This window comes from Chiloscyllium plagiosum, unplaced genomic scaffold (genome assembly GCF_037043375.1).
Source record: "Chiloscyllium plagiosum isolate Xiang-an unplaced genomic scaffold, Cpla_swu_hap1 HiC_scaffold_1, whole genome shotgun sequence".
In the NCBI taxonomy this organism is placed as follows: Eukaryota; Metazoa; Chordata; class Chondrichthyes; order Orectolobiformes; family Hemiscylliidae; genus Chiloscyllium; species Chiloscyllium plagiosum.
Window position 1 is genome coordinate 120,721,974 of NW_028270139.1, and position 72,089 is coordinate 120,794,062.

Below are 72,089 nucleotides of genomic sequence, written 5' to 3' on the forward strand. Positions count from 1 at the left end.
AGTTTATCAATTGCTTACTGAAAAACTAACTACAGCAATTAAGCAACGTGCCTCCACCAATTTTACTTTATCCACAGTATGTCTTACCTCATCATTGAATGCCAATACGTTAGTGAAAAATGATTTCTCTTTTAAAAATCCATCTTGACTTTGTCTGACCCCTTGAACTTATCCAAGTGCCCTGCTATAATCTCTTTTGTACTAGCTTCTAACATCTTCTCAGGGACAGATATTTATCTAACTGGCTTGTAGCTTTTTGCCTCCCTTCCTTTTTGAATAAAAGAATTATGTTCACTCTCTTCCCGTCTATTGGGAACATTCATAAATCAAGACAAATTTGCAAAATTAAAGCTAATGCATCAATAAGCCACTATTTTAAATCTCCTAGACAAAGGCAATTTATCGAATACCACTTAATTGATGACTGTGATTTTCCTGAGTTCCTCTTTCCCTTCCATTTCATGATTCCTGAAAAAAACCTTCAGGGCAAGTGCAATTCTCAAGTATTTAAAAAAGGATATTTTTCTGAAAAACAAAAGGTCAGTTTTGGCAAATGTGATGAAGTAGGACACAGCAACTGAGCAATAAACATTAAATAGTTACTCTTCAAAAAGATTTAGGAAATAGAACAAACTATAATCATAAATAAGCCAAAACTATTTCTAGGCGAAATCGGTGATCTAGACTGAACTTATTTTGCAAGAAGATCTTTGTGCCAATGGACATCACATCAGTTCTAAACTTGATATAAAGGCAATTGTCACAATATTGACAGATAATGTCATAGTTTGGGCAATTGAACAAAAACATTTTACAACTTGCAGCGATGAACTGCATGGTCCAGGTGATATTGAACTTAAGATTTAAGATATGGTTTCAAACAACTCTTTCAAAAGGTTTATCAGATAGTGGGTGACTAATATTTTTTTCACAATCAGAAGTTGTCACTCTTGAGCATATTTTGACCTGAATCTCATTCAAATGGAAGAAAGAGTAACATTAGATAAAGTTAAAAAAAATTTTTAAGGAAGAGCCAGTCATGGAGCAACTGCTAGAAATCAGCCATACATGAAATAACAGGTCAAACAATGTTCTGTTAGTGTACAGCCTGTCATGTAACAACCAGTCAAAGATAACAGGTGTAAATTTTCATTGGGCTCCTTATGAGATCCTAAACAGAAGACAAATTCTTCAAGGTTAACTATTTTCGTACTAGAAAATTATTACATATTGACAACAACTTGGAAAAACTTTTACTATACTAGATGAGCAGAAATATTTTTCTCTGTCATAAACGTAGCCGAATATTCAGATTGCAAAAATACACTGACTCATGTAACCAATGAGAAGAACCTTCCAGTTGAGGTCATTGAGGGATCTTGAATTGAGATAAATCAGATTTCAATACAGATTTATGAACAAATAGGAATGATAGATTCAAATCTGATATGAGATTATGCAAAGCACAAGTTCAAGAAGAACATTAGCACTGCTGCCTCACAGCGCCTGACACCCATGTTCAATTCCCGCCTCAGGCGACTGACTGTGTGGAGTTTGCACATTCTCCCCGTGTCTGCGTGGGTTTCCTCCGGGTGCTCCGGTTTCCTCCCACAGTCCAAAGATGTGCAGGTCAGGTGAATTGGCCATGCTAAAAATTGCCCGTAGTGTTAGGTAAGGGGTAAATGTAGGGGTATGGGTGGGTTGCGCTTCGGCGGGGCGGTGTGGACTTGTTGGGCCGAAGGGCCTGTTTCCACACTAAGTAATCTAATCGAAATTTCATTTCTTTAGCATTTCAGCATTTCATTTTAGCATTGAGTACCAATGCTGAAGATCATGCCAAAGAAAAGGCAACCTTGAAATAATACAATTGAGAAAGTGAATGTTTGGTTTCACAAATACTACAATCACTAAAAGTATCCAAATTAAACAACAAGTAGAGACATAGAATCTGTGCTTGCCAACATGGATTTACCAGCAGAGTGAGAATAAATATTTGTTCTTATGAATCAAAAATGTGGTGCATACAGCTCCATGGAAGCCAATAATGAGAAGGGACAATCAAAATCCAAAGATTCAGGAAATAGTGAGGAAGCAATTGTGTGATTCAAAGATCCAGCATAGCACAAAGAAGAAAGTGTCTGTTTCAACAGAACAGCCAGCCTTCACAGAACAGATTCCTGAGATTAATAGACAACTTAAAGAGACTTACAGACCTCAAACTGCAAAAAAAATCAAAACAAATTTAAATCTAGAGACCTACCAGTATTCCAAGTCCCAAGAGAGTACATACTGAGAGAATAGTGAAACCTCCAGACCACCAGAATCTGTGAAGTCACGGACTCGGGGGAAAAATGGGATAGTTCAAAAGTAATTACATAAACCGGTGTATAAATCTGCAGAGTAGGAAAGGCTTGAGTGAAAACGTAAAAGATTTTAAGTGACTGGAAGGGTAAATACTGATGAGAGCGTTAGAGGCTGAGGTGTGATGCTTATAGATGCTATAAAAACATGAGGGTTATGGATAAGGTAAACAGACAAGGTCGTTTTCTCCAAGTTAGGCGAGTCCAAAACTAGAGGGAATTGGTTTAGGGTGAGAAGTGGAAAATTTAATAGGGACCTAAGGGGCAACATTTTAACCCAGAAGGTGGTATGTGTGTATGGAATGAATTGCTAAAAGTAGTGGTGGAGGCTGGTACAGTTACCTTTAAGAGACATCTGGATGGGTATATGAATCAGAAGGGTTTGGAGGGATATGGGCTAAATGCTGGCAAATGAGACTAGGTTTATATAGAATATTTGGTCAGTATGGACATGTTGGATCAAGGGTCTGTTTCCGTCCTGAACATCTCTTATGACTCTCTGACTCTTAAACTGAGAAGTTCCATTGTTTCCTTCACTATACTTGAGGTTCCAGTTGTCAAAAACGTAATGATTTCAGCACCTGTTGTTTCTTGTGAAAAATGGGTATGTAATGTCTTGCATGACTTGTGCTTATTACGAATGGATCAGCATCTGTGTAATGTTACTATAAATAACACTGTTACATTAATGCCCAAATTACAGCTGCTACATCAGGTTCCAGGAGGGAAACACATTTTTCAGTTTCACACTCTTCTGTTTTTATTTAAAATTCTTGATGTACTTTTGAAATCTCAGGATCATTCTGTTATTATTTCTTTTTTCCTCCTTCTTCACAAAATTTAGTTGTCATGTTTCAATGTTGGTTTCTAAGATTTTAAAATTGAATTTGCAGCTTACCTTGAGCAACAACTTTCCCAATCTGAATTGTTTCGGGCTGTTCCATCATTCAGTTAATTGTTAATTTTATTTCCATCCAATTGGGAAGTGAATTAGGCTCCACTTGGCATTATATGAATTTACTGGAATGATTATGGTAGGAGGCAAGTGGCTATTAAGCAAGATTGTTGTTTAAACCAATTGGTTTAACCATCCCTTGTTACTCGCTCTGACCAATGTATCATTTGTTCTTCATGTGTGCCCCACAGGTCATTGGTGGTCAGTGAATATCCTCAAGGTAGTGTATGAGCTCTTCCAAATTCCAAATTGCTGACGCATAACATCAAAGTCAAGGCTATACAAGAGAACAGACCAGAAACCTCATTCTTACCACTTGTGTGGCATCACACAACCACAGTGGCTCCTTTCTATATTTGGCACAAATCATTTGTTTATGAACATCAAGAATATAGTTTCATAAGCAGTGTTATGTTATTATTGATTTTGTTTGATAAATAAAGAGGCTAAATAAGTATGAAATTCTCAGAAGTAGATGGGCAGGATGATTTTATAACACAAATTAGGGCGGCATGGTGGCCAAGTGGCTAGCACTGCGACCTCATAACACCAGCGACTTGGATTCAATTCCAACCTCAGCTGACTGTGTGTGGAGTTTGCGCATTTTCCTTATGGTCTGTTTCCTCCCACAGTGCAATGATATGCGGATTGGGTGGATTGGCCATGTAAAATTGCCCATAGTGTGCAGGAATGTGTAGGCTGGGTGAGTTGGCTGTGATGGAAGCATTGATAGGGGTATGGGTCTGGGTGGGATGCTCTTCAGAGGAGCAGCATGCACTTGATGGGCCAAATGACCTGTTTCCACACTGTAAGGATGCTACAAATCCAATGTGATGAATAAGGAAGTCACCTTGGTGAACAAGGGAGTCAAATTGTCTCAGGTGTAGGTAGGAAAGTGGAGTTGACTCCATTATAATATTAGCAAAGTTCCCTCAGGGAGTTGAATGGTCTACTTCTGTTTCAAATTCATATTTTTTTGTGCAAATAAACTGCTCTTCTGTTATAGTAATTATTTTAATATGACAATGTCAAATCTATTGTTTATGAAATGGGTTAATAATTTATATAAATTATATGTAAAACATGTTATGTATGAAAAACATCCAAATGCATTATATTTAGTAACAAGAAAAAAACTGCAAAATATTTACAATTTACATTGGCACATACTCAAGCTTATTGGGTGCGTGAGAACAGCTCATTCCACATATGGTCTTGCCATGGCTCTGCATGGCTGAATCAGCAGCACTTTCTGCCTAAAAGGTGGACAAATGAAAATGTTTGAGAATCTCTGTTGTATGTGACTCTAGTCCCACATCAAACATTGTTAATGGTGTCATGGTGAGGTCTCATAAGTTCCTTTGCTGTATCAAACTAACCTTGAACAAGCTATCCTTTTTTTAAGTATAGTAAAAGTAAAGCCAGCTGATGACTTTACAAGTCAAATGGGTAAGCCATGTGAGAGACATAACCTTTCAATCAATGGCAAACTCTGCTGTGTCTCCAAGAATGTATTGCGTTGGAATAACTGTGGGCCCACTTCTGCCAGAATCACTGCCTGGAATTATTTTCTTAGGCCAGTTTAGAGAACAGTCAGTGTCAGCCTATGTTCCATAACTGCTGGCCTCACATCAAATTCCATAACCATCATTAGCGCCTGTGGAAAAATAAAGGTAGAATTTCCATGAACGTTCCACAATGTCTTCTGCACTTTGCAAGGAACACCTGTAAATTCCTAACTTTAATTGGAGTAAATTGCTATTTAGTTATTTAAATTATGTTTTATAATTGAGGCAAATCCATTAAAAGGCAGATATGGATTTACTTCAAATAACTGAAATTGAGTTTCTTTAGAATAATATCAGTATTTTTCTTTTACAAATGGCAGATCATGCATCGCACTGATTCACTGAATACTTTAGGGTAGAAGGGAAAGCAAATTTTCTTCACAGACTTTTGCAATTCAATGCCAACTCATGTAATGAAAGTGAAATAAAGAGAAGGAGATAAAGCAAAGGAAAGAAAGATGAAATTAGGAAGAGAGAAAAAAGAGACAGAAAGTAATCATAATATATATATTTAAAATTTACTTTTTCTAAAGATTCCAGTAAGAATTAAACTTTGAAGGAGAGTGACTCCACTTTTGTTAATTGTTAATTTTCACTTCTAGTGAGCTTGAGGTTTAATACTTGAGTCTTATTATGCTGTTAACAATTTTTTGCATGGATAATCCACAACCTTCTCTGCTGAATCAGATAAATCTTATGCTGTTCCATATACTTGGATACCAAGCATCTAGAGAAGCATTTGAAGGAGCAGGTCACCCAGAAAGCAATTTCCTGATTTCCCTGTTTAAGACATAGGAGCGGAATTAAGGCCATTCGGCCCATCGAGTCCACTCCGCCATTCAATCATGGCTGATGGGCATTTCAACTCCACTTACCCGCATTCTCCCCAATTCCTTGTGACATCAAGAATTTATCAATCTCTGCCTTGAAGATATTTAGCGTCCTAACCTCCCCTGCACTCTGCAGCAATGAATTCCACAGGCCCACCAGTCTCTGGCTGAAGAAATGTCTCTGCATTCCTGTTCTGAATTTACCCCCTCTCATTCTAAGGCTGTGTCCACAGGTCCTAGTCTCCTCGCCTAACGGAAACAATTTCCTAGCGTCCACCCTTTCCAAGCCATGTATTATCTTGTAAGTTTATACATGGCTTGGAAAGGGTGGATGCTAGGAAATTGTTTCCATTTGACTGTGCATGTTTGGTAACTGGAAATAACTGTGCAATTTATTCTTTAATTCCAGTAAACTCTTTTTATTCTTTCGTGGGATGTGGGCATGCTAGTATTTATTGCCCATCCCTAGTTCCCTTGAGAAGGTGGTAGCCATTTGAACCATGTGCTGTAAGGTTACCCATAATGCCTCAGTGAGTGAGTTCTATGATTTTGACCCAGTGACAGTGAAGGAACAACGAAAATGTTCCAAATCAGCATGGTGAGTGACTTGGAGAAGAATTTGCAGCTGGTGATGTTTCATGTACCTGCTGCCGTTGTCCTTCTAGATGAAAGTGGTCATGGGGTTGGAAGGCACTGTCTAAGGTTTTTTGTCGTATTTCTGCAGCATATCATGTAAATAGTACCCACTGCTGTTATTGAGTGTTGGTGGTTGTGGAGGGTATGGATGTTTGTGGATGTGGTGTCAATCAAGCAGGATGCTTTGAACTGGATGTTGTCAAGATTCTTGAGTACTGTAGGAGCTGCACCCATCAGGCAAATGGGGAGTATTCTATCACACTCTGACTTGTGCTTTGTAGATGATAAACAGACTTTAGGGAGTCAGGAGGTGAATTACTCGCTGCAGTATTCCTAGCCTCTGACCTGCTCTTGTAGGCATTGTCTATGTGGTGAGTTTAGTTGAGTTTCCAGTCAATGGTAACCCCCAGATTCAGTGATGGTACTACCATTGAATGATTTTATAACACATATCAAGGTAGCATGATAGCCCACTGGCTAGCAGTGAATGGCAGTGGTTAGATAGTCTTTTATTGGGGACGTTTATAGTCTGGCATTTGTATTGTTTGAATGTTACTTGTCACTTCTTAGCCCAAGCCTGGATATTGTCCAGATCTTGTTGCATTTGAACATTGACTGCTTTGGTATGTAAGAAGTCGCGAATAGTGCTAAACATTGTGCAATCATCAGCAAACATCCCCACTTCTGACCTTACGATGGAGGGAAAGTTACACTTTTTTTATTGGGAAGTTCTGGCTATTAGTCTAAATATTTGGCTTGATTTTCTTATTTTTTTAGCTAAATGTTATGATGTGAGAGTTTCATGGCACCTGTTCCATCGTGGCTCACGGCAACTTTTCTTATGCTCCTGAATTAGGCACTGCACCTCAGATAGTGCTGATGGAATATTCTCACAGAGAAAATAGACCAAAAGTGAAAGCTCATACCTTGATTTGCAGAAAAGGACTTAATGTGCTGGTAGATGAGGTTGCTGTGAGAGGAGTTGCTGGTGAAGGGGGCCACACTTCCAGACCTTGCCAGCCTGAACCCAGATAGCGGTTCAGACTATTAACCTGTCTCACATTAACCAAAATGTCCAGCATTGCAAGAATGTCAATCATTTTACTTGCTTGTGGGTCAAAGTTGTGTGACCTTTCACAATTTCATTGAATAACATTCTTCATGTCTGGACACACTCGAACGTTATGAATTCAGGAATGTTGGAAAATGATCATTGATTGCATTGATCCATGGGCTGGGGATACAGGGTCATGGTAGAACCCTGATCCAAAGGGCTTTCATCCCATTTTGGTTCAATTGAAATTCCCTGTCGCATCATTCATCTCATTGTGAGTGTTTTTGGTCTACTTTGGGAATTTTACCAAGAATAAAACATAATTGGCCCAGCTAAGAACATGCATTGGACTTGAAGTAAGGCTCAAAATTAAATAGGGCTCCAAATGGATTGATGATAGTTTAATTCAAAATCTTTTGCTTCATAAGGAACAACACAAAGAACTCGTCTAAATTTTTTCAAGTATTCTGTCTGCTCAGTCAAGTGAAGACACATAGCAGAAATTGGTGACCCTGAGTAGCAGTCATTCTCATATCAAGGGATGCCCAATATCAATGATGATAAGGATGATAAATATCCTGCAAACATGTTTGTCTACGGACAGTCAAAGTAAAAGTATTGATTTAACTTGTGTTGTCACATATCCTGAGATACAGCGAAAAGTATTGTTTTATATGCGAATCAGAAAATCATACCTTGCATAAGTACATCAAGAACAGAATACAGAATACAGTGTTACAGCTACAGAGAAAGTGCAGAGAAAGATCAACTCTAATATAGGAAAGGTCCATTCATAAGTCTGAAAAAGCAGGGGAGAAGATGTTCTTAAATCCTTTGATATGTGTATTTAAACTTTCATATCTTCTGCCCAATGGAAGAAGGTGGAGAGTATAACTGGGATGGAAAGGGGTCTTTGAATATGTTGGCTTCTTTTCCAAGGCAGCCGGACATTTAGATGGAGTCAGTGGAAGGAAGGCTCGTTCATGTGATGGGTAGGGCTGTGTTCACAATTATCTGTATTTTCTTGGGTAGAGCAGATGCCGTACCAGGCTGTGATGCATTTGGATAGGGTGCTTTCTATGGTGCATCTATAAAAAATTGGTAAGAGCCATTGTGGACATTCCAAATTTATTTAGCCTTAGCTTTGGTGTGCTTTTTTGACTGTAGCACGGATAGATGGACTAGGATAGATTGTTAGGTAAAAACAATGATTGCAGATTTCCTGATGAAGGGCTTTTGCCCGAAACGTCGATTTTACTGCTCCTCGGATGCTGCCTGAACTGCTGTGCTCTTCCAGCACCACTAATCCAGAAATAGGATAGATTGTTAGTGATATTTATTGCTAGGAACCTGAAGCTCTCAACTACCTCTACCCCAGCACCATAGATACAGAAGCACCATTGATAAAAATTGTTGGCCAGGGTAAGGAGATCTTTCTTTCAGAAATGAGGTGAAATTTTTGACTACACCTTCAGTGCACTAGCATGGAATGCATTTCAAATAAAAACAAAAAAAACTGTGGTTGCTGGAAATCAGAAACAGAAATTGCATAAATCATCTGTGGAGAGAAATCAGAGTTATTTTTAGTTCTTTTTTTTTCATGGTTGCTTGATTTTTTGTTTTTCCAGAACTCCAATTTGCTTATTGTTTCTTAATCTGGCAAGAGCGACCATATACCATTTCCAAGTTTTAAAGGAGAAATTCTTTGTCAGTTTTGCCCCTTAATCCAAAATGTTATGAATAAAGCTATTGTTAGAGTTGATGTTTTTTTCAGTCACCAACTGTTACCAGTTTAGAACTGCTCACAATCTGGCAACTTACTTTATGTATTGCTTTCCCTCAACCACCATTGAAATCAGGAACTTTACAACATTACCACATTTTCTAATTTCACATAAAAAACCTGAGTGTCAATGGCTGGCATTTCTCAAATATACCTGAAAAGGTGGAGATAATGAGGTAGATTTTAGGTTTCATGACTGAAAAAAAGAAACTAATAGCAGCAAATCAATTGGTCTTTATATAGCCGAACTAACTTCCTTTTGAAATAGATGGAAAAAATGGCTAAGTGATTCAAAGAACAAAGAAAATTGCAGGTCTTTGGCTCTCCAAGCCTGCGCCGATCCAGATCCTCTATCTAGACCTGTCACCTATTTTCTAAGGGTCTGTAACCCTCTGTTCCCTGCCCATTCATGTATCTGTCTAGATATATCTTAAATTACGCTATCTTGCCACCTCTGCGACCTCCGCTGGCAACGCATTCCAGACACCTGCCACCCTTTGTGTAAAGAACTTTCCACGCATATCCCCCTTAAACTTTTCCCCTCACACTTTGAGCTCATGACCCCAAGTAATTGAATCCCCCACTCGAGGATAAAGCTTCTTTCTATTCACCTTGTCTATACCTCTCATGATTTTGTAGATCCTAATCAGGTCCCCGCTCAACCTCCATCTTGCTAACTAAAATAATCCTAATCTACTCAACCTCTCTTTACAGCTGGCATCTTCCATACCAGGCAACATCCTGGTGGACCACCTCTGCACCCTCTCCAAAGTATCCACATTCTTTTGGTAATGCAACAACCAGGACTTTATACAGTATTCCAAATTTGGCCAATCCAAAGTCTTCTACAACTGTAACATGACCTGCCAACTCTTGTACTCAATTCCTCATTCAATTGAAGGAAAGCATGCTGAATGCCTTCTTGACCATTCTATTGACCTGTGTTGCCACCTTCAGGGAACAAACCACCTGAACATCCAGATCTCTCTACACATCGATTTTCCCCAGGACTTTTCCATTTACTGTATAGTTCGCTCTTGAATTGGATCTTCCAAAATGCATCACCTCACATTTGCCTGGATTGAACTCCATCTGCCATTTCTCCACCCCACTCTCCAATCTAGCTATATTCTGTGACAGTCCCCTTCACTATCTGCTACTCCACCAACCTTAGCGTCATTTGTAAATTTGCTAATCAGACCACCTGTACCTTCCTCCACATTATTCATGTATATCACAAACAACAGTGGTCCCAACACAAGTACCTGTGGAACACCACTGGTCCCAATTTTCCATTATGAGAAACCCCCTTCCATTATTACTCTCTGTCTCTTGTTGCCCAGCCAGTTCTTTATCCATCTAGTTAGTACACCCTGGACACCATGTGGCTTCACCTTCTCCATCAGCCTACCTCAATGTCTTACTGAAGTCCATGTACATGTACGTGCTGTGCTTTTCCAGCAGCACTCTAATCTAGACACATGACATCTACAGCCCTTCCTTCATCAATTCTTCAAAGAATTCTATTAAGTTGGTAAGACATGAATTTCTCAGCACAAAACCATGTTGCCTATCACTGATAAGCCCATTTTCTTCCAAAAGGAAATAGATCCTGTCCCTCAGTATCTTCTCTGGCAGCTTTCCTACCGCTGATGTCAGGCTCACTGGTTTATAATCACCTGAATTTTCCCTGCTTCCCTTCTTAAACAAGGGGACAACATTAGCAACTCTCCAGTCCTCCGGGACCTCACCCATGTTCAAGGACACAACAAAGATATCTATTCAGGCCCCAGCTATTTCCTCTCTCGATTCCCTCAGTAACCTGGGATAGATCCCATCCGGATCTGGGGTCTAGTCCACCTTAATGTCTTTTAGAATACCCAACACTTCCTCACTCCTTATGCCGACTTGGCCAACAGTAATCAAACATCTATCCCTAACCTCAACATCTGTCACGCCCCTCTCCTCGGTGAATGCCAAAGCAAAATACTTGTTAAGAATCTCACCTGTTTCCTCTGACTCCGCACATAACTTTTCTCCTTTGTCCTTGAGGATTGAGTAACCCTTTCTCTAGTTACCTGCTTGCTCATTATATATGAATAAAAGGCTTTGGGATTTTCCTTAACCCTGTTTGCTAAAGATACCTCATGAACCTTTTCAGCCTTCTTAATTCCTCATTTCAGATAGGTCCTACATTCCCAATATTTTTCCAAAGCTTCGCCTGTCTTCAGTTGCCTCGACCTCATGTATACTTCCTTTCTCCTTTTAGCATTTCCACCAGTTTTCTGCTTAAAATCTATCATATTATGTAATCTTCAGGGGGTTTTAGATCTCTATTTCTGAAATATTATTTTCTTTTAATTTTCAATGAAACATAATTGCGTTATCAAGTATAATTTGCATCTGATTACCTACAAAAGAAACATGGAAATTTCTGGACATTTCCAAAGATGCATTGAGACACATAGGAAATTCACATCATAATCTAAAAATCTGTGTATTTTTATATATAACCTAATGTCTGGTTTTTGTAATGAGTCATCCATTGGCATAAGTCTCAATGTTGAACAACATCATCCTAAGGGCAGTGCTATTAATCACATTGACTGAAATAAAAGCTGTTGTATATATATATATATATATATATATATCTTTTTGCAACAAATTGGAAAAACAATTATTTAGATTACATATAATCATTAATGGAATTAAATATTGTGGAAGTTATTACAAGTCTTTCTTTCACTTTGAGATAAATTTCTTGCTACATATTTTATGTCTGGAAGCATTGACAAAAGCTTCAAATGTCAGGTCCTCTGTTAAAAAAACAAGCCAGGCATTTATCCAGTTAGGGATATCCATATAATGAGATTACCACATTGTTCCATTTAGGAACGTTCTGCATTAGTCACAAATTCTCAGTTTCAATAAAGTTTTCACACTTGAATAAAAAACAGACTTATGACAAATGTTAAATGAATAACTGACACCAACATGAGGGAAGCAAGGGAACTGTCAGTATGGTTAGATTTAATCCATGAAAATTCACCTCTATGTGTGACGGAGGTTAACTAGTGAATATGTCACACCTCATTTAAGTAATACGGACCATTCTGTTTTGATAGGTATGACCGATCACAGCTGAGAGATTATATCAATGGGCTGTCCCACTGTTTCCTGTACCAAGGGTCTACAGCATTATAAATTTACGGACTTGGAGCAACTTTCATAGGGATTGCATTTAACTGAAGGATAAGACTAGCACATTGCTGCTGTGTCCAACCCTTAGATTATGGCTCTGAAGATTTGTGAACATTGGTCCCTGCTCATTTTCCTCTTCCTTCCCTTTTGTCTAGGTCAGGAAGAATACTCGGAGGTGAGCGTGAAAGATATTGCAAACTTGACAAAATTTGTTGAAAACCATGAAGGTTCCAGGTATATAAAGAGCGAACAGACTGAAGCTGCAAACCATACAGGTGGGGTAAATTTGAAATCAGCTGCAGCTGACAAGACAGGAAAAATACAAATAAAGCTGAAAAGAAACAAATTTGAAACTAAGGTGATAAAACAGCCAACTTCTAAGGTACTCCGAACTGTTTTTATACACAAACTTGGTAATAGTCCTGAGGCAGTTTGGCTTCAGCTTGTGCAAACTGGAGTAATGTGAATTTTAGGATAATAAAGTTAAGTTGATTTTCAATTAATGTTTAATTTCGGACAAAGTTCCAGTGAAGTTTCTTTTGTTCAAGGTAGAAAGAGAAATGTGTTTGCAATGTTTATTTTGGGATTGCTCATGAATTTGTTGTGTTGCTGCTAAAATGAAACAATCAAAACAGAAATGAACATTTTTTAAATAGAATAATCAAAGACATTATAATGGAATCATTAAAAAGGAGCAGTGTAATCCATATTTTCAATTAGATTTTTTTAATGAAGTGGTAGTGAAAATGCATAAATGAAGTTTCTCATTATTATTCCTTTTAACTTATTTAAAAGAAAATGCATGAGAAATAACTTACAATTTAAAGTGTTGTGACCTTTATTGGGAATGTTAGCTTTGAAATTTCTCCATTTTAATGTTAGAATGTTTTTTTATAACATTCACTGTCCTGTATGGTCAAACTAGTTTGCAAAAGTTTGCAGGCAGTCAGCCAGGACAGGATAATCTATTTTGAAAATATCAAATTAGACAAATCAAATTAACCAGAAGAGTTGCACTGTACTGAATCTGAATGTCTTTGGGTATGCTGTAATCTAAAGGCTGCACTACACAATTACTTTTACAGCAACTTTTCTCTTATGATTATACAGTCTGACAAAAAAATGCATGGAGTAGTAACAGAAGTATTGTCATTCACACTTATTAGATATTTAACTTGATACAGTAGAAAATATTTTATGAATTTTGTTGCAACTGTGAAGTGATACTAATGTGTTCCCATATGCTATATAAACTCAATAAACAAGTATAGCAGGAGAAAGTGAGGACTGCAGATGCTGGGGATCAGAGCTTAAAAATGTGTTGTTGGAAAAGCGCAGCAGGTCAGGCAGCTTGACCTGCTGCACTTTTCCAGCAACACATTTTTAAACAAGTATAGCAGTCAAATTCTACAGCAAACCAAAAACGATTTTACACCTGAACCCTCAAAATAAACAATGATTGAATTGTATCTGTTATTGTTCTTCAAACTTGTCAAAAACACAGCAAATAACAATTTAAAAATTGGTACTTTCACATATCAGTCATAAGAATGTCAATACTGATTGTCAGCTACATTGGTGCTTGCACTATTGCTGATTTATCTGATGCAAAATAACTTCCCTGTTTTTCCTAACACTGTTCAATATTTGTGTTCTCAAAGTTTTATCGAATTCCCTTGTTGATGATCTGTCGCATTGATCTTAGCAGCTAAATGTGGCAACAAATTTTCTGTTTTAATATAAAATGTACAGAAAAAAGGTACTATTAAGATGATAGAACAGTCAACTCCAAACAGCATCATTATGAAGGCTACCAGTATTATGTCAGGGTAACTAAGATTGAAATAATTGGTGGCATTTCTGACGTTATCCATAATTCAAAAACATATTTTCAAAACAAATTCTTTCTAAGTAAATAACAGCAATGTTTTTTTTTAACCAGAAACATGACTTGTATACAAGATGAAGATGCAATTGCTATGCACATGATTACAATGTTTAAATGCAATGTTTTAATCTGCGGTTTATTTTTCAAATGTTTGTTATGATACTATGACAATAAATACATCTTTGCAGTATTAAGTTTGATTGTATTATATTTGCGATTCAAATACTTTTTCATTGTTATCTTTTAAAATTATGTATTTAAACATTCGTTTGATTATCTGCCATGCAATGAAATGTATGCTAGAGTTTATTCCATATACCTTAAATGCTGTAATATATGTTAATTATTCTATTTGCTTATTTGATGGTTTTGACCTCTATATTTGATCATATGACATGCACATGATCAGTCATTTTACCAGTTAGAAACACAGAAACTATATTTTCTGTGTTCAGGAAACAAACGAGAAAATGGGAGATCATTTGCAAGCATGCAAAAATCAAATGTACTTGACCCAATCCTTCCCTAAGCATTAACTCCACCTCATGTCAAACTCTGTTGGAAAGCCAAGGGGTTTTGCAATTAGGGGATGTTTAACTGCTGACCATTCATTTCTTGCTTAACTAACACACATGATTTTCTCACAAAGAACAGGTAAATGGGCAAAACTGTGGCAGATGGAGTTCCATAGAAGCAAATGAGAGCTTATCTATTTTGGACTGGAAAAGCATAGATCGGGTACTTGCTAGACGGTTTGAAGTTCAATCCTGGGGATTCAAAGACTCTTGGGGTTCAGGTGTATAGATATTTACAGTGTCATGAACAGGTGCAGAAAATAATTAAGACAACTAATGGAATGCTGCATTTTATATCTGGAAGATTAGAGTATCAGGATGCAGAAGTTATGCTGCAGCTATACAAACCCTAGTTATATCCCACTTGATGTATTGCGAGCAGACTTGAGCAATGTACAAGGATATATTGCCCTTGGAGAGACTAAAATGTAGGTCTCCAAGAGTGGTACCTGCACTTCAGAGATTAACAGATTAAATTATGAGGAGATGTTATGCATATTAAGTCTATTTTCTCTAGAATTGGGAAGGTTATGGGGTGCAAGGGCCTGCAAGGTTAAGGGGTGATCTAATCAAAGTCTTCAAGATATTAAGTGAAAAAGTAAGGGCAGATAAAGTTAAAGAATTTCCACTGGATGGAGATGCTAAAACTAGGTGGCATAATTTACAAATTAGCGCCAGACCCTTCAGGACAGAGGTCAAGAAACATTTCTACACACAAATGGTGGTAAAGGTTTGGAATTCTCAGTTGATGCAAGACCAGCTGCTAATTTTAATATTTAAATATTTGTTAAGCAAAGGTATTAAGGAATATTGATGAAAGGCAGGTATATGGAGTTAGGCTACAGTTCAATTATGATCTAATTGAATGGCTGAACAATCTTGATGGACTGAATGGAACACTCCTGTTCCTATGTTCTGAACACTTTGTACAGCAGTATACCAGTCAATGAAAGCAGACAGCAGTGCTGCAAACAATTATGAAGCAAATTATACATTGGCTTTCATTGTATGAGGATTTGGGTCCAGAGTAAGGATGTCTTACACTAATTATAGGGCCTTGGGGAGTAACCCTTGGTGTATTGCATGCAGTTTTGGACTCCCTACCTAAGAAAGAATATATTTGTCCTTGAGGGAGAGAAGCAGCGATTCAATAGACTGATGCCATTGTTGACAAGACTGTGCTATGAGGAGAGATTGGTTTGACTGGACATGTATTCACTAGATTTGGATCAATGAGAGGAAACTGATTGAAATGTATGGACAGACTAAATGCAGAAATGATATTTTCCCTAGTTGCGGAGTTTAGAACCAGTGGACACAGTTTCAGGTTGCTGGGTAGACCATTTAGAACTGAAATAAGGAAAACTGCCTTTATTCAAAGGTTACTGAACCTGTGAAAATGTCTATGATAGAAGGCTGGAGAAGCCAAGTCATTGAATATATTCAAGAAAGTGATAGATTTCTTGCATTTAGAAGATAGTAAGGGATATAGAGAGAAAACAGGGACATGGCATTGAGATAGAGGATCAGTCATGATCACTTTGAATGGAACAGCAGGTTCAAAGGGCCTGCTGATTGACCTGCTTCTCCTAGTCTGTATGTTACTCTGTTAAAAGACAGAATTTAATGGAGCACTGTATCTCATAACGGGATTGGTTAGTTCAAATCTGTTTGCCAAGTAAGTTGCTGGAATTACCAGTTGATAATGGCATGTTGAGGTGAATGGGCAACATGGATATAGGTGAACCACACAACCAGCAATGTAACTCCTTAATCAATGGAATTAAAGGCTTAAATAATGAATGAAAAAAGGACTGAAGGTGATCGGAGTTTGTGGATTCAATGTCAAATCAGACATGACACAAGCAATAAAAGGGGAATATTATGTTGGTAACAGGTCAGCTGGAGATCTAACAGGAGACTCTTGTTGCATCTATTGCTTTTTAATTCTGACAGAAATAAATGCACATTGAGCACTTAACTGGTCAGCACAGGGCATCCCTAAGATCAAGGTCTTTGTGGTGTAAGACTTACTCACTGAGGGCTTAAAGCCAATCAGTGACCAGGAGCTCCCTGCTGCTGGTCAGCATTATGGTTGTGTAACATAATCCCTGCAGGTTAGAATCGATGAGGAACCCAGACCAGAGGGGAGGGTGAAATAGGTTTGTGGACATGAGGTCACTGTTGCAGGGGGGTGTTTCAGAAGAAAGGGCATGGGTTAGTTCTCAGTGGGCTCTTCCCTTCTTGATGCCAGGTCCTTCAGTCAGGGAATGAATGTCTCCAAATAAAGGACTCACTGCCAGAAGGTTGCTGGTGGGATTGGCTTTTCAACTTCCTCATGTAGTAACTTGCTTATCTGGTTGATTACCAGGGATGAAATGAAGTCCCTGAATGGGCATTAATTATCCACCTAAGGTTCTGAATTACCAGCCAGGCAGAAAGGCTGTTGGCAAGCCTTCCTGCCCTGAGCTTAATAAGACTTAAGGTGGCAATGGGCAGTGCACCCAGCCCACACTATCTGACTTGGTTAAATTCCCTCCTGCCTCCTAACTCACCACCAGTGCAGCAAAACATTAAATTTCATCCAAACAGAAGGTGACAAAGGTTGGATTCAGAGAGAGAGAAAAAAGTACATGAAGACAGAATAGAAGAAAGTTTTAAAAAAATATTAAATTATTCAACCTGTCAGAATGAATCTCTATATTTTTATTGATATATTTTCTGGGCTAGAGAGGTTGATTGATATTAATCAACAAATACCAAATTATTAAAAAGCTCGACTTAACATTCTGTACTGTGTTCCATGAACAATTAATGTCCAAGAGCAGCAACCCCATGAAATTCTGGGAGTTACTCAGTTTCATTCTTGGAAAACTTGCTGGGAAGTGTAAATCATCCAGAAACTTCTGACAACAAGCAATTTAATCAGAATCTCTTCCTCACCACAAAAAGCTGGCCAATTTTCACAATAATACCAAAATGTGTACTCATATATTGTTATATTTTCAGTAAATTCCAACCTAGCATTAATGATAATCAATTATGATATGAACTTGACATCATTCATTTGTCTACTTCAGTAATTATAGGATATGTATTTTTTTCATCTAAGAAACTATGAAAAATATTTTAACTTTAAAACTTGTTGTCCTAAAATCAGATGCCTTGAGTGACTTTCTAATCTTATCAATTTAGTTCTTGTTAAATTGTGCTTGCCAATTAAGAATTGTTTTTTGTTTTGAGGAACAACATGAGATTGTGGATAGGCCTGCTCATTTCGAATGTAATCGTTGTTGTTACCGAGCAGAGCCTGGTCCCCGTGGATGGCCTGGTCCTCCTGGCCCAGCTGGTATTCCGGGTGAGTTATTAATTGTGTGTTGTTTTTTTTTAACATTTTCTTTTCCAATTTTAACCCATCCTTTATTCCTATAGATAATTGTTGCCATTTAAGAATGAAATGAGGAGCAATTCCTTCACTCAGAGGGTGAGGAGCATTTGGATAAAGCCTGCGGAGGGCAAGCCACTGTCTTGGTTACAGAAAGAGACAGATAGACTTTTAGACACTAAAGGTATCAAGAGATATGGAAAGGGGGCAGGAATATGGTGTTGATGTAGAGGATCAGCCATGATCATACTGAATGGTGAAAAAGGCTCATAGGCCGATCTCTGCTCCTATTCTCTACGTTTTTATGTTTTGTATCATTACACAAAGACCAGCAAAACATTCAGTATGTCATCAAAATTACCATTCTTTATCTGAGTCTACACATTAAGGATGGATTTAAGCACATTGGAACATCCTTATCAGTTTAGAGGAGGGATTAGAATTCTTTCATCGAATGTAGAGGCTATAGCTTAATTTTCTCGTAGAGTCAGGAATGTGGTGGAATATTGTCCATCTAACTGGATACGTCCAGCTTCAAAAATAAATAATTCAAGAAGCTTGACTCCATTCAAGACCAATTGCAAATTAGGCTGCAACCAACCATCATTTTAAGATGCACTTGTGCCATCATTGGTGATCAGTGACAGCATCCAAAAGGTGCATTGTGGAAACTTGCCAATGCATTTTCTGAATGCAGAAACCAGAAGGTCAAGGCAGCAGAGACATAGAAGCACTACAACAGGGTCATCTGTTTACAGTGTGGAAGATTATACACTACCAAACCAGCTCCCTCCCCATCCCATTCTTCCCAATTTAACCCCTCTGTGAAAAGTCAGCAATAAAACAAAAGACATAAAACAAGCCTGTCCCACAGTCAAAAAGTGCTATGAACAGGCTACATTAATGTAGTGAGATTTCTACTTCTTAATAGGATCTCCACCGCAGACCACTCTGATCTCCAGCATCTGCAGTCCTCACTTTCTCCTCACGTGACCTGTATTCTTGTAACATTCCCTGAGGTGTTGATGCTGAGACATTGAGTGAATTTAAGGAAGAGATAATCAGATATTTATTTAGTAATAGTTTGAAGCGCTATGAATAGCAGACAGAATTTGAGGCTGAGATGAGATCAGCCAAGATGGCATTCAATGGCAGATCAGGCTGAATTGCCTAGTCCTTCTCCTGGCTTTATGGTGTCAAACATGGTCACCATTCAGAGCAAGCAGTGAGCTGAAGTTGACAAGTGCTCGCTTTGATTGAGACTTGTCAATGTCTATTTTGCTTGGTTAGTGGAGGATAGAAAGCTTCGTATTAATGACACAAGATTTGCAGTTAATAAGATCACTAGCAAGCACTAATCCCACTTAATAGGCAACTCAATGCTGCCCAGCACAACAAGTTGGTCTCAGTATTGACAAAGATGTCTTTACTGGATTCAACAGATTCTAATAGATTTCTTGACAGCTCATGTTGATCAAGAACTTTCAGAATTCTGCCTAGCATCTGTCTTTCCTTGCAAAGAAGTAAAGGAATTTGAGGATAGCTACCTATTCTCTCTCTCCATTTGCTAGAAGCTGCTGCCTTTAAAAGGTGACTGAAAGACTGAACAATCAGTGTGTCAACCACCCTCTATCCTCAGTGAAGAAATGAAAGGACTTGGAAAGAAGAAAATTTAAAATCAGAAGGACTCAAGAAATAAAAGGACACCTCACTAAATCCTATGGCTGGGTGCTATTGAACTGTGTTCACTTTAATTGTTTCTTTTCCCAGCATTAATGTCCATTTGTTTGTTTGTCTGATTCTGTCTGCAATTATGTGAGGTGTAAAGAAGAAGTTAAAGATTAATTTAGTAAGTTATAAGTCGATAAATTATATTATATTTGATTGTGGTTAGAATTGATTATCATAATAAAAAGTAGTTCTAGTTAAATGGCACGACGGGGTCCAGTGTACAAATGGTCCACTCCTTTCCTCTATCCTCTCTTCATATGATTAGCTTCAGTGTAGTTTTGACATAGAGCTATTTTTCATCAAGCAGCTGGAAATAATATGAACATAATAAATTGTGTGCAATGATAGTATTCCTGCCTTGCATTCCAAACAATATCACAAAATATCTGGACCTTTCTTGATTCATGTGGTTTAGTATGACAGTCTGTACAATCATCATTTTAACTTTTGAGCATCCCGAATTTATTTGAATTTTGGCTTTGAGACACATTTATCTAAGTATCCACTCTATAAAGATGTCAGCTGGTAATCAAATACTGATTGACTTCTGGAGCACAAATATCTGCATTTTCATAGGAAACCATGGAAATAATGGAAATAATGGGCTACCAGGACATGAAGGTGATAAAGGTGAGCAAGGCCGTAAAGGCGACCTGGGACCCCGAGGAGAACGTGGAATTCAAGGCATTAAAGGAGAAAAGGGACAAGCAGGCATCCCATCAGAACTCAAAGTAAGAACAATACTATTCCATTTGCCACACAGGATTGTATTGTGTAAAACTAATGGATAAATGTTAGTTAATGTTCAGTAAGGTGCATAATATTTAGGTGCATAACAATGACACAGCATAAAAATGAATTTTATTTCTTCTTTTGAGTTATCATTTGGGTTAATCAGGTAAACTTTTACCTGCCCAAAATCACATTCATAGTGGTCTATTATCACTGGTCAGAAAGTAGATTGTTATTAAATACATCAGCGGTTATGTAGCCAAAAACGTTCATGATATTTGCATATTTGTTCAAATAAAGTGATACCTCACTTTCCTCCCTTTAATTAACATAGGTTGCTTTCATGGCTTCTATGGCAACTCATTTTACAAACCAGAACAGTGGCATTATCTTCAGCAGTGTGGAGACCAATGTTGGAAGCTATTTTGATGTTATGACTGGAAGATTTACTGCACCTATAAAAGGTAAATTCATGTCTTTACAGTTGGTTCATTTGCTAAAAAGTACAGAATGTAATTTCTCTGTTTTTTCAAAGAAAGAACAATCAAAATCTGGAACTAACTTCCTCAAAAGACTGTATCTACTCAGAATTTGTCCTTTCATGTATATCCTCAGATAAATTGTTAAATAATGATATCAAGGGATATAAAACATACTTATTGAGTTGTGATGCAGATCAACAATAATCTAATTGAAGTGTAGAGCAGAATTGAGGGGACAAACTGAAATTTTCTGTCATTAACTCTTTTTCTAATTTTAGAACGGATTTTGAAGTTAAAAATCTGTGCAATTGATTAGTAGTTACCAATAAATATTTACTAATTAATGGCTATAGCTTTATTAACATTTTGAGTGAATGTTAACAGTCAAAGTGAGGAATGACAAATTTTAACCTCTTATTGTCTATTACATTCAAATTAAAGACAATTGGAAAAATTACTATTGGATGACCTTGCAGAAATTAATTTCATGATTTTGAAGCTGCTTTGAATTGCTACAGAATGGCAATGTATTCAAATAGCAGGATTTTAAAATAAGTGAAACAGATGCAACTGTCAATAAGAACTGTATTACAGTTGAATAAAGGCAACTACAGAAGCATGAGGGAGGAGCTGGGCAGAATTGATTGGGAGAGGAGCCTAGCAAGAAAGACAGTGGAACATCAATGACAGGAATAATTCGGGAGACACAGCAAAAATTTATCCCAAGGGAAAAGAAGCATACCAAAGGGAGGATAAGGCAATCAAGGCTGACCAGAGACATCAGGGACAGCATAAAAGCAAAAGAGAAAGCCTACAATGTGCTAAAGAGCAGTGGGAAGCCAAAGAATTGGGAAGCCGACAAAGACCAACAGAGGAAAACAAAAAAAAAGAAAAAAAGGAGAGAGAAGATTAAATATGAAAGTAAGCTAGCCAGTAATATAGAAGATTACAAGACTTTCTTTAGATATATAAACAGCAAAGGAGAGGCAAAAGTGGACATTGGGCTGCTGGAAAATGACACTGGAGAAGTGTAGTGGGGAGCAAAGAAATGGCTGAGGAACTGAATAAGTATTTTGCGTCAGTCTTTGCGGTGGAGACACAAGCAATATCCCAAAACTTCAAGAGAGTTGGAGGGGGGTATAAATGAGTACAGTGGCTATCACTAAGGAGAAGATGCTAGAAAAACTGAAAGATTTGAGAGTGGAAATGTCACCAGACCAGATGGGCTACCCGCTAGAATTCTGAAAAAGAGAGCTGAAGAGAGAGTGGAGGCATTAGTAGTGACCTTTCAGGTATCACTGGAGTCAGAGAGGGTCCCAGAGGACTGGAAAATTGCTCTTGTAACCATCCATTTAAGAAGGGAGTATGGCAAGATATGGGAAATTATATGCTGATTAGCCTGACCACAGTCGTTGGGAGGATTTTGGAGTCCATTGTGAAGGATAGGATTTCTGAATACTTGGAACTGCATTGATAAATAGGGTCAAATCAGCACGCTATCATCAAGGGGAGACCATGCCTGACAAATCTGTTAGAATTCTTTGAGGAAGTAATGAATAGGTTAGACCCAGGAAAGCCAATAGATGTTATTTATGTGGACTTCCAGAAGGCCTTTGATAAGGTACCATCCAGGAGGCTGCTGAGTAAAATAAAGGCCTATGGAGTTAGAGGCAAGCTACCAATATGGCTGTCTAGCAGGAGGCAGAGAGTGGGGATAAAAGGGTCCTTCTCGGGATGGAAGCCAAATGGTGGTGTTCCATAAGGGTCAGTGTTGAAACCACAAATCTTCACTTTATACATTAATGATCTGGATGAAGGAATTGAGGGCATTCTGCTAAGTTTGCAGATGGTGCAAAGATGGGGGAGGGACAAGTAGTATTGAGGAGGCAGGGAGGCTGCAGAAAGATTTAGACAGGTTAGGAGAGTGGGCAAAGAAATGGCAGATGAACTACAATGTGGAAAAGTGTGTGGTCATGCACTTTGGTCAGAGGAGTAGAGGCTTGGACTATTCTCAAAAGGGGGAGAAAATTCAAAAATCTGGAGTGCAAAGAGATTTGGGAGTTCTAATCTGAGATTCTCTTAAGGTTAACTTGCAGGTTAAATCAGTAATTAGGAAGACAAATACAATGCTGTCATTCACCTTGAGAGGACTAGAACATAAAAGCAGGGATGTACTTGTGAAACTTTATAAGGCTCTGGTCAGACCACATTTAGAATATTGTGAGCAATTTTAGACCCCATACCTCAGGAAAGATGTATTGGCCTTTGAGTGGGTCCAGAGGAGTTTCACAAGAATGATCCTAGGAATGAAAGAATGAAAAGCTTAACATATGAGGACCATTTGAGGACTCTTGGACTACACTGTATGAAGTTTAGAAGAACGAGGGGGGATTTGATTGAAATTTACAGAATACTGAACAGTCTGGACAGCGTTGACATTGGGAAGAGATTTCCATTGGTAGGAGAGACGAAGACCCAAGGGTACAGCCTTAGGATAAAGGGAAGACCCTTTAGAATGGCAGTAAGGAGAAGCTTCTTTAGCTAGAGAGTGGTGAATTTGTGGAATTCATTGCCACAGAGGCTGTGGATGCCAGATCATTGTGTATATTTAAGACAGAGACAGATAAGCTCTTGATTTCCAAGGGGATCAAGGGTTACAGGGACAAAGTAGGAAAGTGGGGTTGAAAAACCTGTCAGCCATGATTGAATGGTGGAGTAGACTCAATGGGCCAAATGGCCTAATTTCTGCTCCTATGTTCTTATGGTCTAAGGTGTTATAACTGCTTTGATAAATCTAAGTTAGGTTGTGCAACTTTAACAGAACATTTTGTTGACATTTCCATGCAATCCACCAATATGACAGAATGCTTGCTTAATTCAGTTTGAAAAAGCTAAAGTTATCTCAAGCAGAGGGATTCTGAATTCATACTATTATGACTGACTGCTTAGAAAGAGTTAAAAAGCACACAACACCAGGTTGTAGTCCAACAGGTTTATTTGGAAGCACTAGCTTTCGAAGCACTATTTCTTCATTAGGTGGTTGCAGAGCAGGATCATAAGACATGGAATTTATAGCAAATGGTTACAGTGTCATGCGGCTGAAATATATTAAACAAACTTTGATTAAGTCTTTCGTCTTTTAGAATAGGTTTACTAGTTTCAGTTTGTTAATATATAAATCCCCAAATGACTAAGTCACATCCTCAAGATAACTTCAGGTTTTCCAACAAATGGTGTCACCTCAGCTCAGACAATGCATTAAAGGTGTGAGGTTAAAGTCTGTCTGTGTCCCAATCTTGAGTCAGACTACTTCTATTTCTAAAGTGGGATTTATAGAATCTTACATGGACTGACTGCAGGTTGTGCATTTTTTGAGCAAAATAAAATATAATTCTGCAAATACAGATTAACCTCATAAACTTATGTGTGCGTTCAGGAGAGAGAGTGAGTGTGCTCATGTGGGTGTGAGTGCATGTGATAGAGTGTGTGTATAGGCTTGGTAAAGTATATGTGTGATTGTGATGGGGTAGATGCCTGTGAGAGGGTGCGTGCATTGGTGTGAATGTGGGCGTGTATGTGTGCGCGTATGAGAGAGGGTCTGTGTTAGTGTGTGAGTATGTAGCAATGTGTGCGTGTTTGTGTATGTGTGTGCACACGTGTGTGTGAGAGTGTGTATAGTGCAGTGAGGTCACCTGTAGTGTAACATGAACCCAAAGTTGCGGTTGAGGCCATCCCCATGGGTACCGAACTTGACTATCAGCTTCTGCTCGGCCACTTTATGTTGTTACCTATCCCAATGTCCATCTTGGCAGATAGTCACCCAAAGATCCGAGACCGAATGTCCCGGACCGCTAACACGTTCCCCGGCTAGGAGGGAACATCCCGCCTGGTGATTGCTGTGCAGTGTTCATTCATCCATTGTTGTTGCGTCTGCTCAGTCTCACCAATGTACCGTGCCTCGTGGCATCCTTGCTTGCAGTCTATAAGATAGACAACATTGGCCGAGTCACATGAGTACCTGCCGCATACATGGTGGGAAGCGTCCCTACATTTAATAGTGGTATTCATGGTATCCATGTCGAGAATCTTACATGTCTTGCAGTGGTTGCCATGCAGGGTTGTATGGTGTTGGCCTGAAGGCTGGGCAGTTTGCTGCGAATAATTGTTTAAGGTTTGATGGTTGTTTAAAGGCGAGAAGTGGAGGCGTAGAGAAGGTCTTGAAGAGGTGCTCATCCTCATTGATAAGGTGTTGCAGGCTGCGAAGAACATGACATAGCTTTCCGGCTTCTGGGAATTACTGGACAACAAAGTGTACCCTATCAGTTGTATCCCATGTCTGTCTCCTGAGGAGGTCATTACAGTTTCTCATTGTTGGCACACAGACAGACTTTAACCTCACACCTTTAATGCATTGTCTGAGCTGAGATGATACCTTTTGTTAGAAAACCTGAAATTGTCTTGAGAATGTGATTTAAAAGGAGTTCTGGGATGTACATATTAACGAACTGAAACTAGCAAACCCATTCTAAAAGATGACAGATTTAATCTCAGTTTGTTTAATATATTTCAGCCGCATGAAACTAATCTTTTGCTATAAATTCTATATCTTATGGTCCTGCTCCACAACCACCTAATGAAGAAGCAGTGCTTCAAAAGCTAGTGCTTGCAAATAAACCTGTTGGGCTATAATCTGGTGTTGTGATTTTTAACTTTGTCCACCCCAGTCCAACACCAGTTCCTCCAAATTATGCTTAGAAAGGCTATTAAAGGATCATTACCTTTTTATATGGTAACTGAGCAGATGTTTATGTTTTTATCAGAGATTAGTGACTTCAGGAGATTTAAAAGTTTTAAATAGATTTATGGATATTTCCACAATCAGTTGTAAAGGGTGAGAACTGTATTTAGAGTCATAGAGATGTAAAGTGGTCCAACCCGAGCATGTTGACCAGATATCCCAACCCAATCTAGTCCCACCTGCCAGCACCCGGCCCATATCCCTCCAAACCCTTCCTATTCATATACCCATCCAAATACCTCTTAAATGTTGCAATTTGAATATTAGAAATTCCTTTCTCATCGCCAGATTTTATCTTCCATTGTCACTACTGGGTGAATGGCTAAAGAGGCGACATAGAGGGTAGGATTTGATATTAAAGGTATGAGGAGCCACAGAGGAGTATAATTTGGCATGGAGTGTATAAAGGGCAAATGTATATGTGTAGCATCATTTAATTTGTATGGAGTGTATCAGGACCCATGGAAGTTGGCTGGGGTGGAGGTATAGAAGAGATGTGATGGCAAGGTCCTTTAAAGCCTAATAACATCAAAACTAAATGGGATGAAGACCCTAAGACGCAAGTAGGCCTTTCTATCCAGCCCACCTCAGCATCTGCCTGCCCTATGGCTGCCAAGGACTTGCTAATGCAATCGATTAATGTGACTTCATCCCTCTCACAAGTTTGTCTGGATATATTTTAACGAGGTGGATCTGGGAAGTTGAGAGTTCAGAAACTTCCAGACTTGAACTAGAGTCATAGAGTCATAGAGATGTACAGCACCGAAACAGACCTTTTGGTCCAACTCCTACCTGTTGACTAGAAATCCTAACCTAGTCTAGTCACATTTGCCAGCACTTGGCAATTGCAACATATAAAAGGCATCTGGATGTGTATATGAATAGGAAGGGTTTAGAGGGTTATAGGCCAAATGCTGGCAAATGGGACAAGATTAATTTAGGATATCTAATTGGCATATCTAGTTTCCATGCTGTACAGCACAATGGCTGTACGGCTGTATGGTGGGAAATGAGCCACTTTCTTTGTTTCCCTTTGGACAATTCACATTTTCTCTCCCTTTCACTTGGTACTTTGTAAACGTTCTCCAAGAAGTCTAAACCACATCTTCATTTTGGAAACCCAAAGTTTCTATAACACCAGTTTAGGTATTGATCTGTGATATTCCTATTGTCTGTCAGATTTGCACAATTAATGTGGATTTTGCATAGCTTTGACAGTTACAGACTTGATGGGTAGAAGGGACTTTTCTGTACTGTATGGTTTTGTGAATTGAAACCTTCATGGAGGCCACAGGGTGTCATGTGTTCAAGTGCAGATTCCACTGAGATCATTGCAGCAGACATTACTCATGTGGGAGATGGCAACACATTTCATTTTCTCGCCCAAGCCAAACGTTAAGTGTTTCTTCCTCAAGTTCACTAACTGACCTTCAATGTTTGCATCTCTCCTCTTGCCTTCTATTAGTAAGTGCTAACGGGGTTGTTATTCAATGATCCTCTCGGGTTCTCCTTGATCCGTCCAGACAGAGAAGCTAAGCAAATGTGAATATAAATTCATCTGAGTATTGCAAGGTTACCAAATATGTAGAGTCATAGAGATGTACAGCATGGAAACAGATTCTTCGGTCCAACTCGTCCATGCCAGCCAGATATCCTAACCTGAACTAGTCCCATTTACCTGCACTTGACCCATATCCCTCTAAACTCTTCCTGTTCATGTACTCACCCAGATGCCTCTTAAAGACTGCAATTGTACCAGCCTCCACTACTTCCTCTGGCAGCTTGTTCCATACACGAACCACCCTCAGCATGAAAAAGTTGTCGCTAAGGTCCCTTTTATATCTTTCCCCTCTCACCCTAAACCTTATGCCCTCCAGTTCTGGACTTCCCCACCCCAGGGAAGAGACTTTGCCTATTTCTCCTCTCCATGCCCCTTATGATTTTGTAAACCTCTATAAGGTCACCCCTCAGTCTCCGATGCTCCAGGGAAAACAGCCCCAGCCTATTCAGCCTATCACTGTAGCTCAGATCCTCCAACCCTGGAAACATCCTTGTAAACATTTTTTGAACCCTTTCAAGTTTCAGAACTTCCTTCCGATAGGAGGGAGACCAGAATTGGGCACAATATTCCAAAAGTGGCCTAACCAACGTTCTGTACAACCACAACATGACCTCCCAACTCCTATACTCAATACTCTGACCGATAAAGAAAAGCATACCAAATGCCGCCTTCACTGTCCTATCTACATGCGACTTTACTTTCAAGGGACTACGAACCTGCATTCCAAGATCTCTTTGTTCAGCAACACTCCCCAGGACCTTACTGTTAAGTGTATAAGTCCTACTCTGCTTTGCTTTTTCAAAACACAGCACCTCACATTTATCTAAATTAAACTCCATCTGCCACTCCTCAGCCCATTGTCCCATCCGATCAAGATCCTGTTGTACACTGAGGAAGCTTTCTTCACTGTCCACTACACCTCCAATTTTGGTGTCATCTGCAAACTTACTAACTATATCTCTTATACTCACATTTATATAAATGATGAAAAGTAGTGGACACAGCATCGCTCCTTGTGGCACTCCATTGGTCACAGGCCTCCAGACTGAAAAGCAACCCTTCACCATCACCCTCTGTCTTCTACCTCTGAGCCAGTTCTGTATCCATCATTATGTACTTATGAATTTCGTATGTCTAAGTACATGGAAATTGTAGAATATCTCTGTAACAAATATCATATTACAGGTTTGTGCATTCATTAAATCTCTCAGTACTTCCTCACAAACAACCCATTAGTCTGAGATATTTTGGGGTTAAGTTTAACTTTGAAGCTGAGTAACTTGAGTTATAATAAAAATAAACACACTAAATTTTGACAGATGGGAAGTCAAACAGCATGTTCAGAACTGAAGAAGCATCACTGGATCCGAAGCATTAACTCTGTTTTTTCTCCATACTGCCAGACCTGCTGAGTTTCTCTAGCAATTTCTGTTTTTGTTGCTGATTTCCAACATATGCAGTTCTATTTTTATTCTGTAGGATGTTAATGAAGCCAGTGAGATGACACCAGAAACATATGCAAAAATCAGGAAGGGGTCGACAGGCTGCATAAAACTTTTCTCTTGAAAATAGAAAGGTATGGGGAGACCTAACCTAGATATTTTGCATTCTGAAAGAATTCATTGAAGAGAGAATTATGCCAATTGTGGGGAAGAACATGACTACATCAATACAAGGTAGAAAGAAACCTGATAAGTAACTAAGTCAAAAAGTCTTTATCCAAAGAGTGGTGGAAATGTGGGATTTGCTGCCACAGGCTGCACTTGTAATAGAAAGTAGAGATGCATTTAAAAGGAAAAGGTTGATGAGGGGAAAGCGGTAGATGTGGTATATATGGATTTTAGTAAGGCGTTTGATAAGGTTCCCCATGGTAGGCTACTGCAGAAAATACGGAGATATGGCATTGAGGGTGAGTTGGAGGTTTGGATTAGGAATTGGCTGGATGGAAGAAGACAGAGGGTAGTAGTTGATGGCAAAGTTTCTTCATGGAGTGTCGTCACTAGCGGTGTTCCGCAAGGATCTGTTTTGGGACCATTGCTGTTTGTCATTTTTATAAATGACCTGGAAGAGGGGTTAGAAGGTTGGGTGAGCAAGTTTGCGGATGATACGAAAGTCGGAGGAGTTGTTGACAGTGAGGAAGGATGTGGCAGGTTACACCAGGATATAGAGAAGCTGCAGAGCTGGGCAGAAAGGTGGCAAATGGAATTCAATGTAGCTAAGTGTGAGGTGATTCACTTTGGGAAGAATAACAAAAAGATGGGGTACTGGGCTAATGGTCGGATACTTGGTAGTGTGGATGAGCAGAGGGATCTTGGTGTCCATGTACACAGATCTCTGAAAGTTGCCACCCAGGTAAATAGTGCAGTGAGGAAGGCATATGGCATACTGGCTTTTATTGGTAGAGGAATTGAGTTCCGGAGTCCTGAGGTCATGATGCAGTTGTATAAGACTCTGGTGCGGCCGCATCTGGAATATTGTGTGCAGTTTTGGTCGCCATACTATAGGAAGGATGTGGAGGCACTGGAACGGGTGCAGAGGAGGTTTACCAGGATGTTGCCTGGTATGGAAGGAAGATCGTATGAGGAAAGATTGAGACACTTGGGGCTGTTTTCATTAGAGAAAAGAAGGTTTAGGGGTGACTTGATTGAGGTGTACAAGATGATTAGGGGGTTAGATAGGGTTGACAGTGTGAACCTTTTCCCGCGTATGGAGTTGGGTATTACAAGGGGGCATAGCTTTAAATTAAGGGGGGGTAGATATGGGACTGAAGTTAGGGATAGGTTCTTCACTCAGCGAGTCGTAAGTTCATGGAATGCCCTGCCAGTAGCAGTGGTGGACTCTCCCTCTTTATGGGCATTTAAGCGGGCATTGGATAGGTATATGGAGGATAGTGGGTTAGTATAGGTTAGGTGGGCTTGGATCGGCGCAACATCGAGGGCCAAAGGGCCTGTACTGCGCTGTATTCTTCTATGTTCTATGTTCTATGAAACTAAATAAATATTGGAAGGAAAAGGAATGAGTGTGATGGGCAATTTAAATAAGGAAAGATGGAAGGAACCATGAGTGAACCATAAACACAGATAGAGATTTGTTGGACCTACCTTTCTCCCTACTATTATCCTATTTACCCTTTGTAATCCTAATCCTGGTGCATGGTGCATGTGAATTTAACTCAGCAGTACAGATTCTCATTGACTGCACATGGCGAGGGTAAGTTCATTCATCTGTGTCAATGCAGTGTATTATAGTTTTGCACATAAGTTGAGCAAATACTAAATATCTTCATGCCCCTGCATTTTAAAAATAATAAATATGCCTTGCTTTTGCTGCCACAACTAAGTTGGTCCCCAACATTGGTTGCAGTAATTATACAGGAGTGACTCCCACCTCAGCTACATTATTAGGAGCTATCCTCACCTTGACCGTATTTCTTTTTTGATAATAAAATTTACATAGCAAAAAATAATCTTTTATCAAATTATGTTGAATTATTCTCTTTTGGAAATGCACTGCTAGTGGTGACTTAATTTGTTCAACATTTATGTTAACAGCATGCCTCATTGACCAATATTATTATAGGCACCTTGCTTCTGTACCCTTCAATGCAAATAAAATCCCAGCCTCAGAGTCTGCAAGTTTGAAGATTGTTCTGGCAATTGTGTTACAATATCATAAATTACAAAGAAGGCAAATCTTTCTCCCATTCCTAACAAAACAGAAAGATTTACAAGAGAAAGGGGATGTGATGGATGGCACTTATATGGAGGGTGAAAAGTCACAGCTACAGTCACATAAATGGGTTAACTTTAAGAAGGGTAAGAGAGGTAGGCATGTAGTGCAGGAGTCTTCTGTAGCTATCCCCATTTTAAACAAGTATATGCAGTTTTGGAAAATGTAGAGGGTGATGAATTCTCACGGGAATGTAGAACGAACAGCCAAGTTTCTGGTATTGAGACTGGCTGTATTGCAATGAGGGATATGTTGGGTTCCAAGAGATTGATTGTGTTCGGGGACTTTCTAGTCCGAGGTACAGACAGACGTTTCTGCGGCCAGCAGCGAAAAATCAGAATGGTGTGTTACTTCCCTGGTGTCAGGATCAAAGATGTGTCAGAGAGGGTGCAGAATGTTTCCAAGAGGGAGAGGGGCCAGCAGGAGGTCTTTGTACACATTGGATATAGGAAAGGAAAAGGTTGAAAATCTGAAGGGAGATTATAGAGAGTTAGGCAGGAATTTAAAAAGGAGGTTCTCGAGAGTAGTATTATCTGGATTATTCCTGGTGCTACAAGCTAGTGAGAGCAGGAATAGGAAGATAGAGCAGATGAATGCATGGCTGAGGAGCTGGTGTATAGGAGAAGGGTTCACATTTTTGGATCATTGGAATCTCTTTTGGGGTAGAATTGTACACGCAGGACAGATTGTACCTAAATTGGAAGGGGACTAATATACTGGAAGGGAGATTTGCTAGAGCTACTCGGGAGGATTTAAACTATTAAGGTGGGACCCAGGGAGATAGTGAGGAAAGAGATCAATCTGAGACTGGTACAGCTGAGAACAGAGGTGAGTCAAACAGTCAGGGCAGGCAGGGACAAGGTAGGACTAATACATTAAACTGCATTTATTTCAATGCAAGGGGCCTAACAGGGAAGGCAGATGAGCTCAGGGCATGGTTAGGAACATGGGACTGGGATATCATAGCAATTACAGAAACATGGCTCAGGGATGGGCAGTACTGGCAGCTTAATGTTCCAGGATACAAATGCTACAGGAAGGATAGAAAGAGAGGCAAGAGAGGAGGGGGAGTGGCATTTTTGATAAGGGATAGCATTATAGCTGTACTGAAGGGGTTTATTCCCAGAAATACATCCAGGGAAGTTATTTGGGTGAAACTGAGAAATAAGAAAGGGATGATCATCTTATTGGGATTGTATTATAGACCCCCAAATAGTCAGAGGGAAATTGAGAAACAAACTTGTAAGGAGATCTCAGTTATCTTTAAGAATAATAGGGTAGTTATGGTAGGGGATTTTAACTTTCCAAACATCGACTGGGACTGCCATATTGTTAGAGGTTTAGATGGAGAGGAATTTAAGTGTGTACAAGACAATTTTCTGATTCAGTATGTGGATGTACCTACTAGAGAAAGTGCAAAACTTGACCTATTCTTGGGTAATAAGACAGGGTAGGTGACTGAGGTGTCAATGGGGGAGCACTTTGGGGCCAGCAACCATAATTCTATTCATTTTAAAATAATGATGGAAAAGGATAGACCAGATCTAAAAGTTGAAGTTCTAAATTGGAGAAAGGCCAATTTTGATGATATTAGGCAAGAACTTTCAAAAGCTGATTGGGGGCAGATGTTCACAGGTAAAGGGATGGCTGGAAAATGGAAATCCTTCAGAAATGAGATAACGAGACTCCAGAGACAGTATATTCCTGTTGGAAAGGCTGGTAAGTATAGGGAATGGTAGATGACTAAAGAAATTGAGGTTTTGGTTAAGAGAAAAAAGGAAGCATATGTCAGGTATAGACTGGATAAGATGAGTGAATCCTTAGAGTATAAAGGCAGTAGGAGTATACTTATGAGGGAAATCAGGAGGGCAAAAAGGGGACATGAGATAGCTTTGGCAAATAGAATTAAGGAGAATCCGAAGAGGTTTTACAAATACATTAAGGACAAAAGAGTAACTAGGAAGAGAATAGGGCCCCTCAAAGATCAGCAAGGCAGATGATGTGTGGAACCGCAGGAGATGGGAGAGATACTAAATGAGTATTTTGCATCAGTATTTACTGTGGAAAAGGACATGGGAGATATAGAATGTAGGGAAATAGATGGTGACATCTTGAAAAATGTCCATATTACAGAGGAGGAAGTACTGGACGTCTTGAAACTTAAATCTCCAGGACCTGATCAGGTGTACCCTCGAACTCTATGGGAAGCTAGGAAAGTGATTGCTGGGCTTATTGCTAAGATATTTGTATCATCGACAGTCACAGGTGAGGTGCGGAAGACTGGAGGTTGGCTAATGTTGTGCCAATCAAGAAAGGTGGTAAGTATAAGCCAGGGAACTGTAGATCAGTGAGCCTGATGTCACTGGTGGGCAAGTTTAAGTTAGATTATTTAGTGTGGAAACAGGCCCTTCAGCCCAACCTAATGAAGAGTAACCCACCCACCTTCACCTAACACTACAGACAATTTAGCACAGCCAACTCACCTAACCTACACATTTTTGGACTGTGGGAAGAGACCGGAGCACCCAGAGGAAACCCACACAGACGCAGGGAGAATGTACAAACTCCACACGGACAGTTTTCTGAGACAGGAATTGAACCCAGATCTCTGGCACTGTGAGGCAACAGTGCTAACCACTGAGCCACCGTGCTGCTCAAGTTAAGCAAATCTTGAGGGACAGGATGTACAGGGGTTGTCTGAATTGCTGTGCTCTTCCAGCACCACTGATCCATGTATTTGGGAAGGCAAGGATTGATTAAGGATAGTCAACATGGCTTTGATGTGTAGGAAATCATGTCTCACAAACTTGATTGAGTTTTTTGAAGTAGTAACAAAAAGGATTGAGGGCAGATGTGATCTATATGGACTTCAGTAAGGCGTTCAACAAGGTTCCCATTGGGAGATTGGTTAGCAAGGTTAGATGTCATGGTATACAGGGAGAACTAACCATTTGGATACCGAACTGGCTCAAAGATAGAAGGCAGAGGGTGATGGTGGAGAGTGACCAGTGAAGTGCCACAAGGATTGGTGCTGGGTACACTACTTTTCTTCATTTATATAAATGATTTGGATGTGAGCATAAAAGATATAGTTAGTAAGTTTGCAGATGACACCAAAATTGGAAGTTAGTGGACAGCGAAGAAGGTTACCTCAGAGTACAATGTGATCTTTATCAGATGGGCCAATGGGCTGAGGAGTGGCAAATGGAGTTTAGTTTAGATAAGTGCGAGGTGCTGCATTTTGGGAAAGCAAATCTTAGCAGGACCTATACACTTGATGATAAGGTTCTAGGGAGTGTTGCTGAACAAAGAGACCTTTGGAGTGCATGTTCATAGCTCCTTGAAAGTGGAGTCACAGGTAGATAGAATATTGAAGAAGGTGTTTGGTATGCTTTCCTTTATTGAGCAGAGTATTGAGTAGAGGAATTAGGAGGATATGTTGCGGTTGTACAGGACATTGGTTTGGCCACTTTTGGAATTTTGTGTGCAATTCTGGTCTCCGATTGGAAGGATGTTGTGAAACTTGAAAGGGTTCTGAAGAGATTTACAAGGATGTTGCCAGGGTTGAAGGATTTGCGCTATAGAACGAGGTTAAATAGGCTGGGACTATTTTCCCTGAAGAGTCGGAGGCTGAGGTGTGACCTTATAGAGGTTTATAAAATCATGAAGGGCAAGGATAGGATAAATAGACAAAGTCTCTTCCCTGGAGAGGGGAGTCCAGAACTAGAGGGCATAGGTTTAGGGTGAAAGGGGAAAGATATAAAAGAGACCTTAGGGGCAACTGTTTCACACAGAGGGTGGTACATGTATGAAATGAGCTGCCAGAGGAAGTGGCAACATGTAAAAGGCATCTGGATGGGTATATGAATAGGAAGGGTTTGGAGGGATATCGGCCGGTGCTGGCAGGTTGGGATATCTGGTCAGCATGGACAAGTTGGACCAAAGGGTCTGCTTCCGTGCTATACATCTCTTTAATTCTATGATTCTGTTATTGTGAATCTTTTGTGCTCCGCACTGCTTTGTTAAACGATAAGCAGGTCAGCGTTAAATGTGGCAAATCATCATGTGCTTTTTTCATTACTAACTGAAGAAGTAATGATATTTTCATCTCCGAATCACTTAACTTGATATCTACTTGCTTTCAGTAATGAGACATTTTAACCTTCTGGAGCATATGTTAAATTACAGTTTGTAACCAGTCAAAAATTATTCATTTGAGACGAGTCACTGATGCTGAATATTAAATGATCAATGATTTGAATGACACAGAACATTCAGTGAATTTAGAAAGGTGGCAAGCAAACTTTATGCAATACACTTTCAATAAAATGGAGAATCAGGGAATTAATTGACAAAGAAATAAATAAGAAATGGTAGAAATGACAGAAATAATTGATTCTCAGCCCAATGAAGTCAGGTCAAATATGATCAAGGACACTTCCTGCTGATTACCAAATTCCTTCTCATTTCATCTGACTAATCACTACTCCTCTATGATGAGGGAGTAAAGCAAATCGAGCGATTGCAGAAGTGTGCTTGGTTTGCTTTTTGAGGCTTTGTTCGACCTGCAGACATGTTGAGTATTTTTCAAACAGCGATTGTAACTCCCCCAGATTCGAGATTTTTGTCGAAAAGGACAAGGATGGGCCTGAAATCAAAGTTCCAAACTGGGGGAAGGCAGATTTTAATAAAATCAAGTATAATTTGGCCAAAATGGCCTGAAAGCTGATAGGTAAATCTATGTCAGAGCAGTGGGATGCATTCAAGAAGGAAATGGGGAAAGTACAGTACCAGCAAGTTCCAATAAAGACAAAAGGTAGGACCAACAAATCCTGTGAACCCTGAATATCAAGGGATCTTGAATAAAGAGAAAAAGGAAGTATTCACAAGTCATAATTCTTCCTCAACTACAGCCAAACGTAATACTTTTCTCAGTCCTCAGATTTTAGGTGGGAAGGGATTTTCCTCCTTTATGGGCTGTCTGGAGGTATTTGAGCAAATCTGTCCATGTAAAATCTGGTCTTCCTCCCTCATGTTTCCTGCTGCCACACATTACCACCCTCACCTAGCTTTCCTCCCCACCACCAAATCAACCACAGTATTTATGTGGCTAGTTCATTTAGTTTCTGGTCAACCTCCAGGATGTTGATATTCCAAGGGGAATGGTTAGATGGAGAGAATATTATTATCGTCTACATCTTGCTGCATATTAATGAAGTGTTTCAATACCAATATCTAGCTAATTTAGAATGATGCTGAAAATTGTGCATTCATCAGCAAACATTCCCTCTTCGGGTCTTACGATGACAGGATAGTCTTAATGAAGATGTTTGGCCAAGAACCTGAACTTAATCATTACAAAAATAATGTTACGAGAATGGTCAATGTGCATAATTAATTATAAAAGGCAAAGATATTAATAGTACATTTTATGTTATTTCATTCCAGGTGTTTATTTCTTTATTTTTAACATGATGAAACATGAAGATGTGGAAGAAACATCTGTCTACCTAATGCACAATGGAAATGCCATCATAAGCATGTACAGGTATGAACCAAAACTCAAGACTATTGAATTTTGACATGTTCATATTAAATTTGAGGTTTATAGGTTTCTCAAGTAGTCTGTTGTATTTTCTGTAAAATTGTAATGGTGCATAATTCAATTTAGATCTAATATTAAAACTTATAGTCTCCAATAAGTGAAGGTCTTTGCTTGCATTTGGATTGGGTGGCACGGTGGCTCAGTGGTTAGCACTGCTGCCCCAGAGTCCCAGGTTCAATTCCAGCCTTGTGCAACTGTGTGGAGTTTGCACATTCTCCCTGTGCCTGTGTGGGTCTCCTCCCATAGTCCAAAGGTTAGTTGAATTAGCCATGGTAAATTACCCATAGTGTTAGGTGTATTGGTCAGAGGGAAGTGGACTGGCTGGGCTGAAGTTCCTGTTTCCACACTGTAGGTAATTTAATTATACACAGAACAAAGTACCATAGCATTTATTAATTTTTTTTAGATAAAAATCTTTATTTAGGTAGAGGAAATTAAGCATGTAATTTTGATACGTATCTGAACATAAGAACTAGGAGCAGGAGTAGGCCATCTGGGCCCTTCAAGCCTGCTCCACCATTCAATATGATCATGGCTGACCTTTTTGTGGACTCAGCTCCACTTACCCACTCTCTCACCATAACGCTTAATTCCTTTACTTTTCAAAAATGATCTATCTCAGCTTTCAAAACATTCAATGAGGAAGCCTCAACTACTTCACTGGGCAAGGAGTTCCATAGATTCACCACCCTCTAGGTGAAGAATTTCCTTCTCAATTCAGTCCTAAATCTGTTACCTCTAATTTGGAGGCTATGCCCTCTTGTCCTAGTTTCATCCACCTTTGGAAACATCCTCTCGACTTCTATCTTATCTATTCCCTTCATCATTTTATATGTTTCTATAAGATCTCCCCTCAATATTCCAATGAATATAATCCCAATCTACTCAGTCTCTCATTATGAGCTAACCCCTCAACTCCGGAATCAACCTCGTGAACCTCCTCTGCACCCTCTGTAATGCCAATACATTCTTTCTCAAGTAATCAGATCAAAACTGGGCGGCACGGTGGCACAGTTGTGGGCGGCACGGTGGCACAGTGTGGGCGGCATGCTGGCACAGTGGTTAGCACTGCTGCCTCACAGCGCCAGAGACCCGGGTTCAATTCCCGCCTCAGGCGACTGACTGTGTGGAGTTTGCACATTCTCCCCGTGTCTGCGTGGGTTTCCTTCGGGTGCTCCGGTTTCCTCCCACACTCCAAAAAATGTGCAGATTAGGTGAATTGGCCACGCTAAATTGCCTATAGTGTTAGGTGCAGGGGTAAATGTAGGGGAATGGGTCTGGGTGGGTGCGCTTCGGCGGGTTGGTGTGGACTTGTTGGGCCGAAGGGCCTGTTTCCACACTGTAAAGTAATCTAATCTAATCTAAATCTAAAAACTGCACACAGTACTCAAGGTGTAGCCTCACCAGCACCCTGTACAGCTGCAACATAAACTCCCAGCTTTTAAGTTCAATCCCTTTCTCAATGAAGGGCAAAATTCCATTTGCCTCCTTAATTACCTGTTACACCTGCAGACCACCCATCTGGCTTATATCTATTACAACAGAGAGCAAAACAATTATATACAAACATATCCGTGTTTTTTTTTCTTATACATGCATCTGAATGATAGTTCTTCTTGAATTTAAAAGATTCATTAAAATTTCCTATTCACAGTCCCATTTTATAATGTATTTATGTTCCTGTGTTTCAGTTCAGTAATCTGCATGTAGTGTGGAATATTCCAGATAAAATTATTCATGGCCCTGAAAAATTCCCCAATTCCCTGAAGATGAGATTTTCACGTTAATGAATTGAAACTATGAAATGGTGCACTGCAGGTGATTCTAACATCTTCAACCAATTTTATGATATGCTATCAGCCTTCTTGCATGTATAACGTTGGATCTCTTACATTATTTACAAATCTGGACCTTGAATTAAAAAATGTTTGTAACCAGAATTAGAAATATCCATTTATGCTCCTGTACAATCAATCTTATACATAAATAACAGTTTTGGTGTTGCCAGTGTTGCTCAGAATTTACTATCCAGTTTAAAGAGAGTGCGTTTGTAACATAAAGTCTCCTGAACATATAATTTCTGCCACAAAATGTCAGATAAGGTAAGAATACTACTCTCACCATGCAGGCTTCTGTTGATTCACCAGAAATATAAATAATTCACATTGCTTTCAATTAAAATGTATCTTTCCAAGAATATCTTTTAACCTTTTGTATCCGCTGTTCTCCCTATTATGTTCTCATGTATCTTTAATGAGTCTCTAAACTCATTGCGAACATGGAAAATACCTCTTATTTTGTGGACCTTTGTGGATCATTATACACAGATGAGCCAATTACTTTCAATGCCCACAATTGTCACAGTGTCATTGAATTAATGAGACATTAAATTGATCATTCTTCAACACTTCAGCTGTGAAAGATTCCACACCATTATTTTGAAAATGGCGCCAAATCAAATGACCTGCTCATTAGCATATTGTTATTTGTGGAACTTTCCTGTGTGCAAATTGGCTATCATTTTTCCTGCATTACAACTATCACTACTTTGCAAAGTATTTTCATTGGCTCTAAGATGCTTCAAGACATTTTGAGGTTCTGAAAATTACTGTAATAACTTTTTTATTTACTTATATTATAAGCTGCCCCTTTCCTCATACTGAAAAAGAATTTATCCTTGATCTGTCTGCAGTAACAAACTGGTATCTTATTTCTGAACATCTTTTTATCTACACTGTCATGACACTTCAAAGTCACAAATGACATGTGATTGTGACTATGATTTTCCGTCACTCCTATCTGCAAACTTTGACATGCAAAAGCATCTCATATATCTGGGATATGTTTTAGTATCTCATCCAAAATATTTTCCCAATTGTTCCAACATCACACACGTGCACACATACACAAGCACATATATTTCAAATCAATCAATGTTATAAAATCTTATTTGATTATAATTATTTTCACTGTTTTATCATTTTGGCAAATGGTATGGATGATGAGGACTCTTCTTCATGAAAAATATAACACATTTGTTTCTGTTATGTTATCTTTTAGTTCTGAATCCAAGGGAAAACATGATACTTCAGGAAACAGTGGAGTGCTTAAGCTTGAAACAGGTGATGAAGTTTGGCTGCGGATGGGAAATGGAGCATTGCATGGTGACCATCAAAGATATTGTACGTTTTCTGGCTTCCTCCTTTTTGAGGGTAGCTAAAAGCCTCCATTATTAATGTAGCTCAGCAATAATATTCAATGTAGAATCATGAAAATGTAATTAAACAATCTGATCTAAATCAACTCATTATCCATTATCTTTTCAGAGTGGTGAAAGAAGCTTTGTGAATCATAACAGTCCCATTTCTTCCTTCTTAATTGGTTTTTCACCAAGTATTTTAAGTATTTTCATTCTAACTCTGCTTGCTTCATTTCAACTGTCAGATTACTGGTGCTAGAAAACTTACATTTGGTCATGCTTTTGTTCATTCTGGTCAAGATGAGGGCATTTTCTTTGGTTTTCCATCTGTACTCAAAATCTCCTTTTGTAGAGGAGATATGATAGTTTCAAACTGAATGCACAATTAAGATATGCTCAAAGGTGATCACAGCTGTTCATTATGGACTGCCCAGTGCCAATGCAGATAATAGCCCAGTATGTTAGTTGTCTTACTCTTCCCAATATTATATCATTTAAGAAGTGGACAAATCTTGGGGAGAAATGTTTGAATATCATTTGACTGCCATTTGTTCTCAGTTTCTATACATAACTCACTGAAATGGCAAGAGTGTGTGGTATAACATATTAGCAAACATTTTGGCTTCTCGCAATAAATAAGATTATAATTTGAACATGTTCACAAGGTCCAAACACACATCTGATTAGATTAGATTCCCTACAGTGTGGAAACAGGCCCTTTGGCCCAACCACTCTACACCAACCTTCTGGTGAGTAACCCATGCAGATCCACTTCTCTCTGAGTAATGCACCTATTTACTATGGGCAATTCACCTGGCCTACACATCTTTGTGACTGTGGGAGGAAACTGGAGCAAACCCACACAGAAACGATGAGAATGTGCAAACTCCACACACAGTCACCCAAAGCTGGGATTGAACTTGGGACCCTGGTGCTGGGAGGTAGTAGTGCTAACCACTGAGCCACCATGCCACTCCATTTTTTTGTGCCTAAGAAATGTAAAGTTGGACTCTACAATATTTAATCTTTAAGAATCCATACACATGATAACAAAAACACATTATAAAATTAATAAAATGTACTTCAAGCAATAATTTTACGTATACTTAAACATTTAATAAATTCACAGCCTTTATGGCAAGATTGCGTCATTACAGTTGATTATTTCATGAATCATTGCTTAAAAATTGGAATGCTACAGTTTAATTGACATATGAAAGTATAGACACTAGTAACAGTCAGGATTATTGTCTTTTATGATGGAGATATACAATGTCAACAAATAAATTTATATACAAGATATTATTGGTATTTGATTTATTTTGAATGGCATTACTGATATAATAGTTGAGATTGTGGAATTTGTTACTACATGTCAGATTACATAACATTTTATTTTGGTTTAATTTTGTTTCCTTATGTCTTAATGGCATGGACCAGAGGGAGCGCTGAATCGAATGAGCTGTTCTGTCCTCTTGTTCTGGTCTATAATAGAGTGGTTTCAATTTCTTTTCTTTTTTTTCCTCAGTTCTCTTTTAAAGCATAATAGGCAGTTGTGTGTTTCCCCAAAATCTGCCTGGGAATTTCAATTTAAAAATGACTTACCCCGATTCCTTAGAGTTAAAACAAAATAGAACCAATAGTGCATTCCAAACACAGCAGGATGATTCACAACAAGCATTCACGCACATATGTATCCAAGAAAGAATAAAGAAAGGAAAGGGGGATAAGTTGCAATTTAAAAATTACGGTGCTTCACATCAAAGGTATTGGCATTAGGTAACATAATTAGAGTGTCCAATGGACGTCTTTTCATTGGCTGTACGCAGAAGTCTCTTTTGCAGAAGCTCTGATGAATTGAAATTGTAGCAGAAAGTACAACAATTGTAATTTGGGAATTGGTTCATTTTACAGACAAAATATGGAAATCAGACTTTGAGAGCCTAAGCAGTCATTAGCTATGCCTTGAGTTGCTTACTCTTCTGTAATTGCAAGCAGACGAGAGAAAGAATTCAAAAATGGTATAATTAAAGATGATTCAGTAGTTTAAATCACGTGACAAGGGTTTCATAGCTTAACACTCAGTTAAAGATGTTTTGATATCCTTGCCAAAACCTCTTGTTAAATTGGGTTATTTTTCAACTTAATAGTTTTGGCAAGATTAAACAAGATTTTTAGTTTTAGTTTTCCGCAATTGCTGGAGTTTTGAAGCAGATGTGGAAGCTCTTATTGCTCTCTGTTACAGCTAAAATCTCGGGTTCTCTTCTTCCTGCTGCAATTGTATGTGAGACAATTTATTTTACTGAATTTGCATTTGGCACGGTTGTGTTTATGGGATGTTACCTTATTAGAACAGTGAATTAGTAGTAGTTTGTACATATAATATATACTTTACTTAAGCATTTCAATGGGTGTACAGTTAAGCTAATTCTTTTCATTTACTTTTATTTTATCTGTATTTTAACTGTAGTATAAAAATAAAGTAAGTTTTGCTTAAAGTCAATGAGTTTAACTAATTAAATTGTATCTGGAATACAACGCCTTACATTTACTTTTAAAAAACGATGAAGTTACTGTCCAGTCTATTGTTTTAATATATTTTGAGGAGGTTTAGTCTAGCCTATAAACATAACCAATCACTGGGAGGTGACACCACATATTCTAAGCAGATGTATAGAAGATTTCATTGGTGACATGTTATCTTGGTGAAGATCTTTGAAGTTTGCAAGCTAGGAAGAAAAAGTTGTTATAGAAGAAATGATTGTACAAAATGATAAGACTGTGAGACATAAGAGCCAAAGTAGCCCATCTAGTTAGCTCTGCCATTCAATGAGCTCATGGCTGATCTGATAATCCTCAACTCCACTTTCCTGTCTTTTCCTCATATCCCTTGATTCCCTTACTGATAAAGAAACTGTCTATCCTTAGCTTTGAATATATTTAACTGTTCAGCCTTAACACTCTGTGCGGTGTTGAATTCCACAGCTTTACAATCCTCTGAGAAAACAAATTCCTCTTCATCTCTGATATATATGCTGACTCCTTACTCTGAAATTATGCTGACTATTCCAAAACTCTGCCACAAGGGAAAACAACATTTTCACCTCTGTCAAGCTAAGAATCTTGTAGGTTTCAAGAAGCTCACTTTCATTCTTCTAAATTCCAATGAGCACTGATACAACTGACTCCACCTGTCCACATAAGACAGTCTCTCCTTGCCTGGTATCAGTCTATTGAACCATCTCTAAACTGCCTCCAATGGCAATATATCTTTCCTTAGTTAAGGCCCTAAAACCGTTCACAGCATTCCAGCTGCACTTTGGCTAGTACCACGTATAGTTTTAGCAAAGCCTCCCTCCTTTTATTCTCCCTTTCCTTTGAAATGGAGGTCAACATTCTATTTGACTTCCCTGTTACCTGCTGAACTTGGATGCTAGCTTTTTGTAATTCATTCAAAAAGACTGCCAAATCCCTGTGTGCTTTGGCTTTCTGCAGTCTTTCCTTGTGGGTGGCACGGTGGCACAGTGGTTAGCACTGCTGCCTCACAGCGCCAGAGACCCGGGTTCAATTCCCGCCTCAGGCGACTGACTGTGTGGAGTTTGCACGTTCTCCCCGTGTCTGTGTGGGTTTCCTCCGGGTGCTCTGGTTTCCTCCCACAGTCCAAAGATGTGTAGGTCAGGAAAATTGGCCATGCTAAATTGCCCGTAGTGTTAGGTAAGGGGTATATGTAGGGGTATGGGTGGGTTACGCTTCGGCGGGGCGGTGTGGACTTGTTGGGCTGAAGGGCCTGTTTCCGCACTGTAATGTAATCCTAAATATCATGCAGCTTCTCTATTGTTCTTGCCAAAGTACATAACCTTGCATTTTCCAATATTACGTTCAATCTGCCGAGTTTCACCCATTTGTTTAACCTATCTATATCCCTCTACAGAATGTCCCTGGTCATGCACAGGGTATGGTGGTGAGTGAGTGTTAGTAAATGGTGATTGTTGATGCTTCATTGCACGAGGAAAGACAACTGAAGAGTGAAGGAGAACTTCAGTGAACAAAGCAGAACAAGGTACCTATGTCAGTCATGCAGTGTTGTAAGCAGTATTGTAAAGAAGGGATCCCTGGACCTGAAACATACCTCAGCATTTTCCTCCACATATGCTGCCAGACCTGCTGAACTTTTCTAGCAATTTCTGTTTTTGTTTCTGATTTCCAACATCTGCAGTTCTTTGGTTTCTTTGGTCTTATATTTTATCCTTTTTCTATGAAAATGTATAAATCCTCTTGATAGCTCTTTTATTGTGGAGAAAGCTGGAGTCATTTTGAGCCCCACATCACTCATTTAAGTAGAATTATGAGCTGTGATTGCCAAATGTATGGCTTAAGGATCAGAGTTCACAACATAGGATCCCACTTTACAGGGGACCCAGTGAATAAAACAGATAAGTGATTTAATTGCCTAGTAACTGAGCTCCAGCAGTGAATCCTGAGTGATAATGGAATGATCTGCCTCTTCTCGGTGTAGAAATTACTCATCTGGAAAGTCCTGTGGAAGGAGGCTTGTGGAATATTGCAGTGCATCTTGCAAATAGTACACATTGCTGAAAAGAGTGCATTTTGAAGGTGGTGAATGGGTTGACCATCAAGCAGCTGTTTCACTTTGGACAGTGTCTGTGACTCATGAATGTTGTTGGCGCCTATCTGGGCAAATAGAGAGTGTTCCACCACACTCTTAACCTGTGCCTTGTAGATGGGGGTCAGACTGTGTGGAGTTAGGAGGGGAGCTACTCAGTAGAGAATTCCTTAGTTCTGAACTATTCTTGTAACAACAGTATTTTTGTGACTAGTCCTGATCTTAAACCTAACTCTCTCACAGTTACTGGTCCATTGTAATTGCCAGGTTGTTGATAGTGGTGGGTTCAGTGATGGTAATGTCAGCATTTATAACCCATCCCAAATTGGTTTTTAGAAGATGGTGGTGTAGGTAAACCCACAATGCTGTTAGTCAGGGAATTCCAGGATTTTGACCCAGTGATACTGAAGGAACGGTGATATATTTCCAAGTCAAGACGGTGAGCGGCTTAGAGGGGAAGTTGCAGCTGACAGTATACCCATACATCTTCTGTCCTTGTCCATCTGGATAGCGATGATTTTGGGTTTGAAAGGTGCTGTTGAAGGAGCCTTGGTGAATGTCCTCCCTGCGCTTTGTAGGTGGTGTATACAGTTGCTACTGTGCATCATTGATGGGTGGCTGAATGTTTGTGGATGTGATATCAATGAAGTGGGCTGTTTTGTATTGGAAGGCATCAAATTTCTTGAATGTTGTTGGAGTCACAATCATTCAGTTAAGTTGGGAGTTTTCCAAGCTTCATCTGACTTGTGCTTTGTAGATAGGCTTTGGGGAGTCAGGAGGTGAGTTACTCTCTCTGCATGGTTCTGAACCTCCAGCCTGCTCTCTTAGCCACAGTACTTTGACTAATCCAGAACAGTTCTTATCAATGATAATCTCCAGGATATTGATAGTGAGTAATAGAATATGGAGAAACCATTGAGCAATGGTTAGATTCTTTCTTGTTGGAGATGGTTATTACCTGATATTTCTATGGCATGAATTTTACTTGCCACCTATCAACCTAAGGAGAAAGTGAGGTCTGCAGATGCTGGAGATCAAAGTTGAAACTTTATTGCTGGAACAGCACAGCAGGTCAGGCAGCATCCAGGGAACAGGAGATTCGATGTTTCGGGCACAGGCCCTTCTGCCTGTGCCCGAAACGTCGAATCTCCTGTTCCCTGGATGCTGCCTGACCTGCTGTGCTGTTCCAGCAATAAAGTTTCAACCTATCAACCTAAGCCTGGATATTGTCCAGATTTTGCTGCATTTGGGTATGGACTACTCCAGTAACTGAGGAATTGCAAATGATGTTAAACATTGTGCAATCATCAGCAAGCATCCCCACTTGTGACCTTACAATGGAGGAAAGGTGAAGCAACTGAAGATGGTTGAGCCTAAGACACAATTATGAACAACTCCTGCAGAGCTGTCCTGGAACTGAGATGACTGAACTGTTTCATTGTTGCACTCATACCTGGCAGAAAAGTTGTGATTGCTGGATGTCAGTCATCTCAGGTCTCTGACATCTCTGCAGGAAGTTCCTCAGAGTAATGTTGCAAAACAATGAGGAGAGGGAAAGAAGAAATTTGACTTAGTGAAGGTGTGGGGGACAAAACACATGCCACCAAAATGGAACCAAAAACCACTTCCCAAATTTCTGTATGCCTTGAAGAAATTAAATTTCTCTTGATAACAGGAACCCTGGCCCTGATGCTCCTAGTTCTATTTGGGAGTTCTTTAGGATTCAGTGTGCAGGCCATTTTTATTCCATGTTGTTTATCAAAACTTGGGTTAAAAGGCATAATTTCAAACTTTGTAGATGATATGAATCTTTGAATAGTGGATCATAAGGAGGAAAGATATGGACTTCAAAGGGCTCAGACACAGACACAAGTTATATTTGATTGGTCTTCCCTGAGTTTAGTAATACTCTTACAACATTCATTCTAGATCATAGCCATTCACTGTTTTCCCACACATCACCATAGGTTATTTACCAATTATTTTGAATCTCCACACTGATTCTTAACACTGCTGCCAGTAGAGCTATAGAGTCACAAGCAATCTACAACACAGAAAAAAGGCCCTTCATCTCAGTGAGTCTGCATCAGTTAAAAACATGTACCTAACTATCTAATCTAATTTTCCAGCACTTGGCCCATAACCTGTACATCTACACACTTCTGAACAGGAATAGTTTCTATTGACTCGGCCTAAATCTTTCATGATTTTGGATATGCTTATCAAATCTCATCTCAATCAGTTCTTGTTTAAGCGCAGCAACTCCATCTTCTCTATTTTACATCCATCCAGTCCATCCACATGCTCAGAAATGTTCTCATAAATCATTTTGTACTCACTCTTAAGTATTCACATCTTTTCTAAAATGTGGTACTCAGAATTGGACCTAATGCTTCATTTGAACTAAGTTAATGTTTTAATACGGATCATGAAGAGACGCTTAAAGGTGGAATTGAGGTGTGTTCAGAGGCAAACACTTTTTCATTCAGAAACCTGGTAACCCTCTGTCACACTCCCTGATTAAATCTTGCATAGGAAGGCATCTGAAAGGCCATCCTGACTGGGCACCATTTGAAGGTTGTCAGGAGGCAGCTAATTCTCTTAAGGACCTCATTCTACCTCCACTCATATTCAGATGTGCAGGCGACATGCTATTGTGGAGGCAGACAATCCTGTCCTCTCTTACCACCTTACCGGTTACTCCTTGCCCATGACTTCTATCTGACCCTCAGACTAGAGGAAGTTATGCAGTAGATCTAACAATCTTTCTTTTAGGGATCTAACAATCATCCCTGATGAAGGTCCAGCAGCAGCCAGTAACAAGAGCTGATCAGCCATCAGTCTGCGGGAGCGATTGAACTACTGCAGGATGCCCTACCATTAAATTTCTCTTGTGGAGTTGTGATCATTAGGTGCAGGATTCCTGCTGTCAAAGTAGGATTTAATTCCCTCAGGGCTTGCAGAAATTCCAGTTGCAGGAGTGAAACTAGTTTTTGTAACAGATATTGGTTTCCTGTGTTTATATACCTGTCTAAATGTCTTTTAAATGTTGTAACTGTACCTGTCTTTACCACTTCCTCTGGCACTTCATTCCACAAATAAGCCATACTTTATTGAACACATCCTCTATATGTTCTTCTCCAACTATATTCCTAGTTGTTCTGCTCCAGCAACATCTTTGGAATTGTACCCTTTGTTTTATATAGCCTCTGCTTGTTCTTCCTACCAAAATCTATCACTTCATGTTTCTTTGCAATAGATTTCTGCATATCATTCACCTTCCATTCCATCCACTTGTCTGAGCCCCTTGACGTCAATCACTGTCATTCTCACAATGCATTATTTGAAGGTATGTATACTCTACAAGTATTGAAACTGTGCTTTTTAACCCAGATCTTGATTAATAACATAAAACAAAGAAAGAAGTGGTCCAAGTTCTGATTGCCAAACACCCCACTGCATAACTTCCTCCAGTCTGAAAAATAACTGCTCACTCCTATTGTGTCAACTTAGTACTGGTGCTGTCAGTGTTCCTTTCATTCCATGGGTGCAATTTTGCTGAAAAGTCTATTTGGTTATAAAAGTGATGAAATAATTCAATGTTAGAATTAGTTCTTGATTGGCCCTTTCTTCAGGAGAAAGCTTTGATTCTTCAGAAAATAACATGGGGGGCATGGAGTCTTCTGGTTGTTTCATAGAGCATTAATGAATTAATTGTCCCAGCATTTGTAAGCTTCCATAACAGATGAGGGACACAGTATATGCACTTTTGACAGCCTTCCAGGAGATTGCAATCAGAGAATAATAGTGGCCAGGAAATATATACCCTTTTAATCCATTATCTTTGCCAAGGGACCTTTGAGACTCATAATGGTAATAGGTTCAGGCACAATTTCATTCTAAATTATTTTTGTAAAATGAAGCGTGTTTTGATGGTTGACTTTATATTCTGCTAGCAAAGTATAATTGAACTTCATTCCAGATTTCTTGTTGTTTTCTAGAAAAATTGATATAAACTTAAAATAAATTAATTTCATATTGAAATGAAACAAAATTCTTTCTGTGGGCTGTAGTTTAAAGTATACATAGGATACTTTAAACACTATATAGGACAAACAGGAAGACAGCTAACGATCCGCATCCACGAACATCAACTAGCCACAAAACGACACGACCAGCTATCCCTAGTAGCCACACACGCAGACGACAAGCAACATGAATTTGACTGGGACAACACTACCATTATAGGGCAAGCCAAACAAAGAACAGCCAGGGAATTCCTAGAAGCATGGCACTCATCCACAAACTCCATCAACAAACACATAGACCTGGACCCAATATACCGGCCACTACAGCGGACAGCTGAAACTGACAACCGGAAGCGGCAGGGACAGGCCACTATAAATGCCGGAGGAAACACCACAGAAGCGCTTCATAGGAGGCTCCCAAGCACTGAGGATGTCACCTAGACAGGGGACGAAACGTTTGCAACAAAAACTTCCAGCTCGGCGAACAGAACCACAGCAACGAGCACCCGAGCTACAAATCTTCTCACAAACTTTGAAATGCATAGGATGTTATTTTCAGTAAAGCCAAATAACAGGATTACACTGCAAAGTACGATGTATAAATGTCTGGGTCAACTTTTCCAATTTATTCAAATGACATGCTACATATTACCTTCTTCATATTTGTAGCAAGTCATTTCAGATGATCTGAATGAAAAAATACCAGAATCAGCAAAAAATGTCACTGACCACAACCTATTCTTATAACCCCCACACAGATAGTGGAAGGAAAAAAAATCAACTTCCTGATTATCAGATTAGTAAACAAATAAGTTTTTGTAAGATGTCATTAAGGGCATATTTAGAGATTTTCCAATCTCAAAGACCCAAATGAAATCACATTGACTGAATTGAAGTCAGAATTAATCTTCATCATGCTAATGAGCCTAATCATCTTACCAAGCACGCAAAAGGAAAATAACAGTAAGACTAGCGACTGTGACATACCGGTTTGACTCAACATGGAGATCCAGAATGACCAGTCTGTTCATTTCCAAGTATTACTGTACTTTCTCCCTCTTTGTTCCAGCTCTGGAATGTTTGGTGACACTGTGTTGCTGTGGTAGTACCCTTATGTCTGGGTTAAAATGTCCTAATTCAAATCACAACTACTATGAAGGTATCTGAACATATCTAAACAGCTTGATTAAAAGCCTTCTGAAATATAAAAGATGTGGAGTAAGTGTTACAATAAGTAATTAAAAGTAAAAATAAAATTTGCATAGCAATTTTCTCAACTATTTTAATTAAAATGCTCAGCCCATCATCTTTCCAAATTAATTCTTTGTGAGAAATGTTTGATGATGCCAGTAGATCCAGGCATTTCATCTGTCTATTTTGCTTGAGAACATTATCACTGTTCTAAGCAAATAGGAAAGGTCTTACACATTAGGTGGCATAACTTTCCAATCCTCCCACTTTCTCTAACAACTTTTCTTTCCAATCCTCCCACTTTCTCCAACAACTTTTCTTTCCAATCCTCCCACTTTCTCCAAACAAAAGGAGTAGCCATGGGCACCCGCATGGGCCCCAGCTATGCCTGCCTCTTCATAGGGTATGTGGAACAATCCATCTTCCGCAACTACACTGGCCCCACCCCCCATCTTTTCCTTCGCTACATTGATGACTGTATCGGCGCTACCTCGTGCTCCCACGAGGAGGTTGAACAGTTCATCCACTACACTAACACCTTCCACCCCGACCTCAAATTCACCTGGACAGTCTCGGACTCCTCCCTCCCCTTCCTAGACCTTTCTGTTTCTATCTCAGGCGACCGAATCAACACGGACATCTACTACAAACCAATCGACTCCCACAGCTACCTGGACTACACCTCCTCCCAACCTGCCCCCTGTAAAAACGCCATCCCATTCTCCCAATTCCTTCGTCTCCGCCGCATCTGCTCCCAGGAGGACCAGTTCAAAATACAGATGGCCTCCTTCTTCAAGGACCGCAATTTCCCCCCCGACGTGGTCGACGGTGCCCTCCACCGCATCTCCTCCACTTCCCGCTCCTCCGCCCTTGAGCCCCGCCCCTCCAACCGCCACCAGGACAGAACCCCACTGGTCCTCACCTACCACCCCACCAATCTCCATGTACAGCGCATCATCCGCCGTCACTTCCGCCACCTCCAAACAGACCCCAGCACCAAGGATATATTTCCCTCCCCTCCCCTATCAGCTTTCCGTAGAGACCACTCCCTCCACGACTCCCTTGTCAGATCCACACCCCCCCACCGACCCAACCTCCACTCCCGGCACCTTCCCTTGCAACCGCAGGAGGTGCAACACTTGCGCCCACACCTCCCCCCTCACTTCTCTCCAAGGCCCCAAAGGAAACTTCCATATCCGCCACAGATTCACCTGCACCTCCACCCACATCATCTACTGCATCCGCTGCAGCCGGTGTGGCCTCCTCTATATTGGGGAGACAGGCCGCCTACTTGCGGAGCGATTCAGAGAGCACCTCTGGGCCACCCGGACGAACCAACCCAACCACCCTGTAGCACAGCATTTCAACTCCCCCTCCCACTCCACCGAGGATATGCAGGTCATTGGACTCATCCACCGCCAAACCACAACAACGCGACGGTCGGAGGAGGAGCGTCTTATCTTCCGACTGGGAACCCTCCAACCACAGGGGATGAACTTGGACTTCACCAGTTTCTTCATCCCCCCTCCTCCCACCTTGTCTCAGCCGAATCCCTCCAGCCCGGCACCGCCTTCCTGACCTGCAGTCTTCTTCTTGACCTCTCCGCCTCCATCCTACTCCGACCTATCACCCTCACCTTGACCTCTTTCCACCTATCACATTTCCAACGCCCCTCCTCCAAGTCCCTCCTCCCTACCTTTTATCTTCTCCTGCTGAACACTCTCTGCTCATTCCTGAAGAAGGGCCTGTGCCCGAAACGTCGAATCTCCTGTTCCCTGGATGCTGCCTGACCTGCTGTGCTGTTCCAGCAATAAAGTTTCAACTTTGATCTCCAGCATCTGCAGACCTCACTTTCTCCTCCTAACTTTACAATGAGCCTTGGCACAACATTCACAATAAACTATTTATGTTTCTTCTCATTTCTTCACTAACACATTACACAACAACATAATAGGCATTCAGTGAAGCATGTCAGGTGAAGAAACTGCCAGCATATATTACACTTTAAAGAGAGCTATCCTGAGGTAACTTGCTCTTTTCCTCATTACTTCTGTTTAGAATCGAAGTAGAGCTCGATAATTATGACTATCAATTAATTTGTTTAGAAAATGTCTGAATGATAATCTAATACTTTCATGTATTTGATGTAATCATTTTTATTTCTCAATGCTGTAAATTAATTAATTCTTTCAATTCTCTCTGTTCCATTTTTAACTTAGGTTCAAAATAATAGTTTTGCATTCGTTAGCAGACATCCCAGAATAGAGATCCAGAATTTTAATCTGGTAAATATGAAGGTACAGCAATGCATCTCCAAGTTATGATGTGTACAGTTTGAAGGTAATGCAGTTCCCACACACTGACTGACATTACCCTTCCAAGTGCTATTGAAGATTTGAGAGATTCTACGAAAGACCTTAGAAGTTACTGCAGTATATTCTGTAGCTAGTGTCTACTATAAAAGCCATAGATTGCTATTTGAAGAAATATAAACTATCTAGATCATCATGTGCAGGGGACAATTTCAATCTTGCAGATAAAAGCTGTACAAGAACAGAGTGAGTGAGCTGGGTAGAACAAACAGAAAATGCAGGAGAAACTCAACAGTTTGAGCAGCATCTGGAGGTGAAGCCGAGTTAATGTTATGACTTCAATATACTCTTCTTTAGAACTCTTGAGTGAGCTGTTAATAAAGCATAAGGTATTCTAGGCTTCATTAATAGGAACATAGAACACAAGAGCAAAGAGGTTATGTTGAACTTAATGTGACAACACTTTGACCTTAAGAGGTGTGTTTTTTCATTTTTGTTATGAAGAGAGGTTGAGACAGGTGTCAAGTGGTCTGCTCAGAGCCAAGAAATAGCTTTTCTTTTAAGTTGGAACAATAGAAGCAACATGAATGGGTGAGGTCAAGCTCCCGCAGAACCAGGATTTTTAGTTGTAGCTTTCAGCAGTTTCTGGGGTTTTGAAGTTGGATGTGGAAACTCCTTTTCCTCTCTCTGTTACAACTAAAAGCTGAGGTTCCCTTCCTGCTATTAGAATTGCATGTGAGACAATCTATTTTATTGAACTTACCTTTGCCAAGGCTGTGCTTATCAGATTACATTAGATTGGATAACTTACAGTATGGAAGCATGTCCTTCAGCCCAACAAGTCCACACTGACCCTCTGAAGAGTAACCCACCCATTCCCCTCCTCTGCATTTCCCCCTAACAAATGCACCAAACACTATGGGCAGTTTAGTATGGCCAATTCACCTAACCTGCACAACTTTCGACTGCGAAAGGAAACCGGAGCACCCGGAGGAAACCCATGCAGATGGAGGGAAAATGTACAAACTCCATACAGACAGTCACCCGAGGCTGGAATCGAACCCTGGTCCCTGGCGCTGTGAGGCAGCAGTGCTAACCACTGAGCCAGTATGCCACCCCCTTTTCTGAGTTGATTCTTCCAGGTGGATTGCGTGGACCACACCTGTTTACCTCTTAAGATTTCATGCCCTAGCAGAAGAAATGTACCCGGCGACAGCCATGCCCACACAGGAAGCAGTCTAATTGATGTTACTATATTGGAACAATTAATGAGTCATTTATTATTTTGTTAAGTATTTTGACAGAGTTACAGTTAATCTGATTCTTTTATTTTTATTTTGTCTGTAGTTTAACAATAGTGTATGAATAAAGAGTGCTTTGCTTCAAGCCTGGTAATTTGACCAATTGAAATCTATCTGGAAAGCAATGCCTAACACACACCTTTAAAATAAGAAAACCTTAGAGTCTGGGCTATCTCTGATTTGTTTTGAGGGAGCTTGCTCTGGCCCATAAGCTTAAACAGGACACTGGCGAGACGTCAGACCTCTCCGTTCATATGCTCATACTTGACTTGTGTCTTCAACTCTCCTGACATCAGGGTCATGTGGAGAAAGTGAGGAAGAAGGGCTTATGCCCGAAACGTCGATTCTCCTGTTCCCTGGATGCTGCCTGACCTGCTGCGCTTTTCCAGCAACACATCAGGGTCATGTGATCAGGTACATGAAGATTTACATGAATCTCATTATAGCACAATTGGGAGTCTTTTATAAAACTTTCTACAGTTAGTGGTAAGTAGTGAAGGTACAAATATCGAACTATGAAATATGAAAATGCCTTTAGAATTAATTCAGCATACTCTAGAGAAATAAGGAAAACTATAGATCAATGAAAACTTAATAGGAAAATAAGGAAAGGGCCTAAAGGAAAGAGAAAACTAAAAAGAAAGATAAGCTGCCAAAATAGAAAATTGTTTAAAAAATTTACAAGAGATAGTAAAGAAAGGATTTTTTTTCAGGACATTATTGTTGAGAGGCCTGTACATTACTCCCACAAGCGACTTCTTGTCTTTAATCATTGCTTATCTTTACCAAACCATTTCTAAATGCTGTTTTCCTGAACTTAAGACATCCCTATCTATGATGTTAATATCATTATGAATTATCACAGCTTCATGTCCTTCCCAAATGTCCTGTGCACTTCAATATTCAGGTCCCAATCTATGGCGTCCTGCAAACATGTCTCTATAATTGTTACTACATCATACATACTTATCTTTATTTGAACTAGTTTGTTTTGAATGTCATGTGCATTTAAATGTTGAACATTCAGTTTTATCTTTTTATTATTTTTGAAACCATCAGCTTTATCAATAGATTCAATCTTAAATTCATATTCTTTTTTCCTTCCTGTTACAATTTGTTTCCGCATTATTTCATTTCTGGTTTTAGTCCATTTTTTTTTTGCTGTTAGATTTACTGTAGCTTCCCAAATTTGAAACCTTGTCCCAGCACTTAATTCTATTACATCCCTACTCCTCTAGTCACGATTCTTCCTAGAACACTGTTCCAGCTGCAGATCTTTCTCACTGCCCCAAGTATTCCTGCCAGTTCCCAAAAACCAGATCCCACTTCCTACACACCAGTCTTCCAGCCATGCATTGATTTCCCTAATCTTATTTGGCCTAAGTCAATGTGCATATGGCTCAGATATTAATCCAGCGATTATTATCTTTGAGGTTCCATCTCTTCATTTGGTGCCTAAATCCTCACATTAACACAAACTGACACCTTTCATCCATGGACTCAATTTACACTTCTCCTTGTCACGGAAAGGCTGTCTACATCATCAAAGATGCTTCTCCGCCTGGTAAAGCTCTCTTCTAACCTCTTCCATCAGGCAGCAGATACAGAAGTTTGAACACACACGTTCAAGAACAGCTGGTATTAGATTGCTAAATGGACCTCTCTAACTTCAAATAATGTTGATCTTGCTAATGTTGATCCTGCTTTACGCACTGCCTGAACAGCGATAAGATTGTGTGCCTTACTCTGGCTAAGTATCCTATGTTTGGTATGCCCTTGTTTACTGTGATCTGCCTGTACCAGTCGCAAAACACAATTTTTCACTGTACTTAGGTATATGTGACTACAATAAATCAAATCAAATTAAGTCAAAACAAATTCATTCAGATTCACATTAATTTTCCTGTCTCCAATCTCTGGGGAAGATCATTCCAAAAGTTACATAATCTCTCTGAGCAATAGAAAAAAGAATCAGCCTCATCTGTATAAATGGAAGACTCTTCATTTTTAGACTATACTCTCAAGTTCTAGATTTCATCATGAGCAGAAACATTCTCTCAGCGTTTAAGCTGCCAAGTTGCCTTGAAGAGTTACATGCTTCAATAAAATACTCTTTCTTTCTTTCTCCACAAATATTGGTTCAAGTCGATTTTCTCACAAGACCACTTTTTAAAAACACATTTCTATTGAAAAAATAGTTTTTTCAACAAATACAAAAGAATACAATTCAAAACAGTACAAAAAAACCCAAGAAAAAAATTTAAAAACCCAACAAGCCCTCATGTACAAATGTATAAATATATATCAAGAAAAATATATAATAAAACCCAACTTACTTTTTAACTAAATAAATAACCAACAACAAACTAATAAAATGTAATAACTCAACTCAACCAAACAAGACACTCATATGTTCACAGTTCCTCCTCCCTGGATATTAGACTGTGAAAAACACAATCGTTACAGCTATATAAAAGATCTTATTAGTATGGTAGATATATTTGTATCCAGGTTGTCCAAAAAGAGTTGCCTTGTCTTATAAAAATTCTCAGTTTTGTGGTGTGCCATACTTGTGAGAAAATCCAAGGGGATATGCTCCATAGCAATCTCCTGCCAACCCAGCAGGCCCGGGAGGTTTTTAAATACCCAACCAAGCAAGATATGCTTTCTTGCGCAAAATGTGAGGATATTTCTTATGTGCATATGCAGGGAACACACAGGCAAGGCCCAGAAGAAGAGAGATCGGGTACTTCTCCATCCTTACACCAAAAATCCTCTCTATTGCACCCGCCACAGCACTGGAAGGTAAGTGGAGACCAGTTTAAATTAACGTTTTTCTTTTCACAGTCTGTGTTTTTTTTTCAACTAGGAGTGGGAACCCGGAAGTCATCAACAGAGACTTCTGGGAAGGTAAGAAGTTTGATTTAAAAGCGTGTACCTCCGAGGTTTCGACTTCAGTGTTACAGCGGGCGCACAGAGAGGGGAGCCGGAAGGTAAGCGGAGACCAGTTTAAATTTACGTTTTTCTATTCGCAGTCTGTGTTTATTTTTCAACTAGGAGCGGGAACCCAGAAGTCGTCAACAGAGGCTTCTGGGAAGGTAAGAAGTTTGATTGGAGAAGGAACCCGAGACACTACACGTGTAGTGTCTCCCACCCTCTCTCTTCCTCTAACCTTAAAAAAAGCACTCAGTCGGCTCAACAGGTAAGCTACTTAGTGTTCTTGTTTTGGAGACTAAGTGTAAAGTTATGGTAGCGCAGGCAGTGGAATGTTCCTCCTGCAGGATGTTTGAGGTAGGGGTGACCACCAATGCTCCTGCCGACTTCACCTGCAGGAAGTGCAGCCAGTTCCAGCTCCTCACAGACCGTGTTAGGGAACTGGAGCTGGAGTTGGATGAACTGAGGATTATTCGAGAGGCTGAGAGGGTGATAGATAGAAGTTACACCAGAGAACAGAGGTAGCTGGGTAACAGTTAGAGGTGGAAGGGGGAGAAAGCAGGCAGTGCAGGGATCATCTGTGGTCGTTCCCCTCAACAATAAGTATACCGCTTTGGATACTGTTGGGGGGGACGGCCTAGCAGGGGTAAGCTGCAATGACCGGGTCTCTGGCACAAGGTCCAGCTCTGAGGCACAGAAGGGAAAGGGGGAGAGGAGGAGAGCGCTAGTTATAGGAGACTCTATAGTTAAAGGGACAGACAGGCGGTTCTGTGGACATGGGCGAGACTCTCGATTGGTTTGTTGCCTCCTGGGTGCCAGGGTGCCAGGGTCTGAGACGTCTCAGACCGTGGAGTGCGAGCAGCAGCTAAGGTAAGACTGTTTGTTTTAAAATTACTTACCGGTAGCGGGCAGCGGTGTTTTTTTTCTCTCTTTTACAGAAAGAGCGGGAGCAGCAGGGGGAAGTGACGAAGACCGGACAGGCAGCCGGGTAGGATTTTTCCTATAAAAGCGAGCAGGAGAAGAACCCGAGGCACTACGGAGGTAGTGCCTCCCACCCGCCCTCCTCCTCTAACCTAAATAATAAGACCCGTTGTGGTAAGTAGGTAAGTGCTGCATTTTGCTTGTTGTATTCTTTAGACCCAGTTTTTTTTATATAAAAGGTTACTTTCAGAGGGATGGCAGTGAAGGCAGTGCAATGTTCCTCTTGCAACATGTTTGAGGTGAGGGATGCCATGGACGTCCCTGCTGATTACACTTGCAGGAAGTGCACCCATCTCCAGCTCCTCCAAGACCGCGTTAGGGAACTGGAGCTGGAGTTGGATGAACTTAGGATCATTCGGGAGGCAGAGGGGGTCATAGATCGGAGCTTTAGGGAAGTAGTAACTCCAAAGATGGCAGATAGATGGGTGACAGTGAGGGGGACTGGGAGGAAGCAGCCAGTGCAGGGACCCCCTGCGGCCATTCCCCTCAAGAACGTTTTGGATACTTGTGGGGGGGACGACTTACCAGGGGTAAGTAATGGGGCTCAGGCCTCTGGCACGGAGCCTGTTCCCGTTACTCAGAAGGGAAGGGTGGAGAAGAGCAGAGCAATAGTAATTGGGGACTCAATAGTTCGGGGCACAGATAGGCGGTTTTGTGGGAACGAGAGAGACTCACGTTTGGTATGTTGCCTCCCAGGTGCAAGGGTATGTGACGTCTCTGATCGTGTTTTCCGGGTCCTTAAGGGGGAGGGGGAGCAGCCCGAAGTCGTGGTCCACATTGGCACCAATGACATAGGTAAGAGGAGCGCTGAGGATGTTAGACAGGCTTTCAAGGAGCTAGGTTGGAAGCTCAGAGTTAGAACGAACAGAGTTGTTGTCTCTGGTTTGTTACCCGTGCCACGTGATAGAGAGTCGAGGAATAGGGAGAGAGAACAGTTAAATGCGTGGCTACAGGGATGGTGCAGGAGGGAGGGATTCCGGTATTTGGATAACTGGGGTTCTTTCTGGGGAAGGTGGGACCTCTATAAACAGGATGGTCTGCACCTGAACCTGAGGGGCACCAGTATCCTTGGTGGGAGGTTTGCTAGTGCTCTTGGGGGGGGTTTAAACTAACTCTGCAGGGGCATGGGAACCCAGACTGTAGCTTTAGGGTGCAGGACCTGGAGTGTAGGGAGGTTAGGAACATGACATCATTTTCAAAGGAGGGTGCCTGTAAACAGGAAAGTGGCTTGAAGTGTGTATACTTCAATGCAAGAAGTATACGAAATAAGGTAGGTGAACTTGCAGCGTGGGTTGGTACCTGGGACTTCGATGTTGTGGCTATTACGGAGACATGGGTAGAACAGGGAAGGATTGGCTGTTGCAAGTTCCAGGGTTTAAATGTTTTAGTAGGGTCAGAGGTGGGGGCAAAAGAGGGGGAGGTGTGGCATTGCTTGTCAAAGATAGTATTACAGCTGTGGAAAGGACAATGGATGAAGACTCGCCATCAGAGGTAGTTTGGGCTGAGGTTAGGAATAGGAAAGATGAGGTCACCCTGTTAGGAGTTTTTTACAGGCCCCCTAATAGTCCTAGAAACGTAGAAGAAAGGATTGCGAGGATGATTCAAGAGAAGAGTGAAAGTAATAGGGTGGTTGTTATGGGGGACTTTAACTTTCCTGATATTGATTGGGAAAGCTATAGCTCAAGTTCGTTAGATGGGTCAGTGTTTGTCCAATGTGTGCAGGAGGGTTTTCTGACACAATATGTAGATAGGCCAACAAGAGGTGAGGCCATACTGGATTTGGTTCTGGGTAATGAACCAGTCCAGGTGTTAGAATTAGAGGTAGGTGAGCACTTTGGGGACAGTGACCACAATTCGGTGACTTTTACTCTAGTGATGGAGAGGGATAAGAGTGCACTACAGGGCAAGAGTTATAGCTGGGGGCAGGGAAATTATGATGCGGTGAGGCATGACTTAGGATGTGTGGCCTGGAAAAGTAAGCTTCAAGGCAAGGGTGTAATTGATATGTGGAGCTTGTTCAAGGAGCAACTATTGAGTGTCCTTGATAAGTATGTACCCGTCAGGCAGGGAGGAAAGGGTCATGTGAGGGAGCCGTGGTTTAATAAGGAATTGGAATCCCTTGTTAAATGGAAGAGGGCGGCCTATGTAAAGATGAGGCGTGAAGGTTCAATTGGGGCGATTGAGAGTTATAAGGTAGCCAGGAAGGACCTGAAGAGAGAGCTAAGAGCAGCAAGGAGGGGACATGAAAGGTCCTTAGTTGGTAGGATTAGGGAAAACCCTAAGGCTTTCTCTCGGTATGTCAGGAATAAAAGAATGACTAGGGTCGGAATAGGTCCAGTCAAGGATAGTAGTGGGAAGTTGCGTGTGGAGGCTGAAGAGATTGGGGAGACACTGAATGAATACTTTTCGTCAGTATTCACTCAGGAACAGGACATTGTTGTCGATGTGAGTACCGAGTCACAATTAAGTAGAATGGATGGCTTTGAGGTATGTAGAGAAGAGGTGTTGGAAATCCTGGAAAGGGTGAAAATAGATAAGTCCCCTGGGCCTGATGGCATTTATCCTTGGATTCTCTGGGAAGCAAGGGAGGAGATTGCAGAGCCATTGGCCTTAATGTTTATGTCCTCGTTGTCTACAGGAGTAGTGCCAGAAGATTGGAGGCTAGCAAATGTGGTTCCCTTGTATAAGAAGGGGAGTAGGGATAACCCTAGTAACTATAGGCCGGTGAGTCTCACTTCTGTTGTGGGTAAAATCTTAGAGAGAATTGTAAGGGATAGGATTTATGAACATCTGGATAGGAATAATGTGATCAAGGATAGTCAGCATGGTTTTGTGAAGGGCAGGTCGTGCCTCACAAACCTTATTGAATTCTTTGAGAAGGTGACTAAGGAGGTGGACGAGGGGAAAGCAGTAGATGTGATGTATATGGATTTTAGTAAGGCGTTTGATAAGGTTCCCCATGGTAGACTAGTGCAAAAAATACGGAGGTATGGCATTGAGGGTGAGTTGGAGTTGGATTAGGAGTTGGCTGGCTGGAAGAAGACAAAGGGTAGTAGTTGATGGCAAAGGTTCATCTTGGAGTGCTGTCACTAGCGGTGTTCCGCAAGGATCTGTTTTGGGACCATTGCTGTTTGTCATTTTTATAAATGACCTGGAGGAGGGGTTAGAAGGTTGGGTGAGCAAGTTTGCGGATGATACGAAAGTCGGAGGAGTGGTAGACAGTGAGGAAGGATGTGGCAGGTTACAGCGGGATATTGATAAGCTGCAGAACTGGGCAGAAAGGTGGCAAATGGAGTTCAATGTAGCTAAGTGTGAGGTGATTCATTTTGGTAAGAGTAATAAAAAGATGGGGTACTGGGCTAACGGTCGGATACTTGGTAGTGTGGATGAGCAGAAAGATCTTGGTGTCCATGTACACAAATCTTTGAAAGTTGCCACCCAGGTAAATAGTGCGGTGAAAAAGGCATATGGCGTACTGGCTTTTATTGGTAGAGGAATTGAGTTCCGGAGTACTGAGGTAATGTTGCAGTTGTATAAGACTCTGGTGCGGCCGCATCTGGAGTATTGTGTGCAGTTTTGGTCCCCATACTATAGGAAGGATGTGGAGGCACTGGAACGGGTGCAGAGGAGGTTTACCAGGATGTTGCCTGGTATGGTAGGAAGATCGTATGAGGAAAGGCTGAGGCACTTGGGGCTGTTTTCATTGGAGAAAAGAAGGTTTAGGGGTGACTTGATAGAGGTGTACAAGATGATTAGGGGTTTAGATAGGGTCGACAGTGAGAATCTTTTTCCACATATGGAGTCAGCTATTACAAGGGGGCATAGCTTTAAATTAAGGGGTGGTAGGTATAGGACAGATGTTAGGGGTAGATTCTTTACTCAGCGAGTCGTGAGTTCATGGAATGCCCTGCCAGTAGCAGTGGTGGACTCTCCTTCATTATGGGCATTTAAACGTGCATTGGATAGGCATATGGAGGATAGTGGGCTAGTGTAGGTTAGGTGGGCTTGGATCGGCGCAACATCGAGGGCCAAAGGGCCTGTACTGCGCTGTATTCTTCTATCTATCTATCTATCTATCTAATCCTTAAGGGGAAGGGTGTGCAGCCAGAAGTCATGGTGCACGTTGGCACCAACGACATAGGTAGGAAGAGAGGTGGGGAGGTCATTCAAGAGCTCAGGGAGTTAGGCTAGAAGCTAAAAGCTAGGACGGACAGAGTCGTCATCTCTGGGTTGTTGCCGGTGCCACGTGACAGTGAGGCAAGGAATAGGGAGAGAGTGCAGTTGAACACGTGGCTGCAAGGATGGTGTACGAGGGAGGGCTTCAGGTATTTGGACAATTGGACTGCATTATGGGGAAGGTGGGACCTGTACAAGGACAGGTTGCACCTGAACCAGAAGGGCACCAATATCCTGGGAGGTCGGTTTGCTAGCACTCTTCGGGAGGGTTTAAACTAATTTGGCAGGGGGATGGGATCCGGACTTGTAGTCCAGCAAGTAGGTTAGCTGTTTTTCAGGATGTCCAAGAATGTAGGGAGGTTGTGGAGAAGGTAGCACTGACAGGGAATACTTGCGGACACAGAGATGGGCTCAAGTGTGTATACTTCAATGCAAGGAGTATCAGAAATAAGGTGGGTGAACTTAAAATGTGGATTGGTACTTGGGACTACGATGTTGTGGCCATCACGGAAATGTGGATAGAAGAGGGACAGGAATGGTTGTTGGAGGTTCCTGGTTACAGATGTTTCAGTAAGATTATGGGGGGTGGTAAAAAAGGAGGGAGGGTGACATTGCTAATTATAAATGGTATAATGGCTGCAGAAAGGCAGTTCGAGGGGGATCTGCCTTTGGAGGTAGTATGGGCTGAAGTCAGAAATAGGAAAAGGGCAGTCACCTTGTTGGGTGTTTACTATAGGTCCCCCAATAGCAGCAGAGATGTGGAGAAACAGATTGGGAAACAGATTTTGGAAAGGTGCAAAAGCCACAGGGTAGTATTCATGGGCGATTTCAACTTCCCAAATATTGATTGGAAGCTCTTTAGATCAAGTAGATTGGACAGGCCGATGTTTGTGCAGTGTGTCCAGGAAGCTTTTCTAACTCAGTATGTAGATTGTCCGATCAGAGGGGAGGCCATATTGGATTTGGTACTTGGTAACGAACCGGGACGAGTGATGGGCTTGTTAGTGGGTGAGCATTTTGGTGATGGTGACCACAATTCTGTGACTTTCACCTTGGTTATTGAGAGAGATAGGTGCATGCAACAGGGCAGGGTTTACAATTGCGGGAAGGGTAAATACGATGCTGCAAAATAAGATCTGAGGAGCATAAATTGGGAGCACAGACTGTCAGGGAAGGATGTCGTTGAAATGTGGAACTTTTTCAAGGAACAGATGCGACGTGTCCTTGATATGTATGTACCTGTCAGGCAGGAAAGAGATGGTCATGTGAGGGAACCTTGGTTGACGAGGGAGGTTGAATGTCTTGTAAGAAGGAAGAAGGAAGCTTACATAAGGTTGAGGAAACAAGGTTTAGACAGAGCATTGGAGGGATTCAGGATAGCTAGGAGGAAGCTGAAGAAAGGGATTAGGAGAGCTAAGAGAAGGCATGAAAAATCTTTGGCGGGTAGGATCAAGGATAACCCCAAGGCCTTTTATGCGTATGTGAGAAACATGAGAATGATGAGAGTGAGGGTAGGTCCGATCAAGGACAGTAGTGGGAGTCTGTGTATTGAGTCGGAAGAGATAGGAGAGGTCTTGAATGAGTACTTTTCTTCAGTATTTACAAATGAGAGGGACCGTATTGTTGAAGAGGAGAGTATGAAACGGACTGGTAAGCTAGAGGAGATACTTGTTAGGAAAGAAGATGTGTTGGGCATTTTGAAAAACTTGAGGATAAACAAGTCCCCTGGGCCTGACAGGATATATTCTAGGATTATGTGGGAGGCAAGAGATGAAATTGCAGAACCATTGGCAATGATCTTTTCATCTTCACTGTCAATGGGGTTGGTGCCAGAGGACTGGAGAGTGGTGAATGTTGTGCCCATGTTCAAAAAAGGGAATAGGGATAACCCCGGGAATTACAGGCCAGTTAGTCTTACTTCGGTGGTAGGCAAAGTAATGGAAAGGGTACTGAGGGATAGGATTTATGAGTATCTGGAAAGACACTGCTTGATTAGGGACAGCCAGCACGGATTTGTGAGGGGTAGGTCTTGCCTTACAAGTCTTATTGAATTCTTTGAGGAGGTAACCAAGCATGTGGATGAGGGTAGAGCACTGTGTGTAGTGTACATGGATTTTAGTCAGGCATTTGATAAGGTTCCCCATGGTAGGCTTATGCGGAAAGTCAGGAGGCATGGGATAGTGGGAAGTTTGGCCAGTTGGATAGAGAACTGGCTAACCGGTCAAAGTCAGAGAGTGGTGGTAGATGGTAAATATTCATCCTGGAGCCCAGTTACAAGTGGAGTTCCACAGGGATCAGTTCTGGGTCCTCTGCTGTTTGTAATTTTTATTAATGACTTGGAAGAGAAAGTCAAAAGGTGGGTCAGTAAATTTGCAGACGATACAAAGATTGGTGGAGTTGTGGATAGTGAGGAGGGCTGTTGTCGGCTGCAAAGGGACTTAGATATGATGCAGAGCTGGGCTGAGGAGTGGCAGATGGAGTTCAACGCTGTCAAGTGTGAGGTTGTCCACTTTGGAAGGACAAATAAGAATGCGGAATACAGGGTTAACGGTAGGGTTCTTAGTAAGGTGGAGGAGTAGAGGGATCTTGGGGTCTATGTTCATAGATCTTCGAAAGTTGCCACTCAGGTGGATAGAGCTTGTAAGAAAGCCTATGGTGTATAAGCGTTCATTAGCAGAGGGATTGAATTCAAGAGTCGTGAGGTGAGGTTGCAGCTGTCCAGGACCTTGGTAAGGCCACATTTAGAGTACTGTGTGCAGTTCGGGTCGCCTCATTTTAGGAAAGATGTGGAAGATGTGGAGCGGGTGCAGAGGAGATTTACCAGGATGTTGCCTGGAATGGAGAATAGGTCGTATGAGGATAGGCTGAGAGTGCTAGGCCTTGTCTCATTGGAACGACGAAGGATGAGGGGTGACTTGATAGAGGTTTATAAGATGATCAGGGGAATAGGTAGAGTAGACAGTCAGAGACTTTTTCCCCGGGTACAACAGAGTGTTACAAGGGGACATAAATTTAAGGTGAAGGGTGGAAGGTACAGGGGGGGATGTCAGAGATAGTTTCTTTACCCAGAGAGTGGTGGGGCATGGAATGCGCTGCCTGTGGGAGTGGCAGAGTCAGAATCATTGGTGACCTTCAAGCGGCAATTGGATAGGTACATGGATAGGTGCTTAAGCTAGGACAAATGTTCAGCACAACATCATGGGCCGAAGGGCCTGTTCTGTGCTGTATTGTTCTATGTTCTATGTTCTATTGCAAATTTATATCTTTCTTGTGTTTTCCCAAGTATCTTCCCATGCCTCTGAGGAGACTTCAACATCTAGCTCTCTCTCCCACACCCTGCAGAGTTGATCAAATGCATCTGAGGGGAGTCCCCAATTGATGATATAAAGTGCTAACAAAAAGTGTACTCTTAGCACTAAGCACCCTCCTCTCTATGTCAGATTTATAGGGTTCAATCAAAAGTGTAGTCTTTTTTTGAATAAAATCTCTAACTTGAAAAAAACCAAAGAGGTCCCTGTTAGATAGCTCGTATTTCCATGCTAACTGATTGAAGAACATCATTGTGTCTCCCTCAAATAAATTGCCCATGCAAGACACATCCGTAGCTGCCCAACATTTGAATCCTGAATCTACCATCCCCGGTTGAAAACCCAGCATACTTACTATACGTGTAAAAGAAGATGTTTTGCCAATATTGCCCTCCCCCTGCTGAATCACTCTCCATGCTTTAATATTATTGATAACTACTGGGTCAGGGAAGTATTTCCTAAATATCCTCACATTTTCCAGAAACAGCAAGCTAGTAAGGGGGCGCCTTACCTGGGAAACTTCCATATTGAACCATATTGAAAGAGGGTCCCCACAGGCCCAATCACTCACGTAGGATAATAAGCGAGCTTAGTTGGTAGCTTTTAATATCTGGAAGGTCCACGGCCCCCAATCTGTGAGGCAATTGCAGTTTAGCTAATTTAATGAGCGGCCACTTATGATGCCAAATAAAGGAGTTGAACTAGCCATTCAGCCTCCTGAGAGTTTGCTTATTGAAAATCAGGGGGAGCATCCGTAAAGGGTATAGCAAACGGGGGAGAATATTCAACTTAATAAGCACTATCCAATCCAACCACAAGATCGGAAGTGCCTCCCATCTTTAAAGGTCTTGTTTGATTTTGTCAAATAATTGAACAAAATTTGCTTTGAACAACTGATCCAGAACTGCAGTAATGAATATGCCCAAATACACAAAACCCTGCTGTGACCACTTAAGTGGAAATCGATATTCACCCTGAAGACCTGTCACTTTCGTAAGACATAGGCATAGCCCGTGATTTCGCAAGATTAATCTTGTACCTTGAAAAGGTGCCAAATGGACAGATGCATTGTATCAGGCGAGGCACTGAAACTGCTGGATTTAATAAAACAATTCAGACATTGTCTGCATACAACAAAATCTTATGTAATTTTGACCCCACCTCTGGAGCTGATGTATTAGGATCCCTACAAATGGCCTCCACTGATGGTTCAATCACCAACGTAAAAAGCAACAGCCCTGCTGGCTGCCCCTAAAAATGTTAAAATTGCTTGATAGCACCCAGTTGGTGATGACTGCAGCGAGAGGGTCACTGTACAGAACCTTTACCCATTTATAAAGGCTTCACCCAAACCAAACTGCTCCAGAGTATAGAAAAGGTACGGACTCAGCCAAATGCCTTCTCTGCATCGAGAGAAATCACCAATCCCTGTATTGACTGTTGTTGACATGCTTGAATTACATTAAGCAGCCTCCTAACATTATTAGGAGAAAGTGAGGTCTGCAGATGCTGGAGATCAGAGCTGAAAATGTGTTGCTGGAAAAGCGCAGCAGGTCAGGCAGCATCCAGGGAACAGGAGAATCGACATTTCGGGCATAAGCCCTTCTTCCTCACATTATTAGAGGATCTGAGGCCCTTTGTGAAGCCCTTCTGGTCCTCTTTAACATGGTCTCCAGCCTTAACGTGAGAGTCTTAGAGAGGATTTTAAAGTCCACATTTAAGAGTGAATTGGGCCTGTAAGAAGCACAGTCCTCCGGGACCCTCACTTTTTTAAGAATAAGCGGCATATTGGTTTCTCCCAGAGATGGCGGGAGGCAATCATAGCTACATAAGTCATTCGACATATTAAGCATCAGGCTTGACAGTATGTTTATAAATTCTTTATAGAATTTGCTTGGAAGTCCTTTCTACTCTGAAGCTGCTTCACAGCTTCCTGCACCTCTTGCTTTGATAAGGGGGTATTGAGAAAGGACTCTTGTTTGGGGGTCACACCCGGGAGCTCCAGATCCTTAAAAAAAATTCCATTTTGGCCACACCCTCCTCACAATCCTCAGGTTGGTATAACCAAGAGTAAAATCTCTGGAATGCCACATTAATCTTTTTGGAGTCACATGTTAGGTTTCCAGACCCTTCCCTAATCACCATAATGACTTGAGAGGCACTCCTTTTCCTGGTGAGATATGCCAGGTATTTGCCTGGCCTGTCACCATGCTCATATAATCTTTGCTTTGCATAAGTAAGCTCCTTCTTTGCTGTCTGCGTGAGCATGGAATTCAATGCAGACCACAGCGCTGTAATCCTCTGTAGTTTGACCAACCAGGGTCTGTCTCAGCTGCCTTCAACCGTGCTTCAAGGACACATTGCTGCTCATCCTTCTGCTGCTTCCTAATGGCAGAATAGGAAATAACTAACCCCCTGGCATAGGCTTTGGCAGTTTCCCAAAGGATGGATGGGATACTAACCGAGTTTGAGTTAATGTCTCATTCCCTCAAATTTTTGGTAGGTGTTTTTTCTAAACTGATAAGTCTCGAGTCCCGGCACATCATTATAGGGGGAGATTTTAACTGTCTCATGGATCCCACAGTAGAAAGGTTGCCCAAAGGCCTCTCAAAAACTTCTGTACAGACTAAACAATCAGTGGATCTGTGTGTGGAGTTAGGGTTGGTGGATGTCTGGAGGTGTCTCCAGGCAGGGATTTTACTTTTTTTTCCAATGTGCACAGATGTCACACCAGGATTGATTTTTTTCTGACCCCTGTGGCAACCCTGGACTTGGTGGCATCGTGTACGATTGTGATATTACCATCTCTGATCATCTCTTCTGGATCACCACCGCTGAGAAATCCTAGAAGAACATGATCTTAAAGCCCTCATAGATTAGGGCCTACAGATCCTTCCTCTGGATTCTGGAAGCTTCCACGATTCTCTCCTTATCTCTATAGTGATGAAACCACACCAAGAGAGGACGTTGACCCAGACCTGATCTCTGTGTCATGACCCAGTGAGCCTTTGCGATCTTCAAGCCTTTAATGCCAACCTCCAAGTTAAGGTATTTCGGCAACCAGTCGTCAATAAATTCTGCAGGCCATTCGCCTTCCTTACCCTCAGGCAGACTGACGATCCGAATATTTATTCTCCTGCCCCATTCTCAAGATCATCCACTTGGTCACACAAATTACAGACCTGCGTCTCCAGGGTGTAGATCCTATCCTATCCTTGCAGAAATTGGCATCAGCTTCCACTAATGTGATTCTGTGCTCAACCTCATCTGTCCTCTTTTCCAGGTCTCCCAGTTTCTGTTCATGCTTCTGTAGCATGATAGAGATCGGGGCCAACTTCTTCTCTATCTGCTTACCCAGCAACTTGTGAGATTTTGCGAGCTCATTCACCAGGGTCTGGTAAGTAATCTAGTCTGAGGATCCTGCAGGCTGGGCTGTGGGCCTGGCCTCGGACGCTCCTCCTCCCTTCTTCGGCATCTCTGGATGGCGAAAATGCAAGTAAGTCAATTTGTCAGAGTTTCCTGGGGACTCCATGACCTTTCTGGAGTCCCAGGCTATCGGGATGGTCCTTGTTGGGTCGGTTAGAAATTTGTCCTATTTGTGCTGTGGTGTGGAGCTCTGCAGTGCAATCCTCTTAGATCGCCTCCATCCTGGATCCTCAAGCCAACCACTTTATCCCAAAATCAGGCTAATTAATAGTCTCTGAACTGCTTTCAATGCAAATATATCCGTCCTGCAGTAAGGAAATGACAATTGCACACAGTACTCTGATGTAGAGTCACAAATTTTCTGTACAATTGTAGCAAGACTGCATTACTATTACACTCCATCCTTCTTGTAATAAAGCCCAGTATTCAATTTTCCTTCAATTACTTGTGATATCTACGTTCTAATTTATCAATTCATGTACAATAATCCTTTTGTAATGCAATATTCTGTAGACCTTTCCATTAAAATAATATATTGCATTTCCATTTATTTCTTGCCAAATTAAACAACCTCAAAAGTGTTTCATTAATTGTTAATGACTTTGAAGTGCCCAATGATCATGTAAAATGTTATATAAGTCTTTCTTTCTCAATTACAAAAAACTGCAAGTGAAGATGATATGCCACTAATTAAATAGTACACCATTAGTAAAAACAAATTAATACCTTTATCCTCTCTTGTGAAAATAAATAGTTTACTAAAGCACTTAATCCTTAACATGTATATTATATAACCACTTGGAGCTTTCAAACAGGCAACCCACTGTGATCATGTTAGGTTATAATATCACTCATTCAGCAGAAATCCATAGGGATTGGACTTCAGGATCAACTGCATGAAACAGTAGACATGCTTATTTTTCAACTTAAAGCTCAACGGAGTTGACTCTCTTGACAGCCCTGACACTTCCAATGAGTTTTGACTGTTCCAGTGTCACCTTGATTGTTCTCTGACAGGTCTCTGACAGCTTTTATGGTTCTTTTAAGTTCTCACTGTCTATGCATATTCATGTCTAAATTTAGCAATACAAAAATCCTCCTGAATTCTCCCGGGGGGCATCACACATCTCCAAAAGGTTTCTGACTGTCCCGAAGGACACCTGAGATCGCCGCCAACTCCCCACAGAGGAGCATATTTCTTCTCCAAAAGGATTCCTTACTAACCAAGCAAATTTTCAAGGATCATTACTGCACACACATTACCAAAAATTAACTTAACTGAAGGAAGCTGCCAATTTTTATATGCAATTGTCAATCATCCATTAGGGACAAGTCAGGAATGTGATGGCATACTCTCCACTTTCCTTTACAGCTGCATCTCCAATAACATTAAAGACGCCTGGTACCACCCCAGACAAAGCAGCCAGCTCGATTGGCACCACATCCATTACCTTCAACATTCACTTCTCTCATGAAAACACAGGCTGTCAGCAGCATATTCAAGTTGCACTGCAGTAACACAACTACTTGCAAGTTCCCATCCAAACTGAACACCATTTTGATATGGAACTATATCACTATTCCTTTATCATGACTGGGTGAAAGGCTGGGAGGGAACTCCCTCCCTAACAGCATTATGGATTCACCTCCATCACAGGGATTTAATAGGATGGATCAGCAAGTTTGCAGACGACACAAAGGTTGGAGGTGTTGACAGTATAAAGGGCTGTTGTAGGCTGCAGTGGGACATTGACAGGATGTAGAGATGGGCTGAGAGGTGGCAGATGGAGTTCAACCTGGATAAATGCGAGGTGATGCATTTTGGAAAGTCAAATTTGAAAGCTGAGTACAGGATTAAGGATGGGATTCTTGGCAGTGTGGAGGAACAGAGGGATCTTGGTGTGCAGGTATATAGATCCCTTAAAATGGCCACCCAAGTGGACAGGGTTGTTTTGGCTTTCATTAACAGGGGGATTGAGTTTAAGAGTCATGAGATCTTGTTGCAGCTCTATAAAACTTTGGTTAGACCGCACTTGGAATACTGCGTCCAGTTCTGGTCGCCCTATTATAGGAAAGATGTGGATGCTTTGTAGAGGGTTCAGAGGAGGTTTACCAGGATGCTGCCTGGACTGGAGGGTTTATCTTATGAAGAGAGGTTGACTGAGCTTGGACTTTTTTCATTGGAGAAAAGGAGGAGAAGGGACCTAACTGAGGTATACAATTAGGGCGGCACGGTGGCCCAGTGGTTAGCACTGCTGCCTCACAGCGCCTGTAGACCCGGGTTCAATTCCCGACTCAGGCGACTGACTGTGTGGAGTTTGCACATTCTCCCCGTGTCTGCGTGGGTTTCCTCCGGGTGCTCCGGTTTCCTCCCACAGTCCAAAGATGTGCGGGTCAGGTGAATTGGCCATACTAAATTGCCCGTAGTGTTAGGTTAAAGGGGTAAATGTAGGGGTATGGGTGGGTTGCGCTTCGGCGGGTCGGTGTGGACTTGTTGGGCCGAAGGGCCTGTTTCCACACTGTAAGTAATGTAATGTAATGTAATCTAAACAAGATATTGAGAGGCATAGATAGAGTCGATAGCCAGAGACTATTTCCCAGGGCAGAAATGGCTAACACGAGGGGTCATTGTTTTAAGCTGGTTGGAGGAAAGTATAGAGGGGATGTCAGAGGCGGATTCTTTACAGCGAGTTGTGAGAGCATGGAATGCGTTGCCAGCAGCAGTTGCGGAAGCGAGGTCATTGGGGATATTTAAGAGACTGCTGGACATGCATATGGTCACAGGAATTTGAGGGTGCATAATGAGGATCAATGGTCGGCACAACATCGTGGGCTGAAGGGCCTGTTCAGTGCTGTACTGTTCTATGTTCTATGTTCTATATGTTTGCTGTGCACTGTCCTCCTTCTTTGGCTTTAGCATCCTGCCCAGGTTTCCTCAAATATTTTCAAAACAAGCAACGCTTTTCCATTTAACTTTTTCAAACTCTTTTCTCCATACAATTTTCTCTGATGGTATTATTTATCTTCCATGATAGCTTCTCTCATTGATTACCAAGTCATTCCACTCTAATGTGTGTTTTGTTAATGTGAATTCTCTGTAACACGATTGATGAATTGGTGGCCCTGGTTCTAATACACAAACTTTTAATACGTGTGTTGGCTGTAACATGATTACTTTAAATGCTGTTTCTAAAGTGTGATGTTTCTACAACACAAGATCCTGTAAGGATGCAACATCACGTTAAAGAAGAACTGATTGTATTTACTCCTCTCTTCCTTCCCTTTCCTGTTTTCATCATGAATTCTCTTCTGCTTTCAACTGTATTTTTCTCTTGCTTGTTTTTTAAATTCTCTATTTGTTTCCTGTTGCTGCTGTTTTTTTTGCCACTTATGTCCCTGAATTCTTCAGCATCCGGAGCGGATTTAGAATGCAGGTCAGCAGGGCATTTATATTATTTAATGTTTTCTCAATAACCTTGTTTTAATACAGACTTAGCTTCAAATTTCAAATGCAGCTAATTAGCAAAATGGCAAATGTTTTGGTCCTCTGTAAGAAAAAGGAATTAGCTGACAGGATGGTGGTGTAGTGGTGATGTTGCTGTAATCCGGAGCCACAGGTAAGTTCCCTGTGTTAAGGATTTGAATCCCAGCATGGCAGATGATGAAATTTGAATTCAGTAAAAATATGGAATAAAATGCTAGCCCAATGGTGATCCTGTAACCACTGTTGATTGTC

At 40.8% G+C, this 72,089-nt stretch overlaps 1 protein-coding gene across 3 annotated transcripts; it reads left to right on the forward strand.

Annotated features, from left to right (window-relative positions):
• The first annotated feature begins 12,344 nt into the window (after positions 1 to 12,344).
• LOC122555367 (complement C1q tumor necrosis factor-related protein 3-like) lies at positions 12,345 to 41,372 on the forward strand. Of its 3 annotated transcripts, XM_087990269.1 has the most exons (7): positions 12,345 to 12,769; positions 18,094 to 18,208; positions 20,543 to 20,697; positions 21,033 to 21,162; positions 36,717 to 36,816; positions 39,934 to 40,055; positions 40,200 to 41,372. In XM_087990269.1, coding segments are annotated over exons 1-7 (915 nt in total). In that variant the 5' UTR covers positions 12,345 to 12,478; the 3' UTR covers positions 40,202 to 41,372. The 3 variants fall into 3 exon arrangements, with proteins under 3 accessions (XP_087846395.1, XP_043557241.2, XP_043557251.2); XM_043701306.2 differs by having other exon boundaries at positions 12,352 to 12,769; positions 39,934 to 41,372; XM_043701316.2 differs by having other exon boundaries at positions 12,359 to 12,562; positions 39,934 to 41,372.
• The last annotated feature ends 30,717 nt before the right edge of the window (positions 41,373 to 72,089 follow it).

Excerpts from the sequence above, each read along its gene's own strand:
- LOC122555367 (XM_043701306.2), top strand. The coding sequence starts at position 12,479 with ATGGCTCTGAAGATTTGTGAACATTGGTCCCTGCTCATTTTCCTCTTC. Across the intron at positions 12,770-18,093 it reads TAAAACAGCCAACTTCTAAG|GAACAACATGAGATTGTGGA; the intron begins GTACTCCGAACT and ends TTTTGTTTTGAG. Across the intron at positions 21,163-36,716 it reads ATTTACTGCACCTATAAAAG|GTGTTTATTTCTTTATTTTT; the intron begins GTAAATTCATGT and ends ATTTCATTCCAG.